The 72,089-nt window shown below is 42.0% G+C and overlaps 1 protein-coding gene across 1 annotated transcript; it reads left to right on the top strand.

Moving 5' to 3' along the window:
• The first annotated feature begins 20,830 nt into the window (after positions 1 to 20,830).
• Positions 20,831 to 50,308, top strand: LOC118314467 (protein crumbs homolog 1-like). Its single transcript, XM_035640947.2, has 13 exons — positions 20,831 to 21,087; positions 25,621 to 26,316; positions 27,682 to 27,877; positions 31,205 to 31,344; positions 32,056 to 32,241; positions 32,354 to 32,467; positions 39,065 to 40,018; positions 41,091 to 41,632; positions 42,331 to 42,496; positions 42,757 to 43,618; positions 44,693 to 44,809; positions 44,986 to 45,112; positions 45,903 to 50,308. Exons 1-13 carry the CDS (start codon positions 21,018 to 21,020, stop codon positions 46,122 to 46,124), a joined length of 4,392 nt encoding a protein of 1,463 aa, XP_035496840.1. The 5' UTR covers positions 20,831 to 21,017; the 3' UTR covers positions 46,125 to 50,308.
• Positions 50,309 to 72,089: the final 21,781 nt, after the last annotated feature.

Below are 72,089 nucleotides of genomic sequence, written 5' to 3'. Positions count from 1 at the left end.
CCAATAAACCAATAATATGCTTGCTTATAATATATGTTGTTACTGGACTTTTATACTGCATTGTCACTGTTTTGACCCTTATCATCTCGTTAAAAAGTAACTTTGTGATTTTTGCAGTGTAGCTCTTCATTTTTGTTCAGGAAATTTCTTGTCACTAAAATTGTTTTAGTAATTGTGCTGTAGCACTGCACTGAGATCTGAAATTGTAACAGTGTATTTACATGTCCTAGCTATCTTATAACAGGTTTTAAGCAGATCATTAAGCCAATTGATAGACCGACATAGGTGTACCCTCTGATGGCTATACTTAATTTTAAACCCTGTGCAGCTGAAGACAAAGCCTTTCACACATACTCATGCATCTCCCGTACTGCTGCCTCCTGCAGTGTGTGCACTTTGCCTGCAGTCTCGCTGCAGAGAAAACCAGAGCAGCTGGCACCCTGCAGAAACAATGACATTACCAATTCAATTCAATTTTATTTGTATAGCGCCATATCACAACATACATTGTCTCAAGGCACTTTACATAGTGAGGTCAATATTACAATATTACAGGGAAAACCCAACAAATCCCACAATGAGCAAAGCACTTGGCGACGGTGGAGAGAAAAAACTCCCTTTTAACAGGAAGAAATCTCTGACAGAACCAGACTCAGTTGTGGGCGGAGCTTCTGTCTCGACCGGTTGGGGTGAGGAGAGAGAGGGGGAAGAGAGGAGAGGTGGGCAGAAAGAGGGTGGGAGGAGAGACAGTAGGAGAGAAGAGAGAGAGAGGACAGTTTTACAACCACCGCTTTAATCTCTACCAGACTGATACTTATAATTAAAAAATACAATTATGTTGTTGTTATTATTAGTGATGATATTAATATTAATAATAACAATAATAATGACGAGTTTGGGTCCTGCAGCTCTGGGGTCAGAGATACACTAGGAGAGATAGAAAACACAAACAGGGTTAGTGACATGTACTGTAAACATATCGGGGGATGGGGGGGTTTGTATAACAGTTGCTTTAATTTCTACCAGACTGATACTTATAATTAGTGAAAACTGATACTTATAAATACAATGATGTTACTAATAATAATAATAGTAATAATAATAATGACAGGTTTGGATCCTGCAGCTCTGGGGTCAGATCTACTAGGGGAGAGAGAAAACAGAGTTAGTGACATGTAATGTAGATACATGGGGGCAGAGAGAGAGAGAGAGAGAGAGAGAGAGAGAGAGAGATTGAAAAGGTGGGAGAAGGAGAGAGATATAAAGGGAGAGAAAGAGGGAGAAGGAGAGAACGGGAGAGGGAGAAAGATGCTCATGATATAAGTTCCCCCAGCAGTCTAGGCCTTTAACAGCATAATAAAGAAAGGGTTTATTAAACACCTGAGCAGTTCTAACTATAAGCTTTATCAAAAAGGAAGGTTTTAAGTTTAACTTTAAATGTAGACAGGGTATCTACCTCCCTGACACAAACTGGGAGCTGGTTCCAGGGGAGAGGAGCCTGGTGGCTGAAGGCTCTGCCTCCCATTCTACTTTTACAGACTCTGGGAACCACAAGTAGTCCTGCATTTAGAGAGCGAAGTGATCTATTGGGATAATATGAAACTATGAGCTCTGTAAGATATGATGGAGCTTGATTATTAAGGGCTTTGTAGGTTAGGAGCACTATTTTGAATTCTATTCTGAATTTTACAGGAAGCCAATGAAGAGATTCTGGAGAAATATGATCTCTTTTTCTAGTTCCTGTCAGAACTCGTGCTGCGGCATTTTGGATTAGCTGGAGGCTTTTCACAGACTTATTGGGGCATCCTAGCAGTAATGAATTACAGTAGTCCAGTCTAGAAGTAACAAATGCATGGACTAGTTTTTCAGCATCCTTTTGAGATAGGATGTTTCTAATGTTCTTGATATTGTGCAGGTGAAAGAAGGCTGTCCTAGAGACTTGTTTTATGTGTGAGTCAAAGGACATGTCCTGGTCAAAGGTAACTCCAAGGTTTCTCACAGTAGAGCTGGAGGCCAAAGTAATGCCATCCAAGGTAACTACATGATCAGATAATGTTTCTCTGAGGTGTTTAGAGTATAATGACCTCAGTTTTTTCTGAATTTAGAAGTAAAAAATTATAAGTCATCCAGGCTTTATGTCTTTAAGACAATCCTGAAGTTTGTCTACCTGATTAGTTTCATCTGGTTTTATAGATAAATACAACTGGGTATCATAAGCATAGCAATGGAAATTGATGTGGCATTTTCTTATAATATTACCTAAAGGAAGCATATATAAAGTGAAAAGTATCGGTCCCAGTACAGAACCTTGTGGTACTCCATGTCTCACTTTTGTATGAATGGAAGATTTGTTATTAACGTTAACAAACTGAAATCTAACAGATAAGTAGGACTTAAACCATTCTAGTGCTGCTCCTTTAATCCCAATGTGTTCTAGTCTCTGTAACAGAATTTTGTGATCGATGGTATCAAATGCAGCACTAAGATCTAAAAGGACGAGATTAGAAATATATCCACTGTCTGAGGCCATGAGAAGGTCGTTGGTAACCTTGAGTAGTGCTGTTTCTGTACTATGATGTTTTCTGAAAGTCTTCAAGCAGACAATTATAAATAGTCGCATAACTGGTTAGCAACAGTTTTTTCAAGGATTTTAGAGATAAATGGGAGGTTTGATATGGGTCTATAGTTAGCTAAGATATCTGGGTCCAGAGTCGCTTTTTTGAGCAGAGGTTTAACTACTGCCACCTTAAAGGGTTTTGGTACATAGCCTGTCAATATAGATAAATTGATCTGATCTAATATGGAATTATTAATTAAAGGTAATACAACCTTAAATAGCCTTGATGGAATGGGATCTAAAAGACAGGTTTGATGACTTGGATGAAGTGACAAGTGAAGTCAGCTCAGCCAGATCTATAGGGGAGAAGCATTCTAAATGTAAATTAGGCGATACTATTGGTTCAGAAGCTACTGTACTGGACAGTGTGTCTGTGCCATTAGTGGGAAGAAGCTGGTACATTTTTTCTCTGATGGTAATAATCTTATTAGTAAAGAAGCTCATGAAATCATTGCTACTTAGAGTTGGAGGAATAGACTGTTCAGTAGAGCTTTTACTCTCTGTCAGCCTGGCTACAGCGCTGAAGAGGAACCTGGGGTTGTTTTTATTTTCCTCTATTAGTGAAGAAGAAATAATTGGTTCTGGAATTTTTCGGAGGGCTTTCTTATATGTAATTAAACAATTTTTCCAGTCTAGGTGAGAATCATCTAGACTATTGGAACGCCACTTCCTTTCTAACCTACGTGACGTCTGTTTTACAGCACGTGTCTGTGCATTAAACCATGGAGCTATCCTCCTCTGTTTGACTGTCTTCTTTTTCATAGGGGCGACAGTGTCAAGTGTGGAACGTATTGAGGCTGCTGCACTATCAACAACAGCTTAAATTTGTGTGGGAGTAAAGTTTTGATAACGATCCTGCACTGTATCGACACATGGCAGTAGAGTAAATAACGAAGGAACTGTTTCTTTGAATTTACTAACAGAGTTTTCTGATAGACACCTGCTGTAATAGAACTTTTCTCCAAATTCAGTAAAGTTAATAATGGAGAATTCAAATGTAACTAAGCAGTGATCGGACAGAGGGTTTTGAGGAAATACTATTAGATTGTCAATGTCTATGCCATAGGTCAGAACGAGGTTGAGGGTGTGATTAAAACAGTGAGTGGGTTTGTTTTGTTTACAACCAATTGAGTCTATGTGCGAATTAAAGGCAGAACTAAGACTGTCGTTGGCAACATCCACATGAATGTTGAAGTCCGGAAATATAATAACTTTATCTGTGCTAAGCACCAACTCAGATAAAAAGTCTGAAAATTCAGATAAAAATTCAGAGTAAGGGCCTGGTGGTCGATAAACAACGACTACAATAACTGTTTTTTGACATTTCCAGCTTGGGTGAAGGAGGCTAAGAGTTAGGCTTTCAAATGAGTTAAAACTATGTTTAGGTCGAGGGTTAAGCAATAAGTCTGCTTGGTAGATTGCTGCTACTCCTCCTCCTCGGCCTGTGGTCCGAGGAATATGAGTATTATTATAAGAGGGAGGTGTTGATTCATTTAAACTAACATATTCCTCTGGCTGTAGCCAGGTTTCAGTCATACAGAATAAATCAACGTGTTGATCAGTTATCAGATCATTCACTAACAAAGATTTAGATGGGAGTGACCTAATATTAAATAATCCACATTTTATTGTTCTATTGTTAGGTTCATTTATAGGCTTTGTGTTGATCTTTATGAGATTTGTGTGAATTAAACCTCTTTTATTTCCCTTTGGATTAGATAGTTGAAGTGGTCGTGGGGCAGAAACAGTTTCTATGGGGTTTTGTGGGGGCGACTGCTGTAATAGAAGCGCAGAGAAGCGTATAAGACTGCAACTCTGCTTCCTTGTCCAAACTCTGAAAAGTCACCAGCACCATCTGGTGACCAGATCTTTGAGTCACAGCCTGGTGTTCCTGAGCACCCTCTGGTGGATCAGCTGGGGAGAACAGCCAGTGTTGACCCCTGCTGGGGTCATTGGGCTCCACTGAGCTCCCTGACAGGCTGAGAGAGGCAGCTCACATCTCTGTGCTGGTCACTGGAGGAGTGTACGAGGTGAGAGGAGTGCTGAGACATCTGGAGCCTTCAGTGGACTCATAATTGAGCTGACCTATAACTGTTTCATGAGTGACTTTCTCCTTGAAGGGTTAATTAAAACTAGTTTCTTTACATCTCATGCAGTAACTGTAACTAACGGTTAATGTTATTATCAGTTATTTGGCCTTTGTACCACAGTCACTCTACATCAATATGTCTCTAATAGTCCTATCTGGAGACCAAATCTGTCAGTATATATATATATTGGGGTGTCACGGTTCATAAAATTCACGGTTGGGTACGTTTTCGATACAGCAAAAAATGTAGAAAAACCTTGATTTTTAAATTTATTAAAAGTTACATAATGTTTTTTGACTTTGAACAATGACCCTACTATTGTAGTAGTTATGAACAAAAACAAACAAATGTACAAAAGAATAGGGGTGTTGAAATGAATCTTTCTACGATGCATCGCGATGCAGACGTGGACGATGCTGCATCGACGGGCCATGATCGATTATAGCCTACTGATGTTACTTGTTGAATTTCTGACCGCGGCTGGACAATAAAGTTTTAGAGTTTAAAATCACTTCCTAGTATTAGAAACGCCTGCCAAGGAAAGATCGGACCCAGCTCAGCCAAGAACTGAAGCTGTAACCGAGCGGTTATTGTTGCGCCTGTACTGTATCATTTATACGAAATAATAACACGGAGACTGTTGTATGAACCAGAGTGATCCAAGACTAAACAACAACTTTATTTATCGCGTCAAACACGCTACAGCGCATCTGCTCCCTTCTTCTATTCTGCCCTTCACAATACAAGCCCAACTTAAAATCACTCAGTATTTTGCTGAGGTGACCCAAAAACAGATTCCAAATCAAATGTAACGTAACAAATAAAGTAGCTTACACTACGTTGCTGTTTTCTAAGTGTCCATTTTTAGAGAAGTTAAGATTATAAAATAAAAAAGGTAGTGCACATATATCTGACTGCTTTGATTCATTGATGAATACGTTGCCATGATGTGCAGTAATATCGGAAATGGAGAATGCATCACATCGTTGATGCATCATGATGATATTGAATCGAATCATTGACAGGATAAAGTCAAGATTCATACCCCTACAAAAGAAACATCTTTTTATTTATGGAACTCAGTGTATTTTTACTCTGTCAGGTAGGCGGGGAACAGAACTCAGGCAGAGACTGGAGTTGGTGGTAAAGAATCTTATTTATTTCTGGCTGTGACTGTGGGCTGGCAGTGGCTTGTGGCTTGGTCCGGAGATGGCTGGGCTGGCAGAGGTGGATTGTGAAGGTGGGTAATTCTAGGACAGAAAATCCTCCAGTTAGTAACGCCAGAAAACGGAGCAGGCAGGTAAGTATAAAAACAAGAGCTAAACTGGATACAAAAGACAAGCTGGTCAATACACATACTCGGTGGTAAGTAACAATCCATCAGGTAGAGGAAAGTCAGGCTGGCATTTGAAGGCAGTTGAATGAACCCAGATGAGTAGCAGGTGCGCTGATTGGGATTGGTGCCAGGTGTGAGGAGAGTCCGCAGGAGGGGCGTGTCCAAACTCGGAGGGGCGTCTCCACACTCTGTGGGACCTGCAGGTGGAAACAGGAACACAGACAGACCGAAAACCAAAACACACCAAACACACGGCAGACATAATAAAATGAAGAAATAAAACAAAACACATTCACACCAGACTGTCACCGTGTGGAAGGGACAGACGTTCGAAATTGATGTTCTGTTTTCAGAGATCCAGAAATGAAAGTCTATATTTTATCAGCATCAGCAGGAGTTAAGTGACGGACTAAAGCAGATCTGTTAATACTGAGTCACCCGTGAGTCACACTGTCACTGAAATAAAGAGGAAATGCATCAATATGAAAATGATTTATATAAAAAAAAACACTCGCCACACCAAGATGATCGATGACTGCAGGGAGGTCTAGGAGAAGTCTCCGTCATGAAAAAATACCTAACATAACCGGCGAAGTTGCACGATGTTTTAGCTGGTGCCGGATAAGTGCACCTTTGTTCATTGAAATATTATACAATATACAGCATATTATAATTATTTTTTCTTTCCTTTTTGGCATGTAAAGCAGCTCACAGCTGTGCTCAGGCTCATCAAAATATATATACATAAAATTATATATATATTTTTTACATTTAATCTAATTTAAATATGCATAATTGCTTCAAAGTGATGAAAAATGACGCATAGGTGGAAAACTTGGTTTGATTAACAGCAGAGCAATTTACGTGACTCCTACGACTTGTAAATCCTGTGCGTATTTGAAAGAAATCATAAAATACGAAAAAAAAAAGGGTGAATGCGGGAAGTACTCCTGAAACCCTCATACGCATGGTTTAAGGACAAATTTGTGCGTATGAACGGGTCTTGCATTGTGTTGATCGACAAACAACAAAAGAAGGTGGTGGAAATGGATCTGGCAAACGACAGCAATCAGGAAGGTGGATCATGAGAAGATCTGAAAGAGGAGCTAGAAAAGATGTGGGGAGTGAAGCAAACAGTGGTGATCGGAGCACTGGGTGCTGTGACCCACAAATTGGGAGAATGGCTCCAGCAGATTCCAGGTACAACATCTGAGGACTCTGTCCAGAAGAGCGCACTCCTAGGAACAGCTAAGATACTACTGAGAACCGTCAGGCTCCCAGGCCTGTGGTAAAGGACCCAAGCTTGAGGTTAATTGAGGGTTTTTTTCATGGTGTGAAGACGACAATCTATTTCATTTTAATCATGTGGAATGAAACTGGTTGATGACAAACATTTAAAAAAGATAATTTAAAAATAGAATTAAATTATTTACAGAGACCTGGAAGGACATGGAAGGGGGAAAGAAATCGAAGGTTTAAAGAAAAAGAAAGAGATGTACTCACGCAAAGGTTTTAAACGGAAACAAACCAAATACAGCGATGGAGCGCGCACACCCATGGGAGATGTTTCAAGTTTTATTTTGAGATTGGCCTAAAATATTAAGAGATTCAATCAGTGCTTGGGAGTAGACATGGTTAACAGAAGAGAGACATCTGAAGAGATTACTTGGAGTAAGGGAAACTCGTCGCAAAGCCTGGCGCTCCTGGTTCAATTCATTAGCAACCAACTGCATTTGTCACATTACAGCTTTTGCAAAAAAATGATATTCGGGATTGAGCAAAAGTACATCTCTCTTTTTTTCAACCTTCTTCTTTTCCTTCCCTCTGTCTTTTCCAGGGCTCTGTAATAGTTCTATAAGTGCATTTTCAAGTCTGTCACCTACAAATTTCCATACAACGTAACTACAACAGCAGATTTTTTGGTAGGAAATGTAATCGCCAGCTGGATTATGTTCAGAGGGAAGAAATGAAAGAACTGCATTTATTAGCCATGGATTCAGAAGGCAGTCTGCCAAAGCGTATGTCTGTGACACCAGAGACTGGGGCCCACATCCAGAGCCCTACCTGGGGCACGGCCCAGGCTACAAGCGCACCCTGGGAGAGATCTTTTTAAAAAAGTATTTACTTATAATGTGAACTTTTTTAAAAACAGGCCAGGATCTTTCCCTAACCTTAATCAAGTGCTGTGAGAATCTACACAGAACATTGAAACATTTTAACAATGCTGAAGTCACACATCCAGTATCAATATATTTGCAAATTGTAAAAGTTAACAACATATGTTTATTTATTATAATTACTATTTATGAAACATTTAGCCTTCTCTTATATAACGAAAGCCACAACCTGCAGAAAACAGAGATCCATGTCTGTCTGGCCTGACTCCCCTGCTGTGAATTCCTAGTAGGAATGTCAGACCTAAGCTGACGGGCAGACACAATCTTAAAAGCTCTGTGGAATTCAATGTTCTACCATTATATTTACTTTCCAAATATTGCTAGAGGAAGTTTGCTTTGATCCTCCCTAACTTTGTCCAAATCTCTTTTCATTACTTGAGTATTTGAGCAGGCATACATCAGACCAGGTCTGGGTGATGAAGGGTTAATGGAGGATGTTTTAGAGGGTTGAGGGGCCCACTGGGGGGTGGGGTGGGCACTGCTGTGTCTCTATCTTATTAGCCCCTCGTCAAGATTACTGCAGACATGAGGCCAGTGGGCAGGACAACAGATTGAGACCTGACAATCTCTTTATACCATACAGAGAAAATATCATTAGAGAAGAGGTCAGCTGTTTTTTTGAACTGCAGACATTCTAACGTTGAGCTTTGAGATTTAGCCATGTATCCTTTTAGTTTATTGGAAATACAGTATATTGTGCACTATGTTACACACTCCAGGTGAGCATGAGATCTTAATAAGAGCCTGAAGAGAACGACAGAGCCTCGCACAGACAGGTAGTGAGAATGGCCCCAGTTGGCATGTAAATCACTTCATTGTGCTAATCAGGTATTAGAGACAACCGGAGCAATTAGTGAAGTCACAACAGAGATTTGTTTTAGCGAGCTCCTGTCTGGCAACAACATTTCTCCCTTAGTGAGAAACCTGAGGGATTTGGGCACGTATCTAATGCCGCTGCTCTTTAAGATGCTTGAACAGGCCAGAATCCTCTTACTAGGACTCCCACTATCCACACTAATTCTCCTGAGGAGGTGACTCACAGTGTTATAGTTATGACTACCTCTAATAAAAGCTGCCAGCCTGTCTCAGGAAACCAAATTTTTATTGAACATTTTTATATGCACAGGGGTGGCGGTGTGGTGATAAGCACTGTCGCCTGACAGCAAGAAGGTTCTTGGTTCAGATCCAGGATCAGACCATCCAGGGCCTTTCTGTGTGGAGTGGGAATGTTTTCTCCGGGTAGTCCGGCTTCCTCCCACAGTCCAAAAACATGCAGATTGAGGTTACGTAATTGAAGAGTGTGAGTGTGAATGGTTTGTTTGATTGCCCTATGATGGGCTGGCTACCTGTCCAGGGTGCAACCCACCTCTTGCCCAACATCAGCTGGGATTAGCTCAAAAATTCAGTTTTTATAATTAGGAATTTTAATAGACTGTCAAAACGCGCTGTGTCTTATCCTGGACAACTATTGTTCAGATACTATTCAATTTTGCACAGATAATCACTTTTCCCAGGGGAGGTTTCCGAATGACAATGGCAAACCTCTGACTTTTTCTGTAGTGCCACTCAATCTCATAATTTCCCTTTATTCAACACTTTTTTCCAGGACAATTCATCCCATATCTTCCTGGCCACGTTACATTTCATTAATTGCAGTCGACTTTCATGGTCAAAAGAGGAGGACTTCTCAAGTTTTGGTGACCCCAGGGTCTTCGTTGTAGTCACATCATCAGCCTAAGCCTTTTCAGTCAATATTTACTGTTTGAGCTCACAATTCAATTAAATTCAATTTTATTTGTATATTGCCACTTGGCGACGGTGGAGTGAAAAAACTCCCTTTAAACAGGAAGAAATCTCTGACAGAACCAGACAGAACCAGACTCAGTTGTGGGCGAAACATCTGTCTCGACCGGTTGGGGTGAGGAGAGAGAGGGGGAAGAGAAGAGGACAGTTGTACAACCACTGCTTTAATCTCTACCAGACTGATACTTATAATTAAAAAATACAATTTTGTTGTTGTTCTTATTAGTGATGATATTATTATTATTATTATTATTATTATTATTAATAATAATAATAATAATAATGAGGGGTTTGGGTCCTGCAGCTCTGGGGTCAGAGAGACACTAGGAGAGATAAAAAACACAAACAGGGTTAGTGACATGTACTGTAAACATATCGGGGGATGGGGGGTAGTATAACAGTTGCTTTAATCTCTACCAGACTGATACTTAATTTAGTAAAAACTGACACTTATAAATACAATGATGTTATTAATAATAATAATAATAATAATAATAATAATAATAATAATAATGACGGGTTTGGATCCTGCAGCTCTGCGGTCAGATCTACTAGGAGAGAGAGAAAACAGAGTTAGTGACATGTAATGTAGATACATGGGTGCAGAGAGAGAGAGAGATAGAAAAAGTGGGAGAAGGAGAGAGAGATAAAGAGAGAGAGGGGGGGAGAAGGAAAGAATGGGAGAGGGAGTAAATATGATAAAAAAAGACAAGTTACAAAAGAAATGTTCTTCATTTAAAATGGAACAGAAAAAAGATCACAGGGGTGTTTGGGGAATTCTTTTTCATTCATAATTCCCTTTTTTCCCTTCATATGAAAAAGAATGTTTGCATATTGTAATATATATATTGGGTTAGTGTAATGTATATATTGCTATATCTAAAGCAAAAATCCATCAATAGTAAATACTGACTTTGTAGGAAACTGCCCTTTAATTATAACTGACACTTTAGTTCTTTTTGTTCCTTTTTTGCTGAGTTTATGTGTCATAGGTCTACTAGATCAACATCATCCATTCACACACAAAACAGGTTCATTTAGTACAGCACTGTCTTTATACAACCCAGGTATCTTCTAGTCTTGTTTCTTGTTGTCTTTTCTTTTTTACTCTTGAAAAAGCAAACACATTTACTCAGATGCAGATTCCTTTTCTGAACTGTAAATAATGTGCATACACAGAATATAAAAATCTTTCCAACAGACAAAATAAAGATGAACAGAGGATGAGGTTTCCAGTCAGTAGTAGAGAGGCAAGTACACCAAGGGTGTATAAATTCAAATATTAATAATTAAAAACAAGAACAATTACAACACTCATCACTACACTTTGTTTCAACAGTGAAATTTACAGTGGAACTGGTACCAAGTAAAAGAGATAAAAAAGAAAACCAGACTGGATGGTGAGACGAATAAAAGCAGTCAAAAAAATGTGTTTCACCTTCATTCCTTTGAAAGCAAGCAGGTGTAGAAGAAGTCATGAAGAAGAAAGTGCACCATGACAGATACTATATATCATGAAACTGGCAGATCAGATAATTATACAATGAGTGTGGTATGGCCAGTTCATATAGAGGGCACACACAATGATAGTACAGGTGCCTGTGCTAGTACTGTTAGTAGCTGTAGTAACACATAAGAGCACCAAGTTGCACTTAAAATAACTTTATATAACTTCGGAAAGTAGTTATCTGTCGTAATATTTAGTACTTTATTTAAACAACGTTATTTAATTTAATCCCAGCTCTTCATTCACCAAGTCTGAGGGGTGTTTTGGACTCAGAATGGCTGTTATTTCAAACTCGTGGAGGGCCTCAGCTTGTAAGGTAGACTTACTCTTTTGTCATTTGTGTCGGTGGTCCAACCCACGGGTGTGCAGCAGAGGGAATAAGAGAAGGCATGCATGAATCTGAGAGAGCCACACAGACAGTAAAAATGAATTAAAAAAAGAAAAAGGTGTGAATATACACATCCACCTCTGGTCTGGACTACTCATATGGGTCTAAATAATCCAATGACAGTCACAGTTGAGAGAGAGGAACAAGTTTGAGACGGGCTGTCTTTGGATTCGTTCAGCTCTTGGGGAGCCATCGCAGGAATCTATTCCTCTACAAAACCAGCAAGAGGCAGAAAATTTGTATCACAGCTATGTGTGCGTGTGTGTGCTATGTGTGAGGGTTTTTTTTTTTAAACAGGTGGTAGCCAGGGATTGGTGTATATGAGGCTGGAAACAGTGGACGTGCTCCACAGTGGAACTATCCATATCCACGCCTTCATGTACTTGTTGAGGATGGCAAAGATCTAATTGTTGAGGATCTGGTATTTCCTAATGCGGTCTGCCATCTTCTTCAGGGGCTGTCAAGGGCAACACACAATGATGGGTGTATATCAATCATAAGCATGGAGAATAAGTCAAGATCAAAGTTTTTGGCGTGAATGACAAGCGTTATGTTTGGAGGAAACCAGGCACTGCTCATCACCTGGCCAATACCATCCCTACAGTGAAGCATGGTGGTGGCAGCATCATGCTATGGGGATGTTTTTCAGCGGCAGGAACTGGTAGACTAGTCAGGATTGAGGGAAAGATGAATGCAGCAATGTACAGAGACATCCTGGAAGAAAACCTGCTCCAGAGCGCTCTTGACCTCAGACTGGGTCCACGGTTCATCTTTCAACAGGACAACGACCCTGAGCACACAGCCAAGATATCGAAGGAGTAACTTCAGGACAACTCTGCGAATGCCCTGGAGCCAGAGTCCAGACTTGAATCCCATTGAACATCTCTTGTAGGGATCTGAAAATGGCTGTGTGCCGACACTCCCCATCCAACCTGATGGAGCTTGAGAGGTTCTGTAAAAAGGAATGGGCGAAACTTGCCAAAGATAGGTGTGCCAAACTTGTGGCTTCATATTCCAAAAGACTTGAAGCTGTAATTGCTGCCGAAGGTGCCACAACAAAGTATTGAGAAAGGCTGTGAATACTTATGTACATATATTTTGTTCTTTATTTTTAATAAATTTGCAAACATTTAAAAAAAAATGTCATGTCATTATGGGGTATTGTGTGTAGAATTTTGAGGACAAAAATGAATTGAATCCATTTTGGAATAAGGCTGTAACATAACAAAATGTGGAAAAAGTGAAGCGCTGTGAATACTTTCCATATGCACTGTATATGTTTACCAATTATTTTTTATTTAGGAATTCTTAATGACAGCAAGTAAAGTTTATTTATATCTTTATGAAACACCTTTCACAGACTTGTCACAAAGTGCATCACAATGAAATATCTAATCAACTAAATAACACAAAGATAAAAACACCAAATAAAAAAACAAGGGGAGGAGATATAACTCAAAACATGAAATGCTACCTGTTATATAAATGCCTGTCTGAACTAATGGTTTTCAACTCCGGAGTCCAAATACCTCAAGCTTATTGACAGACTATTCCAGGGATCCCCAACCATTCCAACATAAACAAGCCTCCCTTACACACACACCATTGCAAAGAGCCGCATGATATTTCCAATAAGTCACCTTTTGTAGACGCCTTTGTAGGGTTCAGTGTTACTGTTTGAAGTGAATTAAGTACATGAATGAAGTACATTTTCAGACATATAATAATAATAAGTCAATGGGGGAAAACACACCAAACAGCCGCAGGTTTGCCACTGCTGGACTATTCCAAAGTTGAGGGGCTACAGAGTGGAAAGTTCAAAGTCTGCTTGAATGAGGTTGACATAAAAAGTACTGGCTGAACTTGTGGTGTGGGGGTGAAGAGGGGCCTAGTACCAGTGTTTTAAATAGTTAAAATTGCTCACAAACTGGTCACAAATTCATATCATACCGCATTTCAAAACAAACAGCAGAATTTGCCAAGTCAATGTTACAATCTGTCAGTGGTGGTGGGGCCTATTTGGGGAAAGGGCTGTTTTTTTAGACCCAGTCCGTCCCTGGCAGCATGCATTTGGAGAATAAAATGGGTCCCATCACTGATCCCTGTGGAACACAAAACAACGTTGTCAGACACAAGTTCACCTACTGAGACTGACAAAGTCCCATTGCAGTCCCAGAGACGCCCACCAGGTGATTAACCTGTGTATTTGGATGTGGTGATCAACAGTATCTAATGCAGTGTTAAGGTCCAATAAAACAGAAATTTAATTTCCAGCATTTGTAGCCTTTAAAATATTCCTTCATACCTTTAGAAGAGCTATACAATGGAGTACTGAACCAGACAACCAGTTAAAAACCATTAAAAACAAAGAGGCTGGTTGGACATCTAGTGGACTCGATGAGGGTTTCAGTTGTCCTCACCGGGCTGCAATATCCTGAGTGAACACAAAAGGAGTCCATGATGGGAGGATTTGTAGGTGGACTACTCAAGAGTCAGATGTCCGCCCTCCTTAAAGTATTCACGTTTTTGGATTCACTTTTGGAGAAGATCACTAAATTGGGGATGTTGGGGGAGACAATAGTTGACAGCATTAAACAGGATTCCTCTTACAGGAGATTAGTGAAGCTCGCAAGGCAATTGGAGCTAATTTAACATGCCAATGTTGAGACAGGAATGGATGTGAAGATGTGGAGGGGAGGGGTCGTGTGCGGGGGAGAGTGGGAGAGATGAACTACCCACAGCAAATCTCCTATGTGGAACATTTTAAGGAGACCCATAAATTATACACAGCCATCTCCCACCTCCCGCAATAGAAGGTGGGAAATGTTATCTGGGCTTTTTACTGAGGAAAACAGAAAATGAGAGCTCATAACACTGTTCCTCACTTGCTCCTACAACCACTGTTTGCTTCTTGAACCACTCGAAACATACACTGATTATTTTTTAAAACAACTATAAATCAATTTTTTTGAATTAATCATCCTGGTATTAGCGAACTGCTGTGGTCAGTGTTAATATATTCACACCAGTGGGCAGTGATGACTCTAGCTCTTACTCTTCAATAGCAGAATTAGTACAGACTGCCCATTAGCAGCCAGCTGCTGCTCTTCCAACAGCTTTTAAAATACCACCAATAGTGTTTCTTCTTCAACTGCTTTGGATTGTACATGTCTTACAAAAGCCAAACATTTAGGATGTTAATCAGTTTTTATCACTGTTGAGTTTGAGGAAGTTATGTTGCAGGTCTTTATTGCTGACATGCAGGAGTCGATGTGGGAGGGGGGGGGGTTGTGGGGGGATTTGGTGCTGTGGTAGATCTGAGTGTCGTCGGCATAGCAGTGGAAGTCCAGGTTGAAGTGGTGGAGTATCTGACCGAGATGGAGGATGTAGGTGATGAAGAGGAGGGGGCCGAGTACGGAGCCTTGGGGAACGCCTTGTGTGACTGTGGATGTAGCAGATGTATGATTATGGAGAGTGATGAAATGTGATCTGTTAGTGAGGTACTGGAGCCAGCTGAGTGCAGTACTTTCGATACCGAGGTCTCTAAGTCTGGTGAGCAGGATGTCATGGCTCACGGTATCGAAGGCTGCACTCAGGTCAAGGAGGATAAGGATGTTGAGGGAACAGGAATCAACAGAGGTGAGGAGGTCATTGAGGACTTTGAGTATTGGCGTGGAGACCGAAATGGAGTTGAGTGGCGACAATGCGTTTCAGGGTTTTAGAAAGGAAGGGGAGGTTGGAGATTGGGCGATAGTTATTGAGGGAGGATCGATCGAGACCAGGTGTCTTTAAAAATGGGGGTGACAGCGGCAGTTTTAAAGGCTAAGGGGACAGTTCCGTGGGACAGTGAGGAGCTGAAGAGGTTAGTGAGGTGGGGGCAGAGGACGGGGAGGCAGAACTTCTGCAGGGGAGTGGGTCAAGGGAGCAAGTAGTCGATTTGGAAGAGCTGATCGGTTTGGATATTTCGGGGGGGGTAACCATGTCAAACTGGGAGAGGTGGAAGTGGGGAGGAGAGGGCCCATGGTAGGTGCTGGAGTAGATGCAGGGGGGGCGGATACAGGGGATAATGATTGATTAATTACATTGCTAAACCGGAGGAATGAGTTGCATAGATCTTGGGTAGAGGTAGGAAGGGAGTTGGTGCAGGCCTTTAGGAGGTTGGCCACTGTGGAGAAGATGGTTCTGGGGTTTTGGCAGCGGTCCGTGAAGATGGTGGAGAGGTAGGCAGATTTGGCAGCGATGAGGGCGTCTTTATAGGCAATGATGTGTATTTTGACTGTGAGTGGCGATTTTTTTGTGATTCGTTCAAGTTGGAGGCCAGTTTGTTTCATCTCACGGAGTGCAGGCGTGAACCAGGGTAAGGAGGTGTTGAAGGAGACTGTTTTTGTTTTGAGGGGAGGTAGACAGGGTGGAGTTTAGATGGTTTGTGAGATCATCAGGGGAGATGAGTGACTGACTATGGGGTGCAGCCCTCGGTATCAGCCAGCCGATGCCCAGAGGTTGAGACGGCCAGTGTACGAGGGCAGCGGGGGAAGGTGACAAGGCAGCAGCAGACAGAGAAGTGCCGAACAGACAGCGCTAGCGTCCTCTTGTGTCCATGTCATACCGTAAATATGATGCGAGAGTCGAGATGGGCTCTGTAAACACATGAGCTCAAGTAGGGATTGGAAGATTAACCGATTTCGTATCAATACACGAACACCCACGGGCAAGATGCAAGTACATAGGGCAGCTGTGAATCGATAGCCTGGAACCCAGACCAATTCTCGGAGCTCATTTAAATTTCCTCTGCCAGAATACGATCTGGATCTCATCCATTGGGAAGTGATGTACATCGGCAAACTTGCGGGTCCAATCACAACCGATTATCGGAAAGTGGGCGGGGTTTATACCACGACGCAGACAGAAGTGACTTCTGAAAACAACCAAAGCTGCTGCTAACGAACAAGCATTTGACTTAAAGACACAAACACGGCAACACTGGTTCACAGACATTGTGGAATCCTCTTCACATCATCTCCTCTCTGCTCTACTCTGATGACATTTTTGCATCGCTAAACAGAAGTCACATGATTTGTCTGCGTCCCTTGGCTACGCCTCTTGAAAATCGAAAATGAACCGAGGGGTCCCAGACTAATAACAGTATGAATGCAATTTCGGAAAGAAATCAAGATGCATCGGTTATTAAATGTTTGCATCGGTAAAATCCATTCCACTCCTTCGGAGTATTTTATTCATTTTTTAAGAAATGTGACCGACCCAATAACTTGATATTTTGATACTTTTATTCCTCCCAAATTCGACCTAAGTTAAGTTAATGTGCACCACGGATGTACACTATTGTGTGGATCGCAGGTTGTGCGCAACAAACATGACGGATGCTGAGGAAAGTGCTGACCCCCCGTAAACTGCAAATCGAAAGTTTAGGAACATTACGAGTTTCTCAAGAGAGACTGGAAATTTGATAAGGGGCATTGGGGCGGAATGTAGGTTACACCCTGGACAGATCGGCAGTCAGTCACAGCATGACATTCAGATGATCATGATCACTATGTGATCATGATCATGATCACTATGTGATCATGATCATGAAGTGGATGAGTGAATATTGTCAGTGCAAGGTCATGGCCATGGAGACAACCATTCACACTCATGCATAGGCAGCACCAGCTTATTATGCTTGGAGAAGCCACAGGTCAACAGGTGGGAAATGGGTGATTAAAATAAACTTCTCTAACCCACACAGGATGAAGGTCCTCCTATGCTCTGGCTGTCAATTATATACATTACCAAACTATAAAGTAATCAACATCTGTCAAATTTCTCAGCACCCACACTATAACTGTTGCATTTGGCGAATCTGAAAAATACACAGTATAGATCTACACGTGTGAGTGAGTGTGTGTGTGTGAGTGAGTGAGTGTGTGAGTGAGAGAGAGAGAGCTGGTGCTGTGGGTGTGTTCGGGATTGGGTGTTTTTGTTAACTCATATTTTTGTGGCCAGTGTGGATTGAATCTCATAATGGGTTATTAAAAATCTCTGACCTGCGCATCACTACAGCCTGTGGATGTTTGCATCAGCAAGCCAAGTAACTCACAAATAGCTTCAGTATAATATTTCCATGATCATTTTGAGTAAAGCTCCCCTACTCTCGTATTAGCACTGCAGTGTTAAATGTTTAGAACGAACTGTTAACACGTTTTGGAGTGGAGCCACTGGTTCACCAGGTTTACCCAGATGACGGTGCTAACCACTGTGCCACCCTTGACCCCTAACTTCTTTTCAAAAATGTTAACTCACAACAGGAAGAGAAAACATATAGTAAGTTATTAATTATTGGGAAAATGAATTGTTTTCTAATTAATTGTTTACCTGTTTAATTTCCTGATGAGTGCCAATGTTGAGATGGATAGGGTTAAAGACAAAAAAGCTCAGTGAATAGCAGTGGTTTATGAATGTCTGTGAATGCTGTATCCTGTAAACACTTTGAGTGGTCTATATGACCAGAAAATCACTATATAAATACAGTCCATTGATCTTCATCTAGCTCTATATCTGGGTCAACATGGCTGTTTTGAATGAAGACGTGGAGGATCAACTGATCCACATGACCCAAGAGAGGTCCCCTCTGTACGACATTATAGAGAGAGTGCTATTTTCTCTCATGCAGGAGCAAAACATAAGTGCTTCTTGGCCTTTGGATTCAGTCTTAGCGGTGTGTTTCGGGTACAAGTTTGTTTGCGTGACGCGACCAGATGCTATGACGAGCAGACACAGGTAGGTGGTCTTTGTCGGTGTGAGTTGTTTGACGTCTTGTTGCTGTGTCCCTACCTTAAGACTGAGGATCTAACCTAACTGCTACTTAAGTCTGAGACTGTGTGGCCTGGAATCTCAGTGTCTTTTCGGATTCTTTGCACAACATGTCCATGATGATAAATCCAACATTGAATGACTTTGATGATCATTTTTATCCCGTTTTCCAAGACGTCAAAGGCTACTGTTGTTGTTAGTGGTCTTCTAGCCGTCCATTTTGGAAACACTTTGACCAATCAGACGCTGTGTTTTCAACTGGTCGAAAAAAATTACGGTTTTACACTGAAAACAGGACCTCTCACTCCTCCTACTACTACTGACTCCTCTGTGTCACTGCAGTCAGGAACTGCTTTGCAGAATGGCCTAAGGTGTAAGCTTTCAGGGCACTTGAATCAGCACCTTTTATCTCATGCTCCTCTTATTATGTGTCTGTGTTTGACTATGATTTTAATGTGTTCTTATGTGTTTTTTTTAAATATACGTCTGTTTTTGAATGTGACACACAAGCTGTTTTCCTCCAATTCTATTATGTGTGGGTCAGTTGCTAAACTCCATTCAGAATATTTGACTGCAAAACATCCACCACCAGTGCTGGCAGATAAGTGTGCTAGCAGTTGTAAACTGACATCTGTCTTGTCTAGCAAAACAAACTGGAGGTGGTTATAAAGAGGTCTGATCCAGGCTACCCTCCCCATCTGTAATCTGTGGTCATGTGTGACTGATGTGACAGAGTGTTTAGTGAGAGTCACAAATTTTATCATAATAATAAAAAACAGTAAATATTTAACAAATGTGTCCCTCTGAGTTCCCTGATAGACAGACCTGGGAGGCAACTCTTTGTGTGGCCGACAGAGCTGAGACGTGTCAGCCTACTGTCTATTTCTCTATTGTGTGGCAGCGTTAATGAAGGCAGCAGCCCGTCACTGTGGAATGTGAAGCTGTGGAGCCGCTGTGAATCACTAGTTAACACATTTGCATGTTGTTGAAGGCGCTGAAGTGAGAAGGCCTGTCTCTCCTGAACGTCTATCCTCCCTCCTCAGCACAGCAAGTGTTTAATTAAACTTTTTGTTGTTGTGAGCGCAGCAGGTTGGAGTTAAGCCTTGGGCTCAGGACACAGGGTTGGAGTTGGACTGGGGTTTGGGTTGGGGGTAGGGAATGGGAGTGTGTGTGTGTGAGGGGGGCATTAGTCTAGCTGCCACAGAGGCCTCCGCCAACCAGATATAGCAGGATAAACTCCCTCCACCTCTCTTCCCAAAGGTGGGGGTGGATGCTAAGGGGACTGGGGAGCAAGAATTCATTGAATCGAGACTTACTGTCATACTAGTCCTCGACTGGGCTCAGGATTGGCTCCAAATCCACTTCTTAGTGGGTGAACTTATGAATTTACATCTTTACATCAGAAAAAGCACAGTAAATAGCAGATGTAAATATTATTCAAACAAATGGATATGATTGAATGTGGCTTCGAGTGGTCAATAAGACTTGAAAAGCACTATACAAAAGCATTCCATTTACATATATGCATTTAAAAATATGCATATATATATATATATATATATATATATATATATATATATATATACAAAATCCCAATTGCAAAGTTTCTAATGTGGTGATATATGCTTATCTAATGATGAATTACATTCCTTAAATAATACTTACAGTTTTTGAAAGTATGAATGAATGTTTGTAGGTATGGACTTTTTACTGGCATATCACAAGTTTGACATGGATGAGATTTGTTTTACTTGAAATTGTTGTAACATTTGTTGTTATCAGCAGATTAAAAATAATATTTTTTTAGGGCCCTAATAATGTCCATGTGCACGATGTTGGGTCTCAGCGTCACTGGGACTGATTGAAGCCACTCTGGATTAAAGTGCAAATGTGCACTGAGAAACATGTGAATGTTAAAACATGTAAATATAGAAACAATGGCTGTGAATACTGGTTCGAGTTCTGGTTCCAGGGTGAGATATGCCAGATACAATCAATGGAGCTGCGGTTGATTGAGCCTAATCCAGTATCCATCCCATGTTTTCCTCCCCTCACCCTCTGCTGGGGTGATTACTCTGCTTCACTCCAACCCAGCTTGGTCCCCAGAGAGACGCACTCGCTCTCCAAAAACACACATTCACACACAGGCACTCAGACACTGGGTCCCAGCGGTCCGGCATGGAGGTGCCAGGATCAGCCTGGATGGAGCTCTGCAGTGTGCTGGATGGAGAGCCTGTGGACTGACGCCCTGTTCTGCATTGACTGGAAACCTCAGCAGACTGCTTCACCATGGAGTTTGGAAGAGTTTGGTCCAGATATCAGAGGACAGTGCTGATTACCGTGATGATGTTCAAACTGGGTAAGTCATCAACTTCAGTGGAGAAGTTCACTGCTGCTGTCGACATGTATTCAGCTTACCTCAGATGTTTGCACATCATAGTAGGAACTTTTAGACAGCTTTACTGGGAAAAGCAACAATTAACAATTTCATCCACAATCTTATAGTAATCTCTACCACTACTTGAGATGTAAATGTAGTTTGGTGACCCTTTATTTTTCAAGCCCATACTTTCAGAGGGTCTATAGTGCGCAGCAGGTTAGAAAAGAGTCTACAGCAAACATGCAAGGACACATGTGGAGAACATACATGATTAATACATAAATGAAGAACCCAGTCTTTACTGAAAAGTAAAATGAACATTAATTACAAAGTTCTTTCAATAAAACATCCAAGGAAATTATGGAGCCATAAGATATATTTTATTTATTAGAGCAGCACATGTTGCTATTAATGCAAAGCAAGAAAACTATTTTTAAATAGAGGCGTCAGTATCATTATGTGTGCACAAGTAATTATGACAGCTATATTAATGTTTAAACCAACTATGATTCATAGTGAATCCTAATGATTTCTAGGGTTTTATAAGTAGGTAGGTCATTATTCTAGATGTACAGCACATTTCAAACTTCTTGACCTAATGTCACAGTATCTAAGCAGCTAGTTTCCTCATGGTCCCCTCATGTGTGATGAATCTGCAGCTGGTGCAGCACCATTTGTGGGGTGTGTTTGAGCTGGGGGGTTGGGGCTGCTCGACCCCCAGTGCCTTATGAAACTCTGTTGACCTATTTTTCCCGCGACCTTCATTTATGTTAAGCGTCTGAAGCTCATTTAAAAGGTGGCGGGCCGGCAGCAGGGATTGGCTGGTGGGTGGCATTGTTAAAGGTCACCATGGTAACAAGCTGAGCGTCCGGCTGCACTGCTCCACAGCTTTATTGTCTCATCGTTGAAAGGAGGGGAGAGGGGAATTAAGGAGTGTGGCAAGAGACTCTGAGCACTTGAGGATTTAAAGAAAAAGACAGCAGCTGAAAACAGAAACAGGAAGCACAGTGATGAAGAGTGAGGATGATGAGGAGAGTGACAGGGATTCTGAGATGCAGTGGAAAGGGCCCACAAATACACTTCAAAAAAAACCTTTCATGAAATCTATCTGCAACAACAGTGGTTTTATGAAAGAGGAAAAACAACAGAGGGTTAGAGCTGCCATGTCCAGATGATACACACAGACGAGACAAGTGCATTTCAGACTTCCAGTGGAAAACTGTAACTAATTCAAGGAGATTTTGTTCTAATAGATGTTGAAAACCAGTGACTCAAAGGCTCTGAGGCATGGAGTTGAAAAGGTCTGGAATCAGTAGTGAGGTATTCTATTCTTCTATGAAAACAAGGAGAAAAATCACTGGGAGGATTACTGACCCCATGTTGTATGGGCCAGCCAAATTACAATTCGACTGTAGTGATTGGTTTTACAAATCTGGATTTTGATCATGGCTTTACCTTAAAACACGTGTTTTGTCATGTTTGTGTTAGAAGTGAAGCAGCCTTTGCAGCAGCTCGACAAAGAATACAAAATGTTGTGTGGGTCAGAGGCAGAGGGAGGATTTGCTCTCTTCATTTTGTAAAAAGCAAAGCAGCCGACTGCTGTGGAGTCTTTGGAGCACAGGCCGAGCTGCCAGTCTCTTGTGGTGAGTCAATAAAATTCCTCTGAGCTCAACTTGTGCGTTATCCAGGGGCTTCCCTTTCTCTCTGACTCACAGCGTCGCTGCTTCCTCTGCCCTGCAGTGTGACTCTGCTGACTTTGTTTGGCTGTTGCCGTGACTCTGGGCAAACACTTTGCCCCCAAACTGTCTTTTGCACCTGCAAAGAGTGAATCAAAACCCAATCTCTTTTACAAACTCTGAAAAAGAGAAAGAAAAATCTTTCCATGGATCATTTCCACTTTACAAATGGAACGTACTCTTAACAGCCATTAACTTCTTTCGCATTGCTCAGAAACACACATTTATGCATTAGGTCGTGTTTACTTTGAGGAAAGTTGACTTATTGTGCTTGTCACTTTCAGAAATGGTTCAGAAATGACATGAGAAGGGTTTTTAAATATTGTCCTTACTGTCAACTATTTAAATAACAAGACCAAAACCAATGCGTTAGTCCATCTGTCTATCAAGAATGATCACGTTTTTTTTTTTTCATTTTCAGTCCTTTCCAAGCTTGCAGCAGGGAACTCATGCTCAAACAGGATTAAATGGTGCTTGTTTGAGAGCAGATTCAAACACACATGTTGGGGCAGTAGGAGTGTGTGTGTAGGGTTGAGTCAAAAGTTAGTTGGTGTGTACATGATTAAAATAAAATCACATGCATTGGAAGCACGAGCATCATTGATTTATGTACAGTATTTGCAAACTGTACTTTATTCCACAATCTGAAAACATCTCATTCGTGTCAGTGCATCGTACTGGAGATGAAATTCATGTCTGTCCTACTTTCACTTTAACTACTTTATTATCAATCCCAGTCAGTACAAATATTTTTTATCATGACTCGACGCCAAAAGTGTATCAAACAAATCATCACACCACCACCAGAAGCCTGAACTGTTGACACAAGGCAGGTTCATGGTTCAATGCTGGTGACTCAGATCCTGACTCCCATACCATCTGCAGCCTCAGCAGAAATCCAGATTCATCAGACCAGGCTGAGTTCTTCAGGCTTCAACTGTCACTGCAGCCTCAGGTTTTTGTTCTTGGCTGACAGGAGTGGAACCTAACATGATCGCTGCTGTTGCAGATCATCCACCACTAGGTTGGACATGTTGTATATTCTGAGCTGCTTCTCTGCTAACCACAGTTGTAAAGAGAAGAGTGGCTATCTGAGTGACTGTAGCCTTTTCGGAAACACTCAAACCAAAGATCACGTCACAGTCAAAGTCACTGAGATCACATATTATAACATGCTTGATGTGAACATTAACTGAATCTCCTGACCTGTATCTGGAGTAGTTTATACACTGTACTGCTGCCACGTGTGCGGAGAATGTAATGTGTGAATAGCCAGGAGTACAGGTGTTCCTAATAAAGTGCTCACTGAGTGTAGATGATCAGCTATCAGTGGGAAGGCTGCCTTCCTGCTTCAGATCTATATTATTTATAAGTGGTCTTAAGACTCATGTTAGGGTTTAGGTTTTGGAAAATCCTACAGATACAGTACAGTTTCATTGAAAATCTGACTTCTCGTCAGAAGGAGTAGTAATGTGTCTAATTAAACTAAACCCCCCTTCACGAGACATGCTGAGGTCTCTGGACAACATCGCTGGTTTGATCAGTCAGCTCTGCTCAGTTTCATTGTTGACTTGAGATGCTGGTACCAGTCACTGCCAGGGATCCGCCATGATCTATGAAGTGCTCTGAGTGGGGGGTGGGGGGTGGGCTGTGTGGAGGAGGAGCTGTTATCAGTTCCCTGGAATGTGTGAGGGGTTGATTGGGTTTGGATGGAGGGATGAAGAGAGAGGAGACCCTCGCTGTCCCTGTCAACCTGCAGGACTCATGAGATTACGGTTAGTGGCAGTTTAAGTGCATGAGCTCAGTTTTACAGGTCAGGCCTGTGGAGGATCTAGGTTATCTTTGACAAGGAAGACGGGGGAGGGACAGTGACGAAAAGATGAACACAAGTGTGAAAATAATTTCAGTATAAGTGAGGGCCAACAGAGGGAGGTAAGTGAAAGAGCGATGCATGTGAAGATGACGCAAGGCAGAGGAAATTACATCTCTGAAAAATACATCACACCTTGGGTTAAGATAAAGAGGAAGAAACATGCAAAACACACCTTGTTCCAACACTGACAGGTGCTCGTTCAGTCATGTAATAATTTTACTTGCAACACCATCTGCCGTGAGCCTAAGTCCAGGGGAAAGAGGGGCTTCATCACCCAGTTGGTTTCTAAGCACCTATAAAGTCTTAGAGTCATAGGCAGCCCACTGCTGTACATAAGCTCTAAAACAAATCTCAGAGGGGAAGAACAGTTCACCGTGTTAGACATTCAGTTCCCTTACAACTCATAGTAGGCTAAATTTTATGTCAGACTTTTGTTAAAATGTTTAAGTATGTGCCATAATATTTATTCTTGGGTACATAACAGAATGTAAGTTGTCAGCTTGTTTGTATTTTGTTAAATGAGTTTCTGTTTCTGTTAATGTTGTTAATGACGTAGCAAAATCAACGCCCCCTGATTTGTTGAATAGGAGTGAACCAAACAGTAAAACTGTGAATGATCAAACTAAAACAATGGTCTACAAAGCTAAACAGCTTCTTGGGGCTGAGGGGAACTGAGAACATTGGTCAAATTTCTCAAAAGTATGTCTTGCTCAAACTAAACCATCATGTTATAGATGGGAGTCAAGGTGCTACTTTCATATGTTTTAGGGGCTAATTTGTATTTAATTTGTGGCAATGGCGAGCAATCGCTCTATTTCCAAGTCTTGGGCTTGAAAAAAATTAATTTTTATAGACAAATGTTGCCTGTTGCACCTTTAACAGCAGTTCATGCTCCCTTTCCAGGTCTTCTATGCACAGTGGCAGCAGACAAGTGTCTCCCATCTCCATGCAACAATGGTGCCACATGTCTTGACCACCTGCATGACTATGTGTGCCTGTGCCCCAAAGGACCAGTGTGGTACATGGGCAAAAACTGCGATGAGCTCTATGATGCCTGTATCATGGCACCTTGTAACAACTGTACCAGCAGGCCAGGGACTGGTGAGTTCACCTGCCACTGTCCGGACGGCTTCACAGGGCTCAACTGCACTGAGGATGTAGATGAATGTCACAGCAAGCCCTGCAATGGCACCAAGTCCTACTGTATCAATGGGATCAAAGGATATTCTTGCCACTGTCCCCCTGGATTCGGAGGCAAGGACTGCCAGATTAATGTGACCACTTGCTCAGAGGGAACATGCCAGAATGGTGGCACCTGTGTGGACATCCCTGACACCGGGCACCAGTGCCAGTGTGCTGCTGGGTACCAGGGGACAAACTGTGAGGAGAACACAGATGAATGCCTGTCCGAGCCATGTCAGAACGGAGCCATTTGTAAAGACGGGGTTAATGCCTACCAGTGTTTCTGTGTGCCTGGATTTCAAGGGTACCACTGTGATTTGGACATCAATGAGTGTGCCTCCCTGCCCTGTCAAAACAACAGCACATGTCTGGATGAAGTAGATCATTACACATGTACCTGTGGTCCTGGCTTCAAAGGTAAGACACTGTATGTCAGAGTATGTCAGGGTTATGACAGACTGGCTTTTTTGAACTAAGACACATGTTAATTCATCCAACGGTCTTGAAATTTAACACATCTGACCATTTTCTGTTTCAAAAAAAGGCATTACTCCCAGTGAAAAAGCAACCGAGTCAGCAATCAAAATATTAATTCTGACTGACTAATTATCGTCATTTGATAACATACTCCTAAATAAATGGGTATTAAGTAAGATTCAGTAAGGCTGTGATGGAAAAGGTTGTGCAGTAAAGTTGACTTTCATTTCCAGGTTTTACATTTGTCTTTTTATTAATAAATCAAGGTGTGAGTTTGGTTTGGTTGGGATCCCGCACAGTTGTCATACTGTAAGAAATTCAGTTACAATTAGAAAATAAATGACAAAGCACAGTATTTATTAAAAAACTTCCTATCCTGTCTAACCCTATTCTTGTGACATCTCAGATTAATCCTGTGACTTCTTCCAATTGACATTGAATGAACTCTATGGTTGTCATACACTGATATTGAAAAAATCCAGATCTTAAAATGTTTACTGTGGATGTAAAAGCAAAAACACAGATTTAGAACAATCCACTAGTATTTGTGGTATTCGTTTTTTTTTAGTAGGAATTGATTATTATGGACAGAGCATTTTATGAACACTATATTGTCTTTTGTGAGACCATTCTTGGCTTTACAATAAATTAAAACCCTAACCCTAACCCTAACCATAGAGGGATCCAATACCAGGTTTTGACTGGTGCTAATGTTGGCCATGTAGGTACTTGAAGGCATCAGGATACATAAAAATCCTGAAAGGAATCACTGCTCAGTTTTGCTCCTGTAAGGATCCTCTGCAGGGGGCTTGTGAGCGAGTTAAAGTCACAAAGGGAGCGACATGAGGCACATAAAATATACTGCTTTAGGTGACAGGTACAAGTTATTTGCTGTAGAATGGCCCACTCACCAATATGTCTTATATATACCAAACAGTTGCAGAAGCAGCAGCAGTGATGCACAATTGGTGACATCATTCAGTGACTTTAAATGTGATCGTTTTCAGGTACATGTTTTTTGTTTTGTTTTTAAATAATTTTTATAAGAGCGTACACTGCAGCTAGTGCAGACATCGCTTTATTTTTACTGATGTAAACAGAGAGTAACATGGGTGAACTTTTATACCACTTCTCTTGTCGACATGAAAAGAAATTACATGGCTCAGAGTTGCTGTTGCCCGTCTACAGCTGAGCTCTTGGCTGCTAGAGTTATATTGTGTTTTATCTGTAGGTGTGCTAAGATAATTAGATGTGTTGCCAATCTCATTCCTTGGCCCACTGCCATTTCGCCTCTGTTCCCATCAGGGATTAACTGCGAGGTGGAGATTGATGAGTGTGAGGTGCACCCCTGCCAGAATGGCGCCACCTGCCGGGACTACATTGCCACATACAGGTGTGAGTGTATGGCCGGATTCCAGGGCCAAGACTGCGAGGTCAATATTGATGAGTGTCTCAACACACCCTGTCTGAATGAGGGCAAGTGCATAGACGGGGTCAACAGGTAGGATTACACACATGCATATTTCAACTGTGAGACATACCCACACATACAACTTCAGCAGAGTTAGAATGAGTGGCTTATGAAGGACAAGGGAATAAAGTGTTACAAACACTGACACAAGTAGTGTATGGACTGTAGTACATCTGACGTACACTGCCGGTGGTCTGACAAACAGTCCATGGTAATTTGAGATTTAGAAGTAACAACCCTAACGTGATATAAACTACCTGACAAGGACAGGAACTATAAAACTTTAAAACAAATTTAAAGGTGCAAATGGCAGTTTCCATCCTAGAATTAAATCAATTGGTTTACATTCATTTCTATTGACAGTTGAAAAAAGCTTGTAGGAATATTATCCTGTTCTTTGCATTATTCTAGTTATATATCCTTTTTTTGGTATCCATTGCCATGTTTTATACCTTTACAGGTTTATTATAAAGGTTAGTTCTGTGTTCTGTGGAGGATTTTACTCCACATTCATGAGAAAATGTATTGAACAAAAGCAACCTTTCTTCAGTATGAAGGTTTAGTCATTAAGTGTGTTGGGTGAGCTGATAATGTTGCCCGGTTCTTTGTGCAATTTAAGGATTACATTTGATATTAGTTTGTTTCTGAGATGTATTTATTTGTTTCTTTTATAAAGGTATTTTTCATAAACCACACACACCACCATCCCAAATGACACAAAATAAAACATAGTGGCCTATCACAGTGTAATATTATAAGGACTTAATGAAAAATATTGTAGGTTTTGAAGTGGAAATTGATTCTGATTCTATATCTGTGACAGAAATAATGGTGTGCGTTGATCAGACACAAGTCACCAGCAGGATTGACATTATTGCATTTAACTGATGATTTAATGAACCATGACAAGTTGAACAGGCTGAAATAATTATGTAACGGGGTTGATTGTGTGGCGATCTACAATGAGAAACAAAAACCATAAGAGATGGCTGCACCTGTGAACAGCTATATTTTACATCAATATAAAATGACATTTCAATCATAAGAATAAATCCATTAGTAGGATATAATGACGAAATATAAAATACAATTAAAATGGCAATGAGAGCTCTTCCTCGACTGCTCTCAGTTGCTCAGTGTTTTTTGATTTTATTGCAGCCGATCTCTGAGTTAGGTCGGGAGAGACTTTGATCAAGTCCAGGGTCGGTATCTTTCCTCTTTAAATATTTGTCTATCTTTGTTCGCGTTGTCACCTGTTGTAATGGTCAAACTGCTTCTCTAATTCTATTGATTGATACCAAATCTAACTTTAATTAAACTACTAATCGCACTACCGCCTCCCGCAGGCATTAAGGAGAATTTCACTCGACGTTGACTGCCAACCAATAGTGCGACCATGGACGCTCAACGAGAGCTGTATGAAATCAATCATTTGCCATTGGACCATTTGGACGATCTCTCACGGCACACTAGTGCACAGTGGTTGAAAAACAATGAGTTCATCTCTGCCTTTCTTTCACTCTGCTTGTGTTTATAATTCCTTCTCATGTTGAGCCTGGTCAGGCAGCAGCATGTTGTGTCAGCCCCAGGCTGCATGGCAGACATTAAAGTTGACCAGGGATGAGTCATTGTGATGAGTCATGAGAGAACTGGAGGTGCTGAGAATACCTGGTACAGTCGTAGAACTGGTCGGAACAGCAGGCTGTGGGGAAGAAGGTAGGATGAAAGATGTCATATTTTGCACACGCTCAGGGACAAAACACTCGAAGTTGACATCCTGGTTTGATAAGTAAGCTTATGGTGGCTAATGTTAGCTAAGTTGAGTTAGTTGCTGTTGTGTAACTGATATTTTATCATGGGTCTTCTCTCATTATGATGAGTGACATTAACATAAAGCTTCCAGAACAACTTATTCTGCTACATTTTTGATGAAAGCATGAAACAAAAATTTCTCCAAAACATGCTCACCCCAAAATTATTTTGTAAAACACATTTAACCCTTAGTGACATAGAGTTGCAAAGAGTAAATGTATCGATTAGCCAACAACTACAGCAGTTTCAAAAAACTACTCAGACCTATCATCTTTTGTTCAATTTGTAGTTTTGTAGATCTAATTTTAAATAGATAAAATTACCATCTGTACATAAGTCTACACCTAATCCATGCTGTAAAGTGAAAATATGATAATTTGATATTTTTTTCAAGCAAATATAATCAACATTACTGGTTTGATTCTAAAACGTGAGGATTTAATGCTATTCTTTGTTGTACATGAGAAAACTGAATATAATAAATGGGGCACCGATTGTAAAGTTAAAGATTTTAAATAGAATGTGATTTAAAATGTTGAATTGCAAAGTGGTTTTAAATCTAAGTGTTAAATTTAGCTCAGTATTTGTTTTATACCTGTCTGAACCTACTCAGTTACATTGGACAACTCTCCTTCGTGCTGTTCCCCAAGGTTCGGTCCTTGGCCTAATCCTATTTTCCTTGTATTTGCTGCCTCCTGGGTGATTAATAAGTAATTCTAATGGAATATCCTACCACTTCTATGCAGATGACATTCGGGTATTTGTTTGGTTCAAGCCTCAGAATTTTTCCAACGTTCTGGTCTGATAAACAGCTTAAATTTTATTCAAGCCTGGATGGCTGATATTTGTCTTCAACTAAATACAGACAAAACTGATGGGTGATTGAAAGTCTTGGCCCAGTTTCCTCTGCAGTTAAATCCTCCCTCCGAGTTATTGTTGCATTTACAGTATAAGCCAAGCTGTGAGTTTTGAACAACATATTAATACAGTGGTTCGTTCCTGTTTTTTTTCACCTCAGAAATATTGCCCAAATCAGACAAATTATTCCCATCCGTGCAAGATGATTATTCACACATTTATTTATTCCCATCTTGACGATGCCAATTCCCTCTTCACCTGTTTCCCCAAATCATCAACCATTTACAACCGGTCCAAAATGGTGCATCAGACTTCTTACTAAATCCTCTAAAATGTCCCATATCACCCCAATGCTCAGGTCTTTACACTGGCTTCCTGTAACCTCATTTAAGATTATTGTGAATACATTTAAAGCTTTATATGATCTATCTCACTCATGTTCTGCATCCCTATCAGACCAGATGGACTCTTAGGTCCTCAGTTCAGGGAATGTTGGTTGTTCCTTGCTGCAAGCTAATGACTTAAGGAGACATTAAGGCCATTGAGACTATTGCTCCATCTCTTTGGAATGATGTTCCCTCAACCTATGTTCTGCAGATTCTGTGGACATTTAATGATGATTGTGATGATGACAGGGATTATTCTTATTATAAAACAGGCTTATTTGCATCTCTTCTTTTTCCTAAGCTATGAATGTGACTGTGAGTGGACGGGCTTTGTCGGCAACCACTGTGAAGACGATATTCTTGAATGTGCTTCTGACCCCTGCAAACATGGAGCCACCTGTCTGGAGGGAATCAACCAGTACAAATGCCTTTGCTGGCCAGGTACACTGTGGCTCAACACTGGGCCTGATACGAACCAACTCAACCAAAAGCAGTCACACATTAACCCTAACCCACCATCATAACTTTTTATATGACCACTACACCTGACATGATCATGATGTTACCAACCCCTTGATCAGTCACTGTGGATCAAGGGTTTTTCTTGATCACTAGAGTGAAATGCATGTTCAAATGTTTGAACAATACAAGCTTGAACACAAAAAGAGCATCCTCTGGTGGCTGGAGGGTTCCCACATATAAATCAAACTTAACAAAAGAGTTAATCTGAGCCTCGAGTTTAGATGACAAGAGGCGACTTAAGAACGTCTGTCATGTATTGTACAGCTATATAAAGGTAACAGTGTGGCAATCTTTAAATCCACCTGGGTTGTGATGAATTATGAAATTTGATGCATGAGCACATTTCACCAAAGATAGATGCAGACATCTGCAGCCTTCCTGTCAGTTTTGATGCCATATGTTGTGCTATGAGGTGTACATGTCCTGAAAGTACCTTAAAGGATTTTTCTTACATATAACAGCACATACGTATTATATGTATTTTATGCAGTTGCACATTGACAGAAGTGAGACATTTATTGAGACACTGAAGTGGTTTTCCAGTATGTGTATGTTTGATATACAATGCGTGTTTATGAACAAATGTTAGCTCTAGCTAGATAAGAATATCCTCCTAACCCTATCCTCCAGGTTATGAGGGAGAGAACTGCCAGGTGGATATAGACGAGTGTGAGCAGCTTCCCTGTGAGAATAGTGGCAAATGTTTCCAGCGTTCAGATGCCCAGAACTACGGGATGCTGCCTGAACTCGGCACGACGCCCCTCACATATGAAGGGGCAGCTGGCTTCATCTGCCACTGTCTGCCTGGTTTCACTGGTAAGCCAGCTCACAGCAGCAACCTTTTAGTTTCTCGATATGTTGCCTCATTAAATCGTCATGTAGAGATGAGCACACAGATATGAATCTGATCAGTTTCCTTCTCTCGCAGGAGACAACTGCTCGGTCAACGTGGACGAGTGTGAGTCTGCTCCTTGTCAGCATGGAGGACACTGCCTGGATCTGGTCAACTCTTATCAATGTGCGTGTCCAGACGGCTTCACAGGTAGGAGGGACCATTTATCTGCTCTTCTACTCTTTATGTCCTAACAAAACATCTTAGCTGAGCAGCTCTTCCTCCACCTGCAGCCCTGTCACCATCAGTATTCATCCTTTCTACCACTGATTGTAAATGTTAAACAAGTCCCCCAACCGATTGACTATATACCTTCTGATACAAGATAAGATAAGATCGAACTTTATTCATCCCCTGCAGGGGAAATGTACTGATTACAGGAGCAGGGTATCACAAGAGTAGCAAAACATACATTAAGAAATACAGGAAAAAACTATTTAAAAAAAAGGCTATATGCATATATACAGAGTACAAGTTTTGCCTTGTGAAAGAATGCTAAAGTTTGCAGTGGATTGAAGCAAAAAGAAAAAAAACGGATGTAGTTTCCTCAGGTGTGGGGAGGAGGGGGCTGCTGGTGTCAGAGATGCACTGGAGGAGGGGCTTGGAGGAGGTTTACACCTTCAGGTCTGGGCTCTGGTGGTTGGGGAGGGGGGGGCAGAATCCAATCTACTGAAGAACAGATTCAAGTCGTTTGCCTGTGCCGGTCTCCAGATTCAGGGCCCCTCACACTGTTCTTGCTGTGTTCAAATATTGTTTTCAGGCCACGCCAGACCTCTCTGTCATTGTTCCCCTGTAGACGCTCCTCAAGCTTCCTCTAGTAGCTGTCCTTTCCCCTCCTTATCTCCCATCTCAGCTCCCTCTGGACCCTCCTGAGCTCTTCTTTGTCCCCAGATCTAAAAACTCTATTCTTCTCGGTCAATAAGGTCTTTAGTTCGGGGGTCACCCAGGGTTTGTTGTTGGGGAAACAGTACTTTCTTGTTCGGCAGAGTGTTTTCCACATGAATTAATCTAGTCCATGATGCAAATGGTTAGACTGTCAATATCCTCCCCATGTGGACCGCACATCTCCGTCTCTTAGGGGCATACTGGTCTCCTCAGACCATCTCCTCACATACCTTTTAGCTGGGTTTTGTTTATTCACCATGGGTATGTAGGCACAGAGCACATGAACCAGGTTGTGATCAGAACGGCCCAAGGGGGGAGGGTCCAAGAGCTGTATGCATCCTTTGTGTTTGCATACAGCATGTCCAAGGTTCTATTGTCTCTGGTGTGGCATATCACATATTGCGTGAATTTCGGGATAGTGGAGGACAGAGAAGCATGACGGAAGTCAGTAGAGATTTGGGAGAGGGACTGTGGGTGCTATGTCTGCAGCTGTGACATTACAGTGTGAGGAGCTCAGCGGCGGCAGCAGCATCAGCTGGCGGTGGAATGTAGCGACATCGCGGTGGCCACTGCAGTCTTTATTTATCAATGGGAACTACTGCAGTCATGTACACAACCAATGCATTGCACACAACTTGAAAATGACAAGATTTTTACTAAAAAAAGGATTTAAAAGAAATTGCGACTGAGGTACAGACGGTTGTTGATCCCAGCTTTCCTCAGTCTGCATGACGATGTGCACTTGGGCAAGACATTTAATCCTAAATTGCCTCTGACAGCTGTTCAGGTACATTCTTACTGTATAAATGTGAAAGGGTATGGTAAATAGCAGCGCTGAATGAATGTGTGTGAATGGTTGAATGTGACTTTTACAGTAAAAACCTTTGAGTGGTCAGTAATACTACAACAGAGCTATATAAATACTGTCCATTTACCATGTATTTGCTGAAATTGCATTGGGGACCACAAATAAACCAGAGTATATGAAATACTGAGAAATGTAAAAACTTTGGGTTTGTTATGAAACTTTATAGGAGGTCAGGGGACGTCACCTAGCGGTTCTTCAATATGGCCCAGGACACATTTTAGCTCACACTGCTAAAACAATGTGTCCTCAATGTGTCTTGTCTGCGCTCACACCTGAACTTAGAGTTGAATACTGGTGATCGTATTACATAAATTATTGACACCAGGTCTTTATGGGGTCCTATTCATTATGAATAGCCCTCTACTGCTGTTTCAGCATTTGTAGTTTGTAAGTGTGAATTGTCCAAAAGACACGGCTATTGATTCATTAAAACTTAGTAAAAATTAGCAATTAGCTGGTGAACATATGACTACTCTAGACTAAACTTTTGAAAAGTGTTTGTTGATGAGGCTGAGTTGATAGTGTTGCTTTATTGACTCTCTATTGAATAGTTTGACCTTTTTATTGATTTGTACTTACGGCAATCTAAATATGCACAACAGGAAATGACTTGACAAAATGGAACCAGGTGGCTGGTAAACTGTTTAACAGCAATGAGAATTTTACCAATGTTTTGCTTTTACCCAATGATTTGCTGCTTTTCTCCATTTTATTCTATTTTATCTTAAACAGACTGACAGGAATGTTGGTCAGACACCATAGGATAGGTGTAAAAATGTGTTACGGTGTGGTTAAGCAGGACCCAAATTTCAGGTACGGGGAACAGGGATTTAATAAAAAGGAAACAAAAACAGAATGCCAGTCTTTCAAGGCAAAAAACTAAAACAACAAACAAAACAAAATCCAAAACTACAACACAGTTACGTGGACATAAAGCACTAAGGTGAAACTTGGCAAGGCCTGGCTACAGAGAGATACACAAAGAAACACAGGGCTACACAGACGAACCAACAAGAACAAAGGGAGGCACAAAGACTATATAGACTCAAGAGGGAACAGGTAACGACACACAGGTGAGACACATTGGGAACAGGTGCAAACGATCACAGGGAATCACAAGAGACGTAAAGTAACAGAAAACCAGACACAGGTGCACAGGAAATGAATTACAGAATAAAACACCAGAGTGTTAGTAACCAAGTAACCAGAAGAGCATTTGATAAATAAATTAAATTTCATGCTTCAAACTGCAGAATGTAAGAAACAGCTTTTCCTCCTTGAATTTTGCACAAGGCAAATCTGTTTCATGTTCACAGAAAAAAGTTACTGTTACCTTTTATCTAATTGCGCTGGTGTTAATATAAAGATTTGAACTGAATTTCCTCAAGAGGAGCCAGTGTAGAGAGATAACCTGCAGGCCAGGGCCCAGATACCACTTGGCCAAACAATAAAAGGGTTAATCTTCATCCTGCTGATGATTCCTCATGGCCTGCTGAGGTATTTATTCCTCATTAGAGGGGATTTGTCTCTGCATCACTCAAAACAGGAGGAACCGCACCAAACACTGACATTGAAGTGCAGGATTTGGACTTAGAAGTGAGGAATTCAACCAATAGCTTTTGTCAACTTACTGGGAGAAAACAGTATTATGGCCATGCGGTGTTTAGCCCACAACAGAGCATAGGGTGGGTGGGGATGATGGGGCATATGGTATGGAGGAGCACAGTGGAAAAAACAAAGCCAATAAAAGTGCCATATGTCAGGCGTCCATCTTGGGTATTAAACAGGGGTCTCCTAGGAAATTTGTCCATGGGACGGGAGATTACAGCAAAGCTACTTAGGAGAGTAATTAAAGCCAAATGAAAAAAACACAAAGATAATACAAAAAACTGCCAGTAACACAAGGCCTTTTTCCCCTTGTATGCTACATTATGAACATACGTTTATCTGCAACAGCAAGCATAGGGTTAGGGTTAACCCTAACCCTGACACGGAAAATTATGATCCAAATAACTTTGTTTGGCACATGTACAACAGGTTGACCTCCCACATTTACGAGGTGGTCGTCACTGCTTGTTAATCCACTGGAGGCGACCCCCTCCTGTGCCCTCTTCATTGCATCAAGGCCCATGTCTAGTGTTATGTTGGTAGGAGCTGATGCAGGACATTCTGGATTAGCAATGTCTGGGTTAGTGTTGTAGTAATTAGTTCAGTCATATTTACAAATCTGTGAATGAACAGCGCATTCCACGTAGGTTTGCTGATCACCTCATAAGTAACGGGTATATGCGTCTATTGATCGTAGCTGCTGATTCAGTCACTTATAGATGACATGACAAAAAATATCTGCATTATTTTTAAGTGTAATTCCATGTTTAACTCTTTTTTTATGCCAAAGTACTGTCACTGTAACTGCTAATACATTTGCTGGTTCTATCAGAATTATACCCTTAAAAATGTTTTTTCAAAGCCTCATATTAAACGTAACATAATTAATACGTAAACGTACGCTGTGAGGGACTATTGTATGTACTGCCAATATGGAAGATGATGTCTGACATTAATCTCTCATCATCTCTCCCTTTGTGTTACATTGCACATTGTTGTATATAGTATTTGTTCTAAGTGTTTGTAATTGTTATGGCATAATATTTCTGTTTATGTTATTTACCTTAGATTCTAGTTCTTTTCTTCTTTATTTCATTATTACATTTTCCCCTTGTGCTGCTGTGTCAATTTTGACACATTTTGACATGTATCAAAATTACAGTTACAGTGATTTGAGTAAGATCAGATTGAGAGCATGAAAGAATTTCATAATTTGTCAATTATTATAACATTCAAACTTTAGAATCTTTGATCAGGTGAACCAAGGTCAACCAAGGTTTGCAGAAGTCATAATTCAGGTTTCCTCCTCGTCACCAATAAATCCTTTCACGCTCACATTCACTCCTATGGTCAATTTAGAGCCTCCAGTTTATCAAACCCCAGTCTGCATGTCTTTGGACTGTGGGAGGAAGATGGAGAACGTGGGGAGAATGTTCAAACTCCACACAAAAAACACCACACCACCATGCAGCCCCCTCCTCATAGTTTTAATATTAATTCCAGAAATTAAAAATGATGCTATAATCATCTTTTTTTCACTAGAAAGGGTTAACCCTACTGAAATATACTAGTGCTGAATCTATTTAAACTGTCTTACAATCATCTTGCCTGAAATTGGGCTGCTATATAGGCAATACATCAAAAGAGTAATATTGTCTCCGAGTATTGGTGCAGCAACCTGACGGTGTGAACCTGCAGCACACTCTGTGGGTGGTTGTGTCTGCAGCTCCTGCCGCTAGTGGGCATCCTCAGGCCAGCACATGGAGCACAGAGGGGAACGCAGCACTGCATTCCTCTTGTCAAACACTGACAGGAGCCAGCTGGAGCCTGGAAGCTTACCACTCTGCTTGGGCTGGGCTGCAGACGAGAGCAGAGAAGGGGGTGTGAGGGAGGGAGGGATGGAGGAGGCAGAACAAGAGGGAGGAAAAGTCGAACTGGGCAGGGCTGCAGTTTAATCACTCCTGCCTGTCTGCCTGGTACAGAGTTAGAGAGAGAGAGAGAGAGAGAGAGAGGAGAGGACCTGGGTGTTTCATTTCTGCCACCCAGCAGTGTGAAGAATGTGTTGGCTGTTGACTCAGTGGATCATGGGGGGAAGGAGGCTGATGCTGCTGCTGCTGTGCTGCTGCTGTGGGCCCTGGGGGCTGACAGGTACAGTATGGTACAGCCCTTTTGAATACTACATTAACAAAGAAGGGAATTGCATGCATGTGTGTGAGGGTGAAGTCTTGGCACGGGAGAAGATGAACAGCTTTAGGGTTCCTTGAGTGTAGAGTATTTTAAAGGACTATGTTAATGCAAGTTGACTGCTGCTGCCAGGGCTTAATGTTGAATGCAGTGTGACGAGGAGGCTCTGACTACAGAAACCGTTAGGATAGACCTGTGTGTGTGTGTGTGTGTGTGTGTGTGTGTGTGTGTGTGTGGCAGGCTGACAAGCATATAGCGCAATATGTCAGTGTCTAACTGATGCAGTCAGTATGACATATACTGCATGGTTTAAATGCATTAACGAACGAAGACTGGAAATCCAATTCACCTGTATTTGTGGCAATTAGAGGCTATTTCCTCCATTAATTTCCTCATCAGCGAATGACACTGATCTAAATATTCATGCCGTGCCTCAAAAAATATGCACACACCTAGCTCTGTTATATCTTATATAGTCGTTTACTCTAGTTTGACTTTCCAGGATCCCAGTGCTGTGCCCTTGTTGCTTGAATGAATTTCCAGATTTTAAATATGACTTCCTTTATGATTTGAAGTTTGTTGTAGTCATGGACTAAGACCTGAACTTCAACAACCACATTATAACAATTATGTAGTCAGCCTACCATCACCTAAAGAATATATCAAGGTTTAAATGACTTGAAAAACTTGCAATCAATACATTCATCTTCAGCAGACTGGACTACTGTATCTGTGTCCTCACAGGTCTCCCTAAAAAACAAAGCACTGAATGCCAAATTGATCTTCTGCTTTGATATGAACCATTAAGACAGGTCTGCTTTCTGTCCCCAGAGTCAGAACTAAACAAAGCCGTTCAGTTTTTATGCTCCACATGTCTGGAATAAACATATCTGAAGACTTTTCTGTTGGCCGCTGCCTTTCAGTAAATAAGCAATTTTTACATTTTCTCTTGTACTGCATTGTAACTTTTATCACCTGCCTTATTCTACTTCGGCATGTTTTTATTTTCTCTTTTTAATGAATGTAATTTTGCATGTGTTTCTTTCCAATGCTTTTAAATGTTTTATGTAAAGCACTTTGAAATGTGCTATACAAAAACAAATAAACTTGCCTTGCCTTGTTTTGTTTTTGTGTCTTTGTTTGTGGATAAAAAGAAAGTCTGTTGTTAAAATGAAATGCTAAATGAGTGTCTCCCCATGCAGGCGTACACTGTGAGGTGGACATCAACGAGTGTGACAGTTATCCCTGCCAGAATGGCGCCACGTGCGAAGATGCTGCCAACTCCTATAGGTGTTACTGCCCGATGCCAGAGCCTGGCCAGGAACCCTGGGGTGGGCGAGACTGTGACGTCCGCCTGGTTGGCTGCCAACAGCACCAGTGTCAACACAAAGCAGGTTGTGACCCAATGTTGACTGATGATGGAGAGCACAGCTACACCTGCCTGTGTCCGCCCGGCTGGAACGGAGAACGCTGCAACACCTCAACCACCTTCTCCTTCAACATGGAGGGCTACATCCACATGCAGCTGCCAATTTCTGAAAACAGGACTAGGCGAGAGACTGAAGACCATAATCACGGGCTGCACATGCAGCTCAGATTCAAGAGCACTCTGCCTGACATGGTGCTGTACTACCGGGGCACCATGGAGCGATTTGTCTCCTTGGAGCTACTTAGTGGCTCCCTCCAGGCCAGGGTGAAGTCAGGGAAGGTGTTGCATGTCATTTACCCTGGTCAAGTCAATAATGGAGACTGGCACCAGGTCTCTGTGACCATGGATGAGAGGCTGGTCCTCACTGTAAAAGGACTTGGCTGTGAGGAAGGGTGCCAGGTGAAGAATGAAGGCCACAACCATCTGATCTTTCTTCAGCCCAGCTCGTTTCAACAGCTGTATGTAGGAGGGGCACCGCAGGAATATTTAGGCCGGACGTCCAGTGGTAGGGGGTTCATTGGCTGTATGGAGGACCTCTATGTTGACCATAAGCTGCTTCTGCCTCAGGATCTCATCAGAGAGGAGAACCAGGGTCTGGAACTGGGATGCACCAAAAAAGACTGGTGTCAGGATGACCCATGCATGCAGCGTGGGCAGTGCGCGGACATGTGGGTTCATGCCAGATGTCAGTGTCACCGTCCCTACTATGGAGAGAGCTGTGAGAAAGGTGAGGGTAGTTATAGGTTTGCAGGAATACACTGTACTTTTACAGCAAACATACTTGTGTTTCCTTATGACCTATGAGACAACCATATACTTTTGGTATGCCTCTCAGAGCGATAATCCTGTTTTTTGGTGATGGGTGTGACACATCAAAATATATGAATTAAGGCTGAACTTCCTCCTCTCGAACAATCAATGAACACTGGTTAGACAACACTAGATTATCAAAGCCTGAGCTTTGTTACCTCTTCTGGATTTAGGTTGGCTCTTACTGCTGTTTCACACTGCCATCATGGAAAATTAGAGTAATAACAAACAAACATACAAAATATCTGTTAGTGTAATGGAATGTGTTAATCTTGAGATACAAAACAGTTCCCACTTAAAACTGCATTCATTGGCCCATTTTTTCAGTGGAATACAAAACACAACAATGACATATTATCACCGTATGAACTCTTTTAGGCTAATGTTTTAGACCTGTGCTTTTTTTCACTTGATTCAAACAAGTTTCAACATTTGTCTCTTATTTGGGCTCCAACAATTCCTGAGAAAAAAATATTTATATCTTTAGCTGCTAAATGCTCCACTATGATCACCAGCCAGTTGCTATGTTTGTCTAGTGTTTAGTGCTGAGCAGGTACTGGACAGTGGGTTGCCCAGAGCTTTCTTACTGAAAACAGCTGCCTGCTGTTGCTGGAAACATTGAAAAGAGCAGCGAGACTGAACTACGATAGTAAAGTTGAACCTTGTAAAACCAAAACAACTATCTGAAAGAGGTTAAAATACTCTGTAGAGCTTAGGCGAAGTGCAAAGTTATCATAATCATAATCCGTATGGGCCTAGCTTCAATAACACAAGTACACACTGCTCATAATGCAGATGAGAGAATCTTTTTGTTCAAAACTTCATTATACCTTTTATTTTTTTCTGTTCAAAATTCTGCTGAAGTCCAAGCCCAGACACACAAGATGTTATGAAAGTTTGCCTTGTGACTGTAAACTGTCTATAAGTGTAGCATATACCAGTGTTGGGATGAAATTCTGACAACCTTTTGCTTCTCACTCCCAACTCAGAGTACCCATCGTGGACTTTTGGCCATGAGAACACCACCAGCTACTCTGCCTTCAATATCTCAGAAACCCATGGAGAAAACTTCACTGTTTCCTTTTTAATGCGCTCCCTCAAACACAATGGCCTGCTCCTGCAGTTCAGACGAGAGGGAAAGCCATACCTGACGATCTATTTGAAGGAAGGCACTGTTGCTATCTACAGCCCTCACACAACACTGCTGACAGAGGCTAAGTTTGTCACTAATGGCAGCAATAATTTGGTGACTGTTAAGGTACACCATGGCCATGTCGTCTTCCCCAGAGCGGGAAACCATCGTGCCTTAGGGAATGTGAGCATAGAGGCAGGGGATGTTGTGTATGTTGGGGGTCTCCCAGTGAGCAAGAGCATGAACGCCTGGGGTGGAAACTTCAAAGGGTGCATGCAGGACATTCGGCTGGACCACAAGCATCTGACTACTGAGGATCATCCAGAGAAGATGGAGGTTTACCAGGCAAGCACAGAGGAGAACATGCTGCCAGGATGCCAAAGTGATGACACATGCAAGGTAAAAGAGAAATACAGCTGTTGTACGCTCATTATTTTAACAACAGAAAAATTCTGAAATGTATGCCGCCCCTCAAGATGATGTGGCATGGAGAGTTTTGATGTTAACATTTATGATTTTGATTGATAGTTTTGTATGAGAGTATAATATCCCACATGGTAATTCCAAACAGCATTTGGCCTAAATCAATTAGTATTTACTCCACTTGGTTCCAGTACCCCAGTTTTTCTTTGAAATATCAGAAAGAATATTTTCTTCATTCATTTACAAATTCTGGATGCTACCATGCTGTATTACCATTTCTGCAGAAGTACAGCTCAGGTCTTGAAGTGTTGGACAAGTGGGGGGTTTGAGCTGTTGGTGGTGCTAGATGTAAATGTATGGGAATAACACAGCCATTAGAATAGTCTGTACCAAATTTGATTACAGTCCATCTGACAAACCAACATTGTCTTACTATCACTACAGCTATTAAGTACATGGACACATGATGTAGTTAGGCAGACTGCAGCACATTTCCATGTGTAGCCAGTGTTTATTGCCACAACCCTATTAACTCGGCCTGGTTTTGAATCTCTCTGGTCTGCAAGTTACCACACAACCAGTCCTCTCTGCAGCTTTAACCCCTGCGGTCACATCAGGTGAGAGATTTTACAAGTGATCATGTAATCCACCCATCTGTGTTTGTCTGTGCACAGGATGAGCCCTGTTCCAATGGTGGACAGTGTCAGGTCACGTGGAATGACTTCAAGTGTGAATGTTCCATCAGCTACTCAGGCCGGCTGTGTGAGACACGTCTATGGTGCATCGACAACCCTTGTTTTGATGCAGTGCGCTGTGTGGACCTACAGGATGGTTATGAGTGTAAGTAATCCCTTGGTAGTGATTATCACTGTCTTCATCACAGCAAGGCAAGTCAAGTTCAGTCAGGTCAAGTTTATTTGTTTAACTCTCAGTCTTTGTGGTGAAATGTTTCTGAAGGGCCAATTCACATTAATGGTATTGACAACGTTCCAACCTTAGACCCTCACTGACAACAAAAGAAAAGCTTGTTAGTACAAGAGCGGTAAGAAATGGATAGTCTCAATTTTCAAAGCTGCTCACATAGTGTTCTCCTCCCAAAGGTTTGACTGAAGCCATTTTCCAGGACAACTCTCTCCAGTATGTTGCCAACAGTTCCCTGCTGACCCCTGTAACTAACATCACAATGGATATACGAACGCGAGATGAGAATGGGATCTTGTTGCGGGCCACCAGTAGCGCCGAGGTCTTCTGCCTGGCTCTGCTCAACTCTTCTCTGCTGGTCAAGCTGGACAGCGGCGAGAGTGCAGAGCTGCTGGCCTTTACAAGTGACAGGATCATCGCAGACGGAGCGTGGCACCACATCCAGCTGACCATGGTCGACCCCACACAATCAGCATCCCGCTGGCGCCTTACTGTAGATGGAGAAAGAGTAGGTGGCAGCTTCGGCGTTGGCGGCAACCTCAACTTCCTAAATGATACGATAATCTGGCTGGCTGAGAAATACACTGGATGTTTAGGGGAAGTGAGAATGGGTGGAATCTACCTGCCACTCATTAATGTACCAGATGCCCCACAGATGAGCCGCTTCTCCAGACTGGGTGGCCATGAGCCAACAATAGGATGCCAGGGTGCACCAATATGTGATTCCCAGCCCTGCCTCAACCAGGGTGAGTGTCAGGATCAGTTTTTTGAGTTTAACTGCAGCTGCAGTGCAGGATGGGAGGGGAAGCTGTGTGAGACAGAGATAAACGAGTGCTCTTCGGGTCCCTGTGTCTACGGCACATGTAAAGACCTCCTGGCAGACTACCAGTGTGACTGTGAGCCTGGATACAAAGGGAAGGACTGTCAAGAGGAGGTGGATAATTGTCTGGAGTTCGGCTGTGTGAATGGAGGAACCTGCGTGGAAAATGTGGGAATTCACACGTGTTCCTGTCCTCATGGCTTTGTCGGAAAGCGCTGCCAGTGAGTACTGACCTCTCTCTAGTGCACATTTTAGACCTGTTTTGTGTTGGAAATCTTCTGAAAACTCACATTTCCCTTCCCTTATCCCTCCCTCATTTTGGTTGTGAAAATATCTGTCTTTTTCTTTACTACATTACAAGTAGTAAAGAACAAGTAATTCATTTCCACGATTACTCTACAGTCACAGGAATTCTGTCAATTGTCTTTAAGTTTTTTGTATTGAATAGTAATATAGTAGATAATAAGGCACAATCCCTTGATTTACATGTAAAAGTCCAATATTTAGGGTATGGAAACAGTTGTATATGTCTTGTTCTATAATGACCTTGGAGACAACTCCTGAAAAAATTGCCAATTTAATTTGTTTGTTTTTGTTAATTAAAAAATGACAGGCATGGCATTTAAAAGACAGGCATGTACATATCAAATGGGTTCTTCAGGTGTGACAAAGCCCAATTTCACTCCCAATTCCTTTCATTGAGGAACCAGGATAGAAGTATTCAACTACAATAAAGTGTCTTTGCTTCATTGGTTTTGCGGTTTAATCTGACTGAACTTCTTGATACTATCTAGCATCCTGCCAGTTTGAGGGAAGAGTTGGGATATGACCTCTGTTTGAGAAAATATATTTTGTTAACATTCTTGCCCATGCTATTTGACTGCTGTTTGACTGCACCTACAAAATAACACAAGTAGCAGAAATGGAAGGAAGACATGTTTCACCAGAAGGGTTAGGGTTAGGGTTGGGTTTACAACTCATGGAATGCTGTTGTTGTTCATAGTGTGACTGTGATCCTCCTTCATGTGTTCAGTTCAGTTTGTTTTAGAAATGTGCTGAATGAACTGTTAGTGTGACTTAATGCAAGTCACCATCAGAGACTGCATCCTCCAAAATGATCACAAGGTTGAGTCAATGTCTCTTTGAAACCTTTTCATACTGAACATTTTTACCTTCATGAAGGAGGATTCATTACCAGACTGTTGTATTAGACTGCATTCGTTTAGCTAGGTGTACCTAATAAACTCACAACTGGGTGCATAATATGATAGAGGATATGTTTGTGTGTCCATTAGGTGGCGTTTCCCTCCAGTGACATGTGATGCAAACACAAAATGTCTTAATGGAGGGGTTTGTATAGGAGGCGACTCGGGAGGGAACTGCACCTGCAGGCCGGGATACACTGGAGACAGGTGAGAGTAGCACACTGCACCCACCTCACCACGCACCTGCAGCTGAGGAGAAAGTGTATCTGAACCACATCCGTGTGTGTGTGTGTGTGTGTGTGTGTGTGAGTGTGAGTGAGAGAGAGAGTGAACAGCTGCTCTGTCAGTCAGCATTGTATTAAAACCCTACTGATGTGTTTCAGGTGCGAGACAGAAATAGACGAGTGTGAGTCCAGCCCTTGTCTCAACGGTGCCACCTGTCTGGACAGACTCAACCACTTCAAGTGTGTGTGTGTGCCGGGCTTCAGCGGCACGCTGTGCGAGAGCAATGTAGGTCACACTGACATTACAATGAGTTAATTTCCTTTAATATAGCCATCATGTAGAAATAGTAAATTACACATGCAAATGATAGAGTGCAGTTTAAAATACTTAAGACATAAAAATAGCATTAACATTATTTTAATCTCACAGTGTATTGCCCCACTTCATGGATTGTCAAGTATATTTCTTTTGGCATTTTTCTTCATTAGATAGCGATAGCATGTATGCCAATCTGGTATGTGTATCAAACATTCAGCTACAGCATCAGGTCAGATTTTAATGTGTTTTCTATATGAGCATGTGAGAGAATAGAGATCTGGATGGTGAACCACAGAATTGACAAGTATAGCTTGCATGGTGTTAAGCTAATTGTAGAGTGTACGACAGAATTTACTGATACAAAGATGCAACTCATTAACCTACAGTATCTAAGGTGTGCTAATACGGTAATTCAGTGTGATGAATGTGAAAAATATAAACATTCACATCCAAAATATAATAGAGAATATGAGGCTGAAGTGCTTTGGATTTAAATCATGGAATGATGTCATTGAGGGGTAGAATGTTGAGCTCAATAGAGTTAGTATTTAGAGAGGGTGGTCCCAGGACAAGTCACTTGACCCTATATTGCCCCTGACGGCAGTGCCAGTAGTGTATGCATGATTTGTGATCGAAAAAGAATCCCTACAATCGCTCCACGAATGGATTCATGTGAAAAGCCACACAACAATCTATTAAAACTTACATTTCAGATGTGATGGTTTTGAACAACACTTTATGGCCTATGCACTTACAGAAAGAGGAGCATATGGAGCGAGTTCCCTGGCTGGTGGTGACCATCCCTCTGACCACCCTGTGTGTGTTACTGGCCATCCTGGTGGTGTTTTTCCTCATCATGACGGCGCGGAAGAAGCGCCAGTCGGAGGGCACGTACAGCCCCAGCTCACAGGAGGTAGCAGGTGCCAGGCTGGAGATGGGCAGCGTCCTCAAAGTGCCCCCAGAAGAGAGGCTGATCTGAGTCCTGCAGTTCTGCCTCGCAGCCTTACATCCAGTGGATGTAGTGTGTCTACAGTATCTAAAGGGCCTAGAGAACATGTGCTCTGCAGTGTCAAACTGCTGGGCTCTCCTGCCCTACAGGAAAAAAAGATGGAGGATAAGTCAACGATCCTCCGTCTGGGAAAACTACTGATGTTGAAGCCTCAGAGGTGGACAGGTAAAGGCCAGAGGTTAGAGAGGGGCAGTCGGCTCATTACTCAATCTGTCCTGTCAGGGGCGGTGTGGATGTCCCCTTGTAAGGTTAAGTGTTGAAGACAATCTCAAGCTTGATTCACATGGGACCAAAGGCCAACAAGGAGCACATGTACTAAAGGAATGCCCCAAACCTGTGGGTACTGAGAAGTGTATTCACACAGACTGGTTCAGCAAAGCAAAACCTTATTTGAATTGAAAACCTTCCTCTGCAGATTCCACATCTGACTCTGTTTAGCATGACAGGGGAAAGAGGAATGTGTAGATGGAGGAAAAATACATCTGAAACAAATTACATTTAAATCTGCATGAGAATAGAGTTTAAAATAAAGTTAAGCATACATATTATCAGGGGAACCCTTTCTTACATGCTTGCTGTAATAGTATAACTTGCATATACAAGGAGACATAAATTAATTTGAATGCAGGGTTTATCTCGTTAGAGGTCCCTTGTTCATGATACTCCTGCATTTGTTCAACTCTGATGCCATAATCGGCTCTGCCACTTGATTTTTATCTCTTTTGAAGGCAAATTTGTTATTTCAGCTCTTTTGTCTGATTGGATTAACTTTTCCTTTGCTGAATCAGATTTTTCTTTTTAAATTTACAATCTTGTCTCAACCACTGGTTTTCAATAATACTCGTTAGTGGGAGGAGAGCATCCTCAGGTTGAATGCAGTTGTCTTCCATCATGTGTCTGCAGGCTGTCATTCCCCCAGACCCCACCAGCCTCTGCTACGAGTAGCCTCCTCCTTATCAACCTGCTGCTGCAGTCTGCACTGTGAATGGAAAGATGCAAACCGTGAGGAACTCTCCTGAATGTGCAGATTTCTGTAGATTCTGCAGGCGTCAAGAAATGTTGTTGCTGTATTACATTGTCAGTGTGCACTGTATGGATAACAGGTTAACCCCTTTACCCATTTCTGTTACAGAGTGAAATTCTGAATCTTTTATCCATATCTTTGTGTTGAGTAGAAGGTGTTGCTGCAGTTTGTCACTGTATTTTTATTTTTCATCTTCAATGTAAACAGTATTTCATTGTAGAGATCTTATTTTTGTGGTCACAGTAGGTCACATCAGTATTTGTGGAAAATAATAACTTCAGACTGTGTCAGAAACAAAAAAGCGAGAAAGAACGTCTCCTTGGATTATAATTGATTTAAAGAAATACTTAAATATCATTTGGAAATAGGGTTTTTCAGTTCTGTCCAGGGGTGAATCAATCTCTATGTGTGAAACATGGAGCCGCAGGCAAATACAGTTAGCCTGGCTCTGTTCAGAGTAAAAACATACACCTATCTATTGAATTGAATTGAATTTCATTCGTATAGCCGCAAATCACAGCATACATTATCCCAAGGCACTTTACATAGTACGTCGAGACCTTACAATATTACAGAGAAACCCAACAGTTGAATATCAGTCAGTAAACACATTTGAGCTGTTTCATCCGCACACAAACAGAAATGTAAAATTACTGTTTGTAATTAAAGAACGACTCTGGTGACTGTGCAGTGAGGTTGTAAGGGACTTAAACTAAAACCAGAAAGTATTTTTTTCACATTTCTGTTGATGCACAGATAAAACAAACCATATCCAAAATGTTACCTGGTGAACTTTACAGGTGCTTGCAGGCATATTATTTATGAAAGTCACAATTGACAACTGAATATGAATGAGTAAAACACTGGTTAATGTAGTATTGTTGGTATTCGTATTATTGTCTTTTTAAAAAGGAGGATTTTGAACATGATCTGTGGAGTCACATTTACTGTGGGGTTGGCAACACTGTCCACACACTTCACCTGTTTTATTTTTGAAGGCTCTTAGTTCCAATGAAAACAAATCTTAGTGCTACAGCTTACAGTAAGATGTTAGAAAATATAGTTCTTCCATCTACAGTACATGACACCACATTGTATTTGTCCTATCCCTTTGTCTGCATGACACAAAGCCAGGTGCTAAAAGAATTGTGTTCTTCCCAGTTTGCCTGACCTCAACCACACAGACTGTGAGTGAGACCTCATCAGCCAACATCAGTGTGCAGCTTCACTAGAATGGGAGGGAATCCCTGCTGCAGCTGGTGGAAAGGCTGAACTGTGAACAGTGACGGTTGTATAGCTACACATACCTGCCCATGAGTTAAAATGTGTAGAATGATCCTGTGTCCACATACATCTGACCATGACGTATACCTTTAATGAGGGTGAAAAGAGTTCTATATCTATTAGAGGACATGCTTCAGTGAAACATCTACCTATTGCAGAAGGCAACATGTTTTATGTTTCATTGTAAATGCAGAAATTAGATGAATAATGAAAAGAAAGTAAATACAACACAAGTCTGACCAATGTAAGCATAAAGGGTAAATGTACCATTATAAAAAGTGGCCTCTTTATGAATACATAAAGTACAGTTAAATTAAATTCTCAAAACAGTCAATATGACTAGCAAAGAGAACCAGGTCTTCAGTTCATATCCCCTGTCAACAAAAACTCACAAGTTCCTCCATGTTTACTTGGTGTCAGTGTTACGTTCATTATGTCAGGCTTTTGCCCCAGAGCGATGTTGAACTACAATGAAAGGAACTCAGAACACATGATTTAAGGAAAAAATGTTGCAGCCCTCTGTTTATATGCAGGATTATAATTTGACGGCAGTTTAACATCTATCTGGAGAACAGCAAAGAAAAACAAATGGAAATAAAGCAACACTATGTAACCTTTGATGAGCATCAGTAGCCTCTGCCACTACATGTGGTACTTCATTCTGAGCATGAGCAGCTTATCAGTTTTCATGTACAGAAAACAAAGCCATCCGTCTCTTGACCGGAGACCCGACTGCATCGTCCCACACACTGAACTGAAAAGAATGGCATGGATTCCTCATGATCCCTGGCTTCCTGATGTGGAAGTACTGTTGCTGTGACAAGGCCAATTCCATCCCATTCAATGTTGTTTTTTTCTTTTTACCCAGCTGAGATTTTATATGTTTGTGGTTCACACTCAACCATTATTTATTACTGGCTTTTATATAAGAATTTACTTTCTGTCAATTCCAAATCTCTGTAGGTCATAAGGTCAAGGGACTGTGAGAGATAATATTTCGATACAAATGGGTGTGGTCAAACTCAGTAAACTGTTATTTCCCAATTTTCCACACTGCGGTTGCGTCTCCCACTATGTCTGTGAGGATGCAGGTCAGAAATCACTTAATGCTCCTTTAAAATGAGTGTTTGTATGAATGTACAGTATGTGCATGGTGAGTCGTATGTGCCTTCATGCTCTTCTGCATCAATGAAACCCATTTTCAGACGGATTCAAGCCTTTGTGTCGACTGTACTGGAGGTCACTGACAGAAACCTCATAGTGATTTCTACTCAAATATTCACATGGGGTTCAACACATGATGGTGTAACAGACATACAGTGTTACGATACTGATCAGATGATACATATCCCAGCTATGTACAAAGGATTTTACACTGGAGTTGTTTTTACCTAAGCTGTACCATGCACAGCCACTGTATTGATCAGTACATGATGAGTTCTATTCCAAAATAATACACTACACAGTAAACTTTGTTTTAGTTTTTTTTTCCAGATTGTAGATTGTGTTGCAAAAGGAACGAGCTACAACTTGTACTGTAACTCTGCAACTCACTAATGCTCATATTATGACTGACAATGTCTTACAATTTGCTACTATTTGGAGCTGAAAGTAATTTGGAAATATTCAGATCCAGTTTCCAGCCTCATTTTGGAATTTAACTCATCTGTACCGAGAGCTCGATATGAAGAGGTGTTTATGTTTTTTCTGTGACGTAAGATGTATACTTTTCATTAAAATGATGTGTGTATAGTGGGAAGCGCCATTGAAATTGCAATCAAAATTGTTAGATATGAAACATGTCTTAAATTTTTTAGAAAAAATAAAACCCAAATAGATGAAAATGGATTGATATTTTGGCTTAATTTCATAATGAGTGGTGCTGTTAGGTTTGGGGTTTTGTGTTTGGACCCAGAATGCAGAGAGAAGGCAGGGATGGTTTCAAAGGTGTTTATTGAGAAAAAACTAAAATTCTCTGAGGAAGCGGCTGGAGGCAGGTGGTGCCAGTTGAGGGCTGGCGAAGCAGGTGAAGAAGGTAAACAGACCAGAAGAGTCAGGGGAGCTGAGAGATGGAGAACGCTGGCACACTGGAAACTGTGCACATGGAAAAAAACTCAGGTTACGATAAACACAGAAGCACAGAACACTACCGACTGCATCGGGATAATCGGTGGCAGGAGGCTTTTATGTGGAGGGATAACGAGAAGAGTTCCAGGTGCACCTTGTTAGACAGACCGAGCTCAGCCGGCCACGCCCTCAGCTGCCCCCAAACTGCCTGAGAGGAAACAGAAAAACTAAAAGAAACTCCACCATGACAGGTGCTGTGGTAATTTAAACATCCAGTTTTTAAAAAACAGCAGTGTGATTGACAAAGATGATATTTAGTTTTCAGTTGGAAAAAAGGAAACTTGATATTCAAAGATTATCTAAACTGAATTTTATTGCTTCACCAATATGGAGATAAGACAATATCATATATTCCCCTAAAAGAAAAGAAATAGATCAGATGAACTTTATACCCCCTCCCTCGTCCCTCTCTTTGAGGCTATGGTGCATTCCTTTGTGTCTCTGAGCGACTCCCACCCACTGTGGCTCCGGCTCGGTCAGAGCTTCTCTTCCTAATGACGGCAGGCAAAGGAGGACAAGCATCCTCCTCCTCCTCCTCGTCATCTTCCTCGTCCTCCCTGTTAGCGGAGGAGCCAGGAATGCTTGCATGAAACCATGAGATTGTTTTTCTACTCCAAAGCAAGTTAGAAAAGGCTTGGGAATTGTTTTAAAAATTAAATAACAGTTCTGTATACAGAACAGGGTATTGTGACAAAGGACACAGTGAGGAAGTGTTGCCAAGTCACATATTTCCCCGGACTGGACTGTGGATGCACATTCCCCACCTCCCATCCACCCCAACCAACTCCCAGCAACTCTGCTGCTGATACAAAATTAAGTGCTAAAAAATGTAGTGCTTTGTTTTTAAAAAAAAAAAAGTTGCCTGAACAATATCCAGCCAGAGATGCTCTTTCTGTATTATACTTTATTTTGCAACTACAACCGTCATCCCCTCTCTCTAGCAGCCCCTTGTGGACTGTGGGTCTCAAACAAGAACAACCCCATTCTTCTCAGTGATAAGTCACATGAAACAATCTCTTGTTGAATTTCAATGAACAGACAATTATTGTTCACCCTAGAAACACTAGCCCTGGAACCAGACGAATTCTGGGAGCTCATTTCATTTGCTCTGCCAGACTACGGTCTGGATCTCCTCCAAGCGAATTCCCGCGGCAGAACACTTGTAGGTCCAATCACAAACCATTATCTGATAATGGGCGGGGTTTATACCATGATGCGGAGAGAAGCGTCTTTTCTAAACGATCCAGACTGCCCACATATGTTAATACATGATTATATGAGAAATTGACACCACGCTGAGTCTAGTTGTGCTGGAGATTTTTTACTGTTCAGAGATTTTTTTTGTCTCCACAGTCGCCAAGTGCTGCTCATTGTGGGAACTGTTGTTTCTCTGTAATATTGTGAGGTCTCGACCTCACTGTGTAATGTGCATTGAGATAATGATTTGGTGCTATACAAATAAAATTAATTCCATTTGATTTAAAAATTAAAGCACCCCAATCTGGAGTTCGCTAACTTCCCTTACAAGCTTCACCAGATACCTCTCATACATACCACAGTTTGCAATCCGACCCCGACACAGTAGACAAACTTTCCATCTCCCAACGACCACATCCCACACGACGTTGCTCGAACCGATGCATCAGTTCCTCTCCTCCCGGAACGGCCCCTCTCTCTTTTTGAGTGACAATGTCTATTTAGAAGAGGGGGTCACATGACCCTGGTTCGCGGAGACCACTCCCCTGCAGCCGCCCCAGGTGCCTTGAATAAGAAGCTCACTCAGACATTTCGTGTCCAATCTAACCGTATGTGACATTTTTGTTATTGTTTGTTTGTCATTGGCAAAAGAGATTTGGTGGGATAATTCATTTAAATAAGATTTGAATGAATGAATGAATGAATGAACTAATGAGATGAAGATGGTATAGATACAGATATTTGTGGTGCAATGTAAGTTGCACCATCTTGTACTAACTAGTATGGCTTCAGGCTCTGAGTCGTGATTATTATTGATGTTTACCATCTATCTGTGTATCTTAATTGTCTCTTAGTTACTTCAAATTTGTATTATTTCATGACAGTGGTGTTTGCCTCTGTTTAATTGTGATTTTTTTTTAACGGTGTAGCCACAGTTTTAAATTATTTCTAGAAAAACTTACAATTTGCTGTCAGCACACTGACATGTCAGCCCTCAGTCGCTCAGACACTGTGTTATATATTGACAATGTGCTATAGCAATAAACTTCATTAGAGTCTCTCCCTGGCCATCAGAGTAGGGTGGAGGTAAACTCCCACCCACCCTTTGCACATCTCCTTCTCCACCCAGCTGCCCCTCGCTCTCCCTGGATGGCTGGCTGGCAAGTGACAGAACTGACAGACGAGGCCTGTTCCTGGGTTAGTATCATGTCAGGGGAAGGGGGGTTGGGGGCCTCCCGGTGTTGTCAGCCATCATGGTGCCAGCTCCAGGTCTAATGAGGGAGACTGCTGCCTCAGCATTGCCTCCCTAGTGTCAGGAATCGTCCGACAAATCAGCAGTGCATCACGGGCCCTGCGCAAATGATATGTTGACAAATGCAGATATTTCACTTTTAATTGACACTAAGAGACAGAGATGATCCGACTGCCAGGGCTTCTGAGGAGACAAGGACAAGACAAGATGGGAGAGAGATATGGAGAGAGCCGGCGAGGGGGAGGGGGCTAAACCAGTGTTGGAGGAAAGAAGATGTTGGAATAGCCTTAGAAGATGTTTAATATTTGCACAGGGTGTCATTTTTTCCGGTGCACCGTGGTTGAAGGGTGCAAAAAGGGGGGTTGAGATTAGGTGTGTGTTTCTGAGACTTGTCAGCGCTGACAGGCGCCTCACAGCTGACTGACTCTTCTAAACCCTGACAACATTGCCTATTCATTTAGCCAGGTGGGCTTTCTCTGTGAACTCCCCCGTCTCAACTCTGCGTGACAAAGGCTGAAGTAGATAACACAATATTCTGCTATCTGCTATTGCTCTTATTGTTTGTATGCTAATTAATTTGTGGGGCTACAAAGGCCTTTCTTTACTGCCACAGGACAGATTAAACAGACAAATCAAAAGGGCAACCCTTGGCACAAAGTTACGCTTGGCGTTAACTATCCTACATCAATTTGTGTTGCAGCAGCTGATACTAGGGACACGATATTCAGTAGTTCAGTGGTGAATCATGCTGATTTATCAGTTTAATGATTCAACTTTATAAACGATTAACATCATTTGCATTCATTTTCACACAATAGCTAGACACAAGTTACAAAATAATAATCCCATGTCATGACAACAACTGGACTGTCATTTAAATGTGTCTCCACTGTCATGGTGTTTGGGATGAAGAAATATTGAAATAATAAGTTTTGAATTCCACCAGCTTATTCTTTTATAACATTATAGTATAATACTGAATCTATTAGACCAGCTAATCTTACTGAACTGATTATTTTTATCGTGGTCCATAAAGTGTCATTGTCTTCCAGCGCTGTCTGTGCTTCATGCTGAATATTTTGTAATAAGACTTTTTAGATATGTGATAACATCTAGACAAAGTGGATCACGACGGGCAGATGGCAATGCTACACATTGGCACGTTTTCCTACACTTAAATCCCCTGAGCCTAGGAGACTATACTGGATGGATTTGCTTATATTCAGTAGAGTAATCACATGGATCAGTTATAAGTAAGTCTTTTGACTAAACCCAAATGTGGGAATGATAGATAGATAACTTTATAGTCTGTCCCAAAGCAGTGACAGAAATTCTCCTTTATAGAGGCTCCACAATATACGTAAGACATTAAAACACATGTGAAACATACAAAAACAGAAGCTGTACATTGTCTTTTTTATATTGTTCATAGTGGCTATTGCAGAGGGAATTACAGATTTCTTTTTTCCAGGCCAGAGAAACTACCTGATGATAGTACCTGGAAAGAATGATGGAAGGGGTGGGATATATGAAGTAAATCAACATACTGCACATGATTAATCTTCTGGAAATCCTTTCCAGTGTGACGTTCTATTGTAAGCGCCTACATCAGTTCTGAGAAAAGGAGCAATGCTTTTGAAGCCACAACTTCTCTCTCCCGCCATCCTCTGTGTTGAAGTTCATACTTGTGGCCACCAGAGGGCAGACACAAGCTGCAGCTCTTACAAACAGAGGGAGACCATCCAAGTTTCAGCGTGTTTATTTCACATCCTTGGGCTCTGCTCATCAGATCAGTTTAAATAACTAACCTCCCACCTTCCATCTCTCTCTCATGAATAAAGCTGTGGCCCTTAGTGGTGCCTGTACTGTCTCTTGGCAACGGTAGACTGCTCTCTGAAGCTTAATACACCGTCTCTCACACACACACACACACACACACACACACACACACACACACACACACACACACACACACACACACACACACACACACACACACACACACAGGTAATGGTTGTGGGTCACAACAGAAACATCATTAGAAATCCAGCTGTCAGACACTTTCTTGGATTCTAAATTGGATGAGTGGGTGAGAGTCATACAGCACAGCCGAATAATGACTCAATTGCATATTGTCTGATCTGTTGAAAAAATACCCTGGTGTCTTCTCACCTTTAAGTGTCGACTGGAATTGAAGGCAGACAGACTGAAAGTACAGCAGGAATCGAGTCGAGTCTGGGCTCAATCGCTAGACTAGAGTGGGGGTGGGTGGAGCAGGGAACACTTTCCCATGGAAGTAAGTGTTTTCAGAGGAGTAAGTTTCACACCCAGGCAAGAAATAGTATTTACTGTGCTGATGAATTTGTGGTTAATTGTGAGTGTTGGTGTGTATGACTATGTGGGGGGAATGTTAATGTGCACCCTTGGGTAGGGCTGATAAAGAGGGAGACATCCCTCATTAAAGTAATTAGACCTGCAGGAGAGGATCCCCTGGCCCAGAAATAGATATGCACACCACATCCACATGCACTCACTACACACACACACACACACACACACACAAAATCTAATCCTTCCAAGGCCTCAATTATACTCCCTTGCGGACATGCACATGGACAGCTGTGGACACCATGGGTATGTTGTTCTTATTATGAAACTCTCTAATAATGTGGACCAATATCATTTATGTCACATGGACTCAAGTAGACCCTGGTGCACCCTCTTATGAAAGGCTGACACTAGCTTGAATTTAAGCATTTAGCTTTGTGTAAAACTCTTACATATTATAGTAATCTGATAATGTGCTAAAAATAATACCGTACACATTTGAAAAACTTGATGGAAACGGCAAAATTCAAAAAAACTCTCATTCGCAAAAAAGTTATACACTAGCTTTAGGTGAGTTTCGCCTTTTCGAAAAACAGTTGATGTGTAGAACGTGAGATGTAAACCACTTTGCTGAATAAGTTCTGACGTTGCGAACATTCAACTCACATGACTGATCAGCTGTTTCCGCTGTCGGAGTCTTCCTCCGAGCTAAGGTCGCTGCCGCTGCACGCATCAGAATGGTGTTTCTCTGTCTTTGTCTCCGGACAGTGTTTCTCATTGCCAATACTAACTGAATTGAAAGTACTATGATAAATGCTCAGTTGAAAGTAACTCCTGCAGAGCTCTCTCCAGGTTTCTTCTCTCCATTGCCAAGCATACAGCATGTCGTATGGGTAAGTTGCCAAGGCAACTGTTGTTTTGTGTACTCGGGAGCAGGGAGTTAGAAGCTCCTCGCTCCGGGACAGCACGGTCAGAGCCGCTCTGAGCGGTGGACAGACGAGGTGGTTGACTCAGAAAACACTCAGAAGAGAGGCACACAACATATTAAATAGACAGGCCAAAATTTACTAGTTTCTTAAAAAGAGCTATAAAACCATATTGAGATGTTTTTTGATTCTAAATATATATATATATATATATATATATATATATATATATATATATATATATCTTCTTAAGGATCAAAACTTCAAACAAAACACCAGAAAGGTACAATATGGGACCTCTGAAGCTCCTGCATTCCATGATACATTCCATTCCACCTATAATACCCTGTTGCAGTATCAATGTGGCGTTGCTTTCAGAGTGGAAGACTTCACACTGGTCGCTGCAGTTGATAGTGTATAACTTTGTTGCAAGTACAGACTTTTCAAACTCTCTACACTTGCATGAAAACACACAGCGGTGTTGGTTTACAGTTGCAAGCGTGAGTGTATGGTTGCAACTTGTTTCAGGTAAGGTAACAAAGTGAGCCATTCGATTTAAAAGTGGATTATTTCAGCAGACTAAAGACAACATAACCAGTCTCAACTGTACTCACATCTGTTCAGTCTACTCAGATGTTAATGACAAATAACAGTAGAAGTTTCCCTTAAGCGTGGTGGGCACTGCACACCCTGCAGACGGGTCAACAGTTTTGGGTGCAGGGGGCTGGATTCAGTCCGGCTCTGTTCGCGGCCGAGTGTTGTGGAGGAGATGAGGAAGTGAACATGAAAGCCTGGTGCTGTTTGTCTGTACTTGGAACAGAGGGAATCTGGGGAGGAGGACAACAACAGTGCTAATTAGCCAAGTGAAGCTGACAGTGCCCAGCCAAGTGGCTCAGAGTTAGTGAGGGGGGGGGGGGGGCTTAAAGTAAAAAGTGCGTAGGTTTTGCCTTTTGCCCACAAATTACCAGCAAGGTTGTTGTAGGCCAGTATGTAAATCTTACAGGGTAAAATAATAAGTTACACAGAAGCACTCAAGTCTCATCAATGAAAAAAATTGCTGTCAGCCTCGGATGCTGTGGTCTTCGCCCTAGACCATGTCAACTCCTAGAAATGTCCCTGTATAGATTTGATCCAAACATGAAGGTGTTTATAGAAAGTGGAATCCTCTGACAAGGGGTACACTTTACAATTTAAAGATGAGTCTGGTTTTTAACAACAGTAGCAATGTTGGGCCATCTGATCATCCACCACTTAAGTCCAGACTGAAATATCGATAATTCATGCCCTCAACATCGTACAGACGTTCATGCTCCCAGAGGATACATCCTATTGACTTTGTGGCGACACATCATATCATTGACTTTGGCTAACGCTTTGGTTTATAGCTGTAGTTTGTGGTTGAGCATGTGATCAGAGCAAACTACAGATGGTAAACATGGTCAGCATTATACCTAATAAACATGTTAACTTTGTTGTTGCGAGTCAAAGTGCCATGACTGTAGAGTCAGTCTTGTTGAAGCAGGGAGAAAATCTGCTTCATAGATATTGGCTAAATGTTCCAGTCTTCTACTTCAACTTTCTCTTTTTGTCCTCATTATAGCCACAACCATTCCTACTGCTCCTCCAGCTGTATATACAGTGTGTGTGTGTGTGTGCACATGCACATGCACATTTCTATATGCGAGTGATGGAGAGCTGATTAACAGCAGTGAGCAAAAAAGCACTTCCTGAAAAGCACACCACATGCAAATGTGTTTGTCACTCTGACAGTATGTCTCAATTAAGGCACGAAAAGCCGAACAGAGCCGGTTTGAGCTGCCTGCTTCACTGACCCCCCCTTCTCCCAACACATGCACACACACATTGTGTCCACACACTTCCCTAAAGCATAGCTACAAACTGCAAAGAAGAAAGAAGGAAAAACTGAAGGCAAGGGGAAAGAGGAAGCCTGACAGCGGGGGAAATTCTTGAGAGGAGATTGTACTATGAATTGACAAGCAGAAAAACTACAGCAAGGCGGGATGGTAATGATAAAACCGGCTGGAGCACACACGCCAATGATGCCAACGCCAGCCATGATGACAACAATAATGGCAAACAATAAACACTCCGATCCGACATCCCACAGCAGACCCCCATACCTGCCTCCATCATAAACGCCGCTGCCAGTTTTGACGGCTGCTGTTGCACGACTCTCTACTGGGACGTGGTTTATCCAGCAGAGAAACACACATACACAGTACACACAAACAGTGTGCACGCACCCACACATACTCTTCACACACACACCATCAAATTAATTTCCTGCTCACAAACACATACTGATACACTCATGTAATGTACAGGCAAAACATGCATTGATGAACACACTTAAAGAATGTCACTGTGTTAACCTTGTACAACTCGCACATGATACAAATACACACCAAGCAGGACACGCACGCAAAACACAGATAAACAGACATTTCATTGTGCCGTGGCTGTATGCGCACGGACAGACGTGCGCTCTCTTCAGCCCTGCTGTAGCAGGGAGCTGATGGCAGAGAGTCTGATGATGGCTGATGTGGCGCTGGCTGGCTGGGTAGCCGTTTAATTAATCTCAAGACAGACGGTGGCATCACAGAGAGGGAGCGGAAGGGAGTGAGTGCATGAGGGAAATAAAGATAGAGACAGAAGCAGTGACAGCCACAAAGAGGCTGTGTCTGTCTTTCTGTCAGCCCTCAGGACACGAGGAGACACTGCAGGAGTCCCAAAAAATCGGTGACACGCTGAACCTCAGAGGCTCATCTCAGGCACAGTGGAACCATCTCAGTTTGTAGAATATGGAGGAACGGAGGGATGACTTGAAGGTTGGAGGTTGGCTGGATTGTAAGTTGGACAAGGGAGACATTCAACTTAGCTTTCTGCTCGTTTGTTTGCTTCCCTACTATTTTGCCATTGTGTTGTAGTTTCGTGTGGATTATATTACCTCCCAGTAAAAGCAGCTGCAGCCATGTACTGTCACTGTCAAGGAGTAATGAGTAATAAGTGCATGATTTCTCCGTGTTGAATTATCTGAGAGCATTTCCCTACGCTGCCAGTGAAGTAGAACTGGCAGCGTAGCCTAACCCTAACCCTATCTGAATGAGGGCGGATGCAGAAAATGATGCAAGGGGAGATTTACTTAATTTTCCATGCTCCAAGTTGCCAACTTTTAACATATGTCACAGATCGGATGCTGGAAAACAAACCTCAGCAACTGTGCTTGGTCCTCGAGGTACTGCGGCATTTACTTTCTGTTCAATGACAATCTCTAGTTCATCATATACTGTATGTTCACTGTTTTATTCACATCTTTCTCCACAGCACAAACCTCTGGTAAAGCTACTTACCGAAGCCCATTGCTTGTCCAAAGCGACTCTCAATAAGTGCATTCAACAATGAAGATATTAACCTAAAGTGCGGAGAGGGGGAAATTGTTGTTGTCCCGGGAGTGAGCGAGGTGACGGAGTGAAGTTGAGGAAACACAAAGCTCACGGTGAGGTTGAATGGTTGTTCTTTTGGCGTGGGCTGCGGCCCACAGTAGCCTGTGAACTGTCCCAACATAAATTGCTGGCGAACGCAGCTCCCGTGTCGTAGCCTTCTTACTGACGAACGCTACAGTGTGTTGCATAGCAACCGCCGTGCGCTGTGCAGGCAAACAGGAGGAAAGACTTTTTTGTATTCATTGAAAAAATGCTTTTTTGACGAAATAAAAAAATTCAAATTGTAGTGAGTCTATTTCTTTAATTTCGCCATACTTGTAACCATTTCATAAAAGCAACAGATCACTTCAGGCTGTGATATACACTCATTATATCACAGTGGAGGGCCGCTGTTCACCCTGATGCGAAATATGATGAGCGTGCACCACTGCCTGTCGTGAGCTATTTCTTAATTCTATAATATAAATATAAACTCAATCTAGTCTGCACATGGTATTAGAAGAGGTGTCTATTATTTCATCATACATTGAAAATAAATCAAATGAAAAATCAAGATCTCACAGTCGTAAGATGGTTAGCATTGTTGCCTCACAGCAAGGAGGTTCTTGGTTCAAATCCTGGTTTGGCTTCTGTGTTGTGTTTGCATGTGTCCACGTGTCTGCATGGGTTTGCTCTGGCTACTCCGGATTCCTCCCGCAGTCCAAATGCATGCAGTTTGGATTAATTGGACCATTAACCCTAATTGACCATGGTTGTGAATATTTGTGATGTGGTGGTGATCTGTCCAGTGTGTCCTGCCTCTTCCAAACAAAAATGGTGGCTGTATCACATTTGATACCAGGTTGCCTATCCTAGCCTAAGAATAAAGACATTTGTTAGGTCACAAATCAAGACAAAATAGTCTGACATTGGCTGAGGCATGAGATCTGAGAAAATAAATAAATATATATATATATATATATATATATATATATATATATATATATATATATATATATACACACATATTTATATGACATTGCCCACTGCCTCACTTCTGTCAGTAACACTGCACTCGGATGCAGGGTTAGGGTTAGGACCTAACCCCCTAACCGTATGCACAATTGACCTGTTTCATTTATTAACATATTAACATGGTCTGTGTGTGCGTGTGAGAGAGAGAGTGTGTGTGCATACATGTACGGGCACATGACAAAGTCTGTGCTTACCTGTGTATGACGGGTGTGTCTGTGGTCCCCTGTTATGAAAGGCCTGGCAACAGGGCTAATTGGGTGTAAAGGGAAAGGTGTGTAGGAGTGGTTGGGCCTGTGTGTGTCTGTGTCTGTGTGTCTGTGTGCGCATCAGCTGCACCTGATCCGGTTGCCTGATTAACTTGTGTAATCTCCTGCATGAAACAACAGCTGACCAGTTCCCTGAGGTGGTGGCCACACACACACACACACACACACACACACACACACACACACACACACACACACACACACACACACACACACACACACACACACACACACACACACACACACACACACACACACACACACAGGTATCTGGTGGCCATTACAGCAGGCACCTTGCACTCCCTGAGGAAGATACTTTCTATCACACACCTGGTATCTTCAGCTCCCCTGTCTCAGAGGTGAAATCTCACAACAGGAAAAAAGCAGTGAAAAAACAGGCCAGCAGTGTGTGTGTGTGTGTGTGTGTGTGTGTGTGTTCAGGTTAATGTTTTGCAATCACAGCAGTGATTGTGGGAAATGAAAACTGATCCCTAAATTCCTAAATTAATTCCTAATTAATATATATTTTTTAATTGATCTCCATAAATAAGAAACATTTATTGGTTTTAATCTGCTGCAATAAATAATTTATGAATATGAAAAATGCAGAAAATTTTAATTTTTCTGTTTTGGGTTGTGAAATATTTAAATAATAATAACAATAATAATATCCGTGATATAATGAGGTCAGAAACTGAACACTGGGCAGAGTTAGTATCAATAACATTTTTCTATAATGATATTAATGTTTTGATTTTTATTAAAGTTAACCTTTTGATAAACTATGGAATGGGAAGTAATTGAATACATTTACTAAAATACAATTCTACAGTCAGATACCCTATGAAGTCATATATAAATATACATCCATTTGTATATGATGTAATATGTTGGAAGATTATTTGCTGATAATGCGAACATTACTGCATGCACCGCCCCACTGGAGGGATCTGATGGACACGCACACACGACTCCAATAACCAGGCTCCTCCGGCAGCGTGCTGTGGGAGCTGGTCAGTGGCGTCAGTCAATTGATTGAGTGCAGAGGAGGAGCGGGAGAAGGTGGAAGGCGCTGCAGGCCATGAGCAGCAGAGGAGGGGAAGACCTATTGGAAATCAGCGCACCATGAGCATTTCTTCCCCACATGGGCGAAACACTCGTTCAGACAGCCGGGCCCACTGCAAACCTGTGGGAGAATGTCAGCGTCCACGTCAGGAGGCTATTTCTGTCAACTGCTCATTGATCCATCAATTGGATGAACAACACATCAATAAAGATGACTCTAGAAATACACTGTCATTCAACTCAGGACCATGAGGTTTATTTAAAATAATCACATCATACATATCATATCATTTATCACTGAAAACCATATGTTAGTACTAGGATGCCATCTTCACTGACTTTAGAGAATGTCTGAGTTTGTACCACGCACCAACAAGCTGAAAACACAGTTACTCACAGTTGTGTATTCGACTTTTTGAACGTATGTTTTAGGTTAATGTAAATTTAAAAAAAAAAAATAGGTTGATGGGGTTAATGGGCTCTATTCACAAAAACTCACAAAGCAAAAATCTCAGTGACATCACAACTAGAGGGGTTTACAATACATGGGGGGTTAGAGTGAGGGCTGGGGCCTCGACAACTGCTCATTCAGATCACGTCAAGGGGATGACCGGTTGTCGATGAAAGGACAGACACACAAAAACCGGGGGGCATAGATTCGTAGATTTATTAGTAAGATGACGTTAATATATATATATATATATATAAATAACCTAAAATTGTAGTCTGGTGCCAAAAAGTAAAGTGTAAATGTGTTAAAAACAGACTCGTGGAGCTCAGGCAGAAATCAGTCTGTTTGCCATAATCAGTGGGTTGAAGAGTAGCCAAAAAAATATTTATTTTGTATTTTATTGTATAGTTTAATACTATTATTACTCCTGCGTAAATAAATTCGCTGATTGCTGATGTTTGAAATATATAATTTTATCATATTTTTCACGGAGAGGGAAAAATCATGGGACACAAACACATTCCACTGAAATCTCAATATAGGTGCATTTTTGTAAGTGTGTTTAATATTATATGTATTACACTGAATCAGTAAGTTTACACTGCAGAATGAGAGTTAAAGCCTCCGTCACTTCACTTCACTGGACTGTTTCAGAATCTGGCCTTAACAGATAATAAACAATCCTTGTGACCAGAGAGTAACTTCTATCACACAAGAGGCTTTTTTTTCATTTCAAGTCCAAAATTAGCATCATGCATCAACCTCACCCTGCTTAGTTCATGTCATTTCCACACACTTGCTAAGCAGCAGTTTACATCTCGAGTGTTATTATTAAAATGCAGAGACCTTCCGTCCTCCTTCAGTCCCAGAGAGGAGCGACTTCTATAGATACAAGACAACAAACACACTCTCCCACTCCAAACAACATCTACAAAGGTACAGTGCTCTGGTTAATTAGATCCTATTTATAGTGGTGGTGGTGGTGGTGGTGGCAGAGAGGCTGCAGTGCCCAACAAGGCCTCTGGGTGTCAGTGTGGTGTCAGTAACAACGCACCGAGAGAGGAGCGGAGACAAGGAATGGGTGATGAAAGCGATCGACGAGCTGCTTGAAGGCGAGGAGGAGCTGCTGTTCAGAGGCGAAGAAAAGTGACTGGAATCTCTTCTTTTCTTCGTTTGGCTGCAGGCGGGGTCCAAGTCCACCTCTCAGTTCTGTTGAATTCTGTGGCGGGTGTGTTGAATTGTGCTCTTCGTTCTCTCTACCTGTTTTCCAACGTGTGATGGAGGTAGACCATGGTGTGGCAGACTTGCAGGCTGCCTAATTAATGCTCCGGAGCCTAGGAGGTGTGTCGACTATGTGAGTGTGTGTTTGCACGTCTAGTCGTGTGTACTCTGTGTGACTGTGCGTGCACAAGCGCGCAGGGATGGGGGGGTGCACCCCCCCATCCCCCCCTAGGGCGTGAAGCAGACTGCAGGGGCTGGTGCAAGAACAGAGCTGGGATCATGGAGGCAGCACTGCAGGCATCTGCCCCCAGGAAGCAGCACCAGTCCCGCGCAGCTGGCACTGAGGCCTTCATGAGCCAGGAAATGGCACACCTCCCCCCCCCCCCCCCCCACACACACACACACCCCTTCCTCTCTCCACACACACACACACACACACACACACACACACACACACACACACACACACACACACACACACACTTCACAATGTTAATCAAACAACCAAACACCGTTGATTCCTTTTTGGGGAAACAGAATGGTGGGAGGAAACCAATACACCGATGAGGAGGAGGGCTTTGATTTTTTGTTTGTCTTTCATACATGTTGGATCATTTATTAAACATTCGGGCAGACAAATTACATGACAAAAGTTTGATGTTTAATGCGAGGAATTTTGAGTACGATGACATTAATTCGTGCCCATTTACCATAAACTAAAGCTCAGAAACCGAGCATAAGAATTGCTTAAGAATTGTGTTCAACATATTTACATACAAAGTTCTTTGGGGAATTGAAAGACGGACAATTTGACAATTACAACCAACCCCCTCCTTCATCCCCCTTACACTGGGAGCCTTGGATTCCCTAAAGAATACACATGCATGACATAAATGCATGTGTATCTATCTACCTCTCCCTGGATTTCATGTAAATGTAGTTTGATTTATTGTTTGCATGTGTTGTGAGTGGGTGTCTGTGTATGTATTTGCATGTGCATGTTTTTTAGCATGGAGCCATGTGCAGACTGCGAGCTCAGAATACATATCTGCGTGTGCAGGGAGACATGTCCATCATCCTCTGCTGCCACTAGACAACCAGCTGACAGAGCGACAGGCACTCACCTTGGATTACTCCCATGCTGAGGAGGCAGCTCTGGGCCTGGCCGCCAGGGCAAGGAGGGCACTAACAGGCCCGGGCCTCAGCCATCCTCTCTGCACCCACACACAGGCAGGACTGCGGGGTACAATTAGGCGGACAGGACGCCATACCACCGCTCACCTGTCAGCTAGACTGGCGACGTGCGTGGGGTGCAAATTGACACGAGTGCCACAACCAGGGCGACAGGAGATCCGCAGCAGGGACAAATCTCCCTAACAAACCCTCGTGTACTGTCAGTCAGCACAGGGGCCACCTCACATTGACCCCCCGGACCAGGCGTTAGGATCCGCCTGTTCCTCTGAGCTCCCCTGGCAGACGCTGGCCACTGCAGGCCCTGTCACTGAGCTGAGATGACATGGTCACATGTAGGCACAGCCAGCACCATCATCAGCCTCTCAGTCATTACCTACCATCAGCCGACCAGAAAATAGACTGGTAGAATCTGTAGGGGAAAATGACCTAAAGGTCTGACCTGAAAATGGCACAAAAAGCTGGGAGATGGTGCGACTCACTCCCAAAATAATAGTGTGTGTCAGCGCACCTGGCCACTAGCCACTGGCCATATCAATGCTTCCACAACAAGACAGGGATTTTGTCCACAATTGCCTCAGCACTGCAGCTTAAAGGAACACGGAATATCTGAAATAGTTTTGTTTGGCTTTACAAACAAAGTTGATCATTAGAGATGGAAATAAAAGAAAACTTATTTTGTGGAACAAAGAACAAACAGAGAGAGAAAACAGGACTCCTGACAAAAGGCAGTGGCAGGAACTCTAATCCACTTGTCTGTCTGCAATCTGCCATTTGAAATGTTGCAAGGGTAATGCACCGCTAAATTTACTGACGTTTGCACTAATCCATTTAATTCTCTTTTAAGGGCGAAAGTGTTCACATGAGTGAATGGCTTGTTTTAATGTTGATGATTTAAAGATGGACGGAGTTATGGAAGCGGACAGACCCACGCACGCAGCCAGCCGGCTGGCCCGGGCAAAGGGATGAACGATGCTGTGGGTTGGAGGGTTGCAGTAGGGATGGGGGGTGTAGTTGGTGTGTATGTGTGTGTGGGGGGGGGGGGGGGGGGGGGGGGGGGGGGGGATCTCCGACGGGGAAGGCTATTTTTCCCATTTCTCTATTATTTTCTTTCCGTCTCAAAATAGAGTTGGGAGCTGAGGAGGAAGGTAGCACTCAATTAGGCTTCCCATATCCTTTAACACAAGTAATGGTTCTCCATACTGGGAACTACATGGAAGCCAAACACTGGGTCTGTATGCAGGGCCGGTCCCCCTGGCGAGGCGGGCTCATCCCAGCCCATTGTTCTCTATCAGTGGACAACGCTGATTCCTGTAATTAGCTGTCAGCACAGAGCCCTCAGCAGCTTAGCGCTGTCCGCTCAAATCAAACTAATGAAATGCAATCCGCTCAAATGTCCTGGATGCATATCTGTAACAGGCCTGCGCACACGAGAGGGGAGGCAGGGGGAGTCTGCGCCACGGCAGGGAAACATCACCCCTTTGCCAAACTTAGGATTCAAATCTACGCTCATTAATCCGTTAATTCAGCACATTTTTGACAGCCAATTAATGCGGATGAGGAGTGGATGATCTGGGCAGGACAGGAGGTGCCTGAGCGCGGTAAGAGGACCCGGAATGAGGGGGTGAGGGGCTAGCGGACCCCAGCATCAGTCAACCATTTCATTCTCTATAGTGATCCAGGCAACCACCAAGCTTCAGTCTAGTTATAATTCCCTGCACAACAGTAGCACACATTTATTCTCTTAATCCGAGTACAACACAGCAGAAGATATTTTGGATTCTTCCTCGAGAGAGAATGCTCAGATAGAACCGACTGCAGCAAAGCCAAGATCGCTCATGCTAAATTTGACAATTTAACGTTAGACTTGTCTTGTAGACGTAGCAGAAAACCGGGAGGCCATGTGTCTCTGCTCTGCGGAAACTCTCACACCAGATGAATTGGTTTTCCACCTCTCTTGCTGTATTTGCAAAGGCATGACACACCAGTGATTAAAGGGACATTACACACAGGAACCAACAGGACAACATTGGCACTTACACTTAAAACCAATGCATTCCCAAGCCAATAAATCCTGTACATCTGCATGCAAATAGAACAATTCAAAACTGTTTTAAAGTTAGTACATATAGGGTTATACAAATATTAACCCAAAGAAATATTTCATCACTGGATACCAGCCACTACCAATAACAATGGCAGACATAAAATGTACCCACAATTTCAGTTATATAAAAATATACAGTAATGGATTAGTCAGAAAAATACATATAGATCAAAATTAATGATCAGCTCGTAATACAAAAACCAGCATTCAGCTTCACATTGATATGCTTAATTTAGTTTTCTAATATTTTAAATTGCACATTATGTTGCATTACTGTCTGAGCATGACCATTTTGTTTCATGGTTTCCATTATGTGCAGATAAAATTGTTTTATATACTAAATATTGTTTGAATATAGTGTTTTTGTATTTTATTTCTAAGGGCATAATTTCCCCAGAAGATTAGGGGGCTGGTTCCATGAGAGAAGCGTTGATAAATGTTAAGTCACATAATATTGTGTTAATATAATATTAATGTATTGCCCAGAATCATTAATGGTTTGTTGGGGCACAGCCTGACACAACCATGTGTGTTATTTCTGCATGTAATTTGGGGAAGAAAGTTACATAATTTCATATTTACAAATTACATAGATTTTGATTTACAGGCCACAATGTGTAATATTACATTCTAATAAAATAGGTCTGGCTGTTCAACATCAGTGCTCCTGGAATGAAGAATTTATTGTGGTTTCTATTTTTACTGCAAATAAAGTATTTCAGTAGTATGTCCGAACGATATCATGATATCAATCTAAATGTCAGGGGAAGGTTGACATTAGTAAAACAGAAATTCTTCTGTTGGACCCTAACTATGTGGTTGTGTGAGGCACAATGGCCAATGTTTTTAATATGTGTTATTACACTGTAAATATAAATAAATATCATTCATGAATACTTTACTTTAACTTACATGTGCTGATTCATGTTTATGAAGGCCATGTTACTGTTGTTACTCTGCTTACGCTGACTGCAGCAAAAATCTCTCAGCAGATTCATTTTCTGTTTAAGACTCACGGACATTTGTTGAAATCATATTTGCTGTGAATGTTAATGTGTTCACTGTTTTAAATAAAGCTGCCTCCCTCCACCTCTCTTATGTCTTCTCCACTTCTGTCCTTATTCTTCCCCTCAGTTCCATCCTCTGGTGTGCCGTGCCGGCCTGTATGTGAGTGCAGTGTGTGTGCAGTGTGTGTGCAGTGTGATGTGGATGTGATGGAAGCCTGGGGGCATTAAAAGAAGCCAGGGTTTTGCCGTAGTGTTGGTGGGCTCGTGGTCTCCACTGAGCCATGATCAGATGGGTCTGGGCCGCTTGGGGACTTGGCCTCAGGCACTCGACAACACCGCCAGCCCCGCCATGTGTGAACACTTGTTCTCTTCAATTAAAACAGTCATCTGAATATTCAAATCACATTGCTTAATGACAGCTCTCCACCACACATGCATGAAATTGATGTGGAGGTCAATCAGCCCCGACGAGGAGGCCTGGATGGGTGGACATGCTGTCCCAGACGCAGACCCAGCATTCACTACTACTCTCAGATATCAGCCCAGAGAAGTATTGAAATCCACAGTAGTGGTTGAATATATTAGATATGATTTGGCATATATCTATGAGAGGAACCAAGGTATTTCACAGAACATAAATGGTAAATGGACTGTATCTATAAAGCGCTTTTCTTGTCTTATCAACACCTCAAAGGCCTTTACAGTACAAGTTACAATCACACACATTCACACAGCACTTCTATACACATGGCTTTCTCTATCATACATCATACATCCACTGCAGGCACAGTCGGAGGAGCCGGGGATCAAACCATCGGCCTTCTGCTTAGTGGACTTGCTCAATGTCCTGAGCCCACAGTACTACCACTGTCAGGGTTACACAATCCTACAATACTTATCGATACACTGTATGTGGGAGCTTGATGTGTTTAGCCTTCAGTTTGTCAGCCTCTGGGCCTGAACTCTTCATGACAGCAGCATTTGCAGAGGTGTCAAACTGTGAATCTGAGTTAAAATATTTATCAGATAGGAATTCTGACTGATTTGAGATTGTATTTTTTATATTGTAAATTGAACCCCTTAAAATTTGTTTCCAGCAGTATATCATGTCACCACCATATGGAACTGAAGTGGGGTTTCTTTTCTTGCTCATTAGGTAATTCATCTTAGGTTTCTGAATCAAAGTCAACATTTTGATGACATTATGGAGTTTAAACAATATGCACAGGCATGAATGAAATGAACAAAAAGAGAGAGACAAACAGAAGAGAAGTGGGATGAATGAATGAAAAGAACTAACTAGAACAAGTATAATATAGAGGATCAGCACATGTGTGAGAGCTGACACATCGTCCTCTCAGGTCTCTTGAGTTCTGGCTGTGTGCTGGTGTTTGTGGGGGCTTGTATTACTCATGTTGTGGGGACACAGTAACATTGTCAGGAGTCCCAGTGACAAATTATACATTTTTAGCATGAAGAGTTGGTTTAAAGGTTCAGATTAGGTTAAGGTAAAGTTTTGCCATCTAGTTTAAAGGTTTTTTTAAAGGAGACATATTGTTCTCATATTCAGGTTCATACTTTTAATTTGTCTTACCACTTGAAAGGTTGACATGCTCTAGTGTTCAGGAAAGGCATCAGTGTTCTCATACTCCCCATTCCTGCAGCTCCTCTCTTCTGACGGGTTTAGTCCCAAAAACCACAGGGTGGTCTTTTTCACAGATTCCCAACTTCATGTGCACAAACACTGAAAACGTGTACAGGAGTTAATCTTATAGCGTGTGTGTGTGTGTTTGTGTGTGTGTGTGTGTGTGTGTGTGTGGTAAGTGAATATCATGTGACATGGCAGGCTTCATGCATTCACCCCACACTGTCACACACTCACTGATTTAAGTGTGGTCAGTCGTCTAATCCTAATGGCCAAACTATTTATCCACAGACGTAAATTTACTGGTTCTCAAATTTTATTTTTTATTTTCAAAATCTGAAATCCAAACAAGCCTTAATCGATTATTAGAACTTGCATTTTTGAGTCCTGGTTAGACCTCTATTTTATTTTACCTCTTGTTGGTTTTTTTTGCTTTGTGTATAAGGTATTCAATTAACTTTTTTTTGCACATAACACAGATGTGGATTTTGGACGAATGTTAGACTGAGGGAATCTCCTCATGTCCAGTATGAACAGGAGGAATGATGAGAGGTACACAGCTGACAGACGTAAGACAAATCCATCCAATCAACAGGCTAAGAAACAAGCTGCCAAGTGATAATCAAGATATGAATTCACTTCAATTACATCTGATTTGTATCCAATAAAAAAGACTGACATTTGTCACTTTGCCTAATTTCCATTTCCTTTATAGAACACAAACCAAAAAGTCAACAAACCAGCTGTGTGTGTGTGTGTGTGTGTGTGTGTGTGTGTGTGTGTGTGTGTGTGTGTGTGTGTGTGTGTGTGTGTGTGTGTGTGTGTGTGTGTGTGTGTGTGTGTGTGTGCGCGCGCAGCTACACTGTAGGCTGGAGCTCATCGGAGTATCTGGGGAATTGAAAAAAGCAGTCAAGTTGTTCATTTGAACCTGGCCATATTGAGGCCTGGCCAAGCGGGCTCAGGTATGGCAGCTTTTAAATACAGCTCATTACTCATTACTGCCGAGCCTCGGCCCTTTAATATGTGGAGCTTGGCAGCTGGACCACCTGGCCACACATTAAACACTAAAGGCTGTTCTCCCTAATGGCCGCAGATTAGATCATTACCTTAACAAATCAGACAGGAGTCTGCCTGTGCCGACCTGGCAGCCAGGAGGAATGCAGGGAGGAAGAGGAGGAGACCGCCGTGGTTTACATGAAGGAACACACATGGAATCCGGTTGGGTCAATGAACAGGGTAATATTTAATCGTCTGACCCGTCATTGAGTGATAAACCTGAGAGAGATCAGTCTGGGTTTTGACAACATTCCTGTCAGTGAAGACAGAAATCAACAGGAATTACTTATTCCATCTTATATTGGTTATTGCACAATGCAAATTCACTGCAGGTTTTTCTTGCTAGTAGACCATGAGGAAATATTTGCAAAAGTAATTTGTAGTAATTGAATTTAAAGGTTCTTCATTAAATAAATCAACAACACAAAAACAATAAGGATGTTGAACTTTCTGTAGTTTGTCCTCAGACTAAACACACCTGAAACCAGAGAGGGGAAAACATTTAAAATTGCTGTTCATCGTCCAAAACCATGTATTTTTGCAGGATGAGTCACATGGACGTTTCGTGAACTACATTAGACAATAGTTTATCCCTCCAGGTCTGTTATTCAAAACCGAACCAACTCCAGGGCCTGTGAAGATCCACCCTTCAACATGTTCACTCAGATTTATATAAAGGTTGTTATTGTAGACACATCCTGTCTGTCAAGAAGCACCTGAAACTCTGTCCAGATGGATATAGACAGACACAACAGAATATGGGGCAAGAGAGAGAGGGATGTAGCGATGTACACTCATGCAGTACAAATGGAAGTGAAGCTGTGTATGTGCGTCAGTATCAGGTTCTGTGTGTGTGTATGTGTGTGTGTATGTGTGTGTGTGTGTGTGTGTGTGTGTGTGTATGTGTGTGTCCATCTGAATCTGCTGTGGATGGAGCCATGCTCGTCCTCAGTCTACAGAGTATTCCTTCTGGGTCAAAACTAATTGGTGCGGCAACGTTGAGACTTTGCTCTGATAATGACCACAAGCACTCCGGCTAATCTCGCATGACCGACCTAGTGCTGCTGACCCACTCCCTTCTGCCATTCACCGAGCAGCCCCCTGCACCCCCACTCACCCCCAAGAGATGTGATGAGAAAGTGGGGAGGGGAAGAAAGTAAGTTATCATTACAACCAGGATTCCAAAATCACATGACCACAGCTGGTGATAAAATGTTTTCTGCTGGTAAATCTTTTTCTTTACACTTGATCATAGGAGACAATAACTCCTGTGATACCATATTAACTAAACTGTCTGATAGGTGTTTGAT

This window comes from Scophthalmus maximus, chromosome 3 (genome assembly GCF_022379125.1).
Source record: "Scophthalmus maximus strain ysfricsl-2021 chromosome 3, ASM2237912v1, whole genome shotgun sequence".
Classification (NCBI taxonomy): Eukaryota; Metazoa; Chordata; class Actinopteri; order Pleuronectiformes; family Scophthalmidae; genus Scophthalmus; species Scophthalmus maximus.
The sequence above is the reverse complement of the archived record's forward strand: the minus strand, read 5'-3'. Positions and strand labels throughout refer to the sequence as shown.

Excerpts from the sequence above, each read along its gene's own strand:
- LOC118314467 (XM_035640947.2), top strand. The coding sequence starts at position 21,018 with ATGGAGTTTGGAAGAGTTTGGTCCAGATATCAGAGGACAGTGCTGATT. Across the intron at positions 32,468-39,064 it reads GTGTCCAGACGGCTTCACAG|GCGTACACTGTGAGGTGGAC; the intron begins GTAGGAGGGACC and ends CTCCCCATGCAG. Across the intron at positions 45,113-45,902 it reads GCACGCTGTGCGAGAGCAAT|AAAGAGGAGCATATGGAGCG; the intron begins GTAGGTCACACT and ends ATGCACTTACAG.